A 72,089-nucleotide genomic window follows, 5' to 3' on the forward strand; every position below is an offset into this window, starting at 1 on the left:
ACAGACTATCAGTAACATTTCAACTATCTACTAACCCTAACCTTAAATCGTGTCCTAACCCTAAACTTAACCATAACCCTTATTCTAACCCTAACAAGGAGTTGCTTATCAACAGATCGTTTGTTGATAGTATGAGCATCTATAGATGGACTATCCAAATAAAGTGTGACCCACTCATGTTGTACAATTGAGTGGATTTGACACAAATTGTGATGGCATGGATATTTCATGAGTTTGTCAGCAAATTTTTTTTTTTCAAAACTGTTGTGGAGACACCAGTCACATAGTTGTATAACCAGAGTGTGAATTAAGCCATTGATTGAACTCTGGAAAACTAGGTCACATGGGTCACAATGCAAAAATGGTTCCGGGGGATCACTGAGGACCATCAGTGAGGAGGTTAAGGCCTTGATTCAATCCGTAGCGCTGAAGATCTGCGCTGTAGTAGCGCGATTGAAATTTAAAGGTAATTTCCCATTGAGACGACATATGCAGTGTTTACTGTAAATGCAGTCTTTGCGAACGAGGGAACATTGCCTTAAAATTTAAATCGCGCTGTAGCGTGGATCTTCAGTGCTACGGATTGAATCTAGCCCTAAATCAAGGCCTGTATCCGCAAAATATCTGAGATCAGGATATCGATATAATCGTATCAATTACGATCTGAAAGGCCAAACTGATCCTAGAGCAGTTTCATACTTAGACAATTTATGGATATGGTCACGGGTTAAAAGGTCTCATTCTAAACCATAATCTGTCACAAGGTGATGTACTAGGGAGGGACTTAACTGTGAACCCCTGAGCAGGGTTTCCCAAGAGATTACAGGCATGGGTGACCTAAATAGTATGTGTGAAGTCAAGCATGGAAATATATCATACTCTATGCAAAATGGTAATTATGCAAGTTGGTACAGAGAAAGAACTTCATTTCAACCACCAAGAGCAAAACGTTGAATATGAAAACCTTAGGGATATTTACTAAATTAAACTGCTAAGTTGTTAAACAAAACAAGTTACGTTTCCTGTATACAGATAGGATTTACGGTGTTTCAAGTGGATCCAGGACTAAAATGAACATAAGCTTACATAACTCTTGCAACATGTTAGTGCCTGCCTTTTGGCATCTACTGCAATTTGATCTCAAGGCTTTTCCATTAATTCTACTATCATCTTGATTTGGGTCTGAGTATCAATAGTGTAGGCCACGTGTCAAACTCATTCCACGGAGGGCTGAGTGTCTGCAGGTTTTCACTCCTCCCTTGTACATGATTGAGAAATTAAGGTCACTGATTAATAAGGAACTCCCCTCACATGGTTGTCTAGGTCTTAATTGAAAGGAAAAACTAAAACCAGCAGACACTAGGCCCCCCCATGGAATGGGTTTGACATCCCTGGTGTAGGCGATACCTCTAACCGTCTTGGAACTACTGTCACGTGACGAGTCTGGGGACATTTCCACCCTACCTGTGTTGTCTGTACAGGCTGCTGTGTGAGTCACATGGCTGTTGGAGATGTGTTCAGACACGCCGAAGGCAGCCTGCGTCAAAGCTTTGTGTAACAAATATCTTGCAAGCAGGGAGACATACACCTGCCAGTAAGAGAGGACAGTTCTGAACTCCATTGGAAACATTGGTGTATATACACTGCTCAAAAAAATAAAGGGAACACTTAAACAACACAATGTAACTCCAAGTCAATCATACTTCTGTGAAATCAAACTGTCCACTTAGGAAGCAACACTGATTGACAATACATTTCACATGCTGTTGTGCAAATGGAATAGACAACAGGTGGAAATTATAGGCAATTAGCAAGACACCCCCAATAAAGGACTGTTTTTGCAGGTGGTGACCACAGACCACTTCTCAGTTCCTATGCTTCCTGGCTGATGTTTTGGTCACTTTTGAATGCTGGCGGTGCTTTCACTCTAGTGGTAGCATGAGACGGAGTCTACAACCCACACAAGTGGCTCAGGTAGTGCAGCTCATCCAGGATGGCACATCAATGCGAGCTGTGGCAAGAAGGTTTGCTGTGTCTGTCAGCGTAGTGTCCAGAGCATGGAGGCGCTACCAGGAGACAGGCCAGTACATCAGGAGACGTGGAGGAGGCCGTAGGAGGGCAACAACCCAGCAGCAGGACTGCTACCTCCGCCTTTGTGCAAAATGACCTCCAGCAGGCCACAAATGTGCATGTGTCTGCTCAAAAGGTCAGAAACAGACTCCATGAGGGTGGTATGAGGGCCCGACGTCCACAGGTGGGGGTTGTGCTTACAGCCCAACACCGTGCAGGACGTTTGGCATTTGCCAGAGAACACCAAGATTGGCAAATTCGCCACTGGCGCCCTGTGCTCTTCACAGATGAAAGCAGGTTCACACTGAGCACGTGACAGATGTGACAGAGTCTGGAGACGCCGTGGAGAACGTTCTGCTGCCTGCAACATCCTCCAGCATGACCGGTTTGGCGGTGGGTCAGTCATGGTGTGGAGTGGCATTTCTTTGGGGGGCCGCACAGCCCTCCATGTGCTCGCCAGAGGTAGCCTGACTGCCATTAGGTACCGAGATGAGATCCTCAGACCCCTTGTGAGACCATATGCTGGTGCGGTTGGCCCTGGGTTCCTCCTAATGCAAGACAATGCTAGACCTCATGTGGCTGGAGTGTCAGCAGTTCCTGCAAGAGGAAGGCATTGATGCTATGGACTGGCCCGCCCATTCCCCAGACCTGAATCCTGGGACATCATGTCTCGCTCCATCCACCAACGCCACGTTGCACCACAGACTGTCCAGGAGTTGGCGGATGCTTTAGTCCAGGTCTGGGAGGAGATCCCTCAGGAGACCATCCGCCACCTCATGAGGGTGACTCCAAATCCAGACCTCCATGGGTTGATACATTTGATTTCCATTGATCATTTTTGCGTGATTTTGTTGTCAGCACATTCAACTATGTAAAGAAAAAAGTATTTAATAAGATTATTTCATTCATTCAGATCTAGGATGTGTTGTTTAAGTGTTCCCTTTATTTTTTTGAGCAGTGTATAATAACACAAAGCCCTCCAGCCACCCACTACCCTGAGCCCATGGTAAACCACACATGGAAATAACCCAGTGCCAACATTGAGAGCTATTTAATACATTTCCCAACTATAGTTAAGGCAAACCTCTCTATTGTGGTCCACCGTCCTATGCCCAGGGAAAATCCCTCTGATAATATGGTGGTATTGGTACTGAGCTATGTTCCCAAACTGCCCAGTGCAATTTCTCCATTGGTCTATCAGACCCCTACAATGGTGTTAGCTGCCAAAGCCCATCTCAGCCACTAAACACATACACGCTCCAGGGAGCAGGCCAATGGTCAGCAGGGTCAGGAAGAGGACGGGGAGAGTCAGCGCTACATAAACACTGAGGCCACCCAGGTCAGAGATGTGTGGCTATGTCCCACTTACCTCTCCTTCGTCCCAAAGTCTGCACTTGTTCACTTCCCTTTATTGATTTGAAAGGAAATGACTGGTATAATAAATATGGCGGAAACTCCCATTAGCCCTCCAATCCAATGATTTTAGATTTGTGGCAAGTAGTGAACGAGTGTACACTTATTGGGACGCACCCTCTGTGTGTGGACACTGGTCAGGAAGCCAGTCTCCTCCACTCAGAACCACCTGGGTTGTGTTAACTAGGGATGAAATGGATGAAAGCTGAATGAAACACTGGAGGTACCATCTGAATTTGTTCAATAAGAAACTAGTTCTTGACACAAGATGGCAAGATGCATTTTATTTTATGTTTATACCCAAATGACAAAATATAAAAAAAAGTATGCAATGACGACAATAAAATATCAAAACAAGCTGTTAAAATAATAATTAACAAAAACATTCACAACTGGACTTTTTTTCTCAACATAATCATAATCTTTTTACATTTCAATACAAACTGCTATTTTCTTTGCTACTCTTCTCCGTATCCAACCCTACATGGTACAGGTCCTCTTCAGCAGGAGGCATACAACTAACAGCCATAAAACAATCAATACAATGCACTTGTAGGCTACAACATCGCAGCAACTAGCATCATTTCAATAGAAGAAGAACTTGGTGTTGCTAGATAGCGGACCTGCCCTTAACAGTACAGTAGGGAGGGAGCAGCGCTTGATTGGCTGCCCTCTGTGTTTCACGATTCCATTGGCTGTTGTTCCTCCTCTTCAGCCCATCCATCTTTATTGCTGGGACAAGGGAACAAGGTCAGCCATGACACTAGTGTCATCCTACTGGGGTAGGAACTGGGTACCCTGCTCATAGTAGACCCTGGTTTAGGTCTGTCCATTCAAACAGGCCCTTCCTACCTTTATCCATGACTGATCACATCCTAAACAGCACTATGAGGTTAGCTAGCAGAGCCGGAAGGGAGACTGAACCAGCTGAGACTTCAATGGAAGGTTCCATCTAGCTGCATCAGCTATGAGGACTCACTGCATTGACTGTTGAGTGAGGAGGTGGTGGATGATGTCATATTAAAGGGGACAAGAACGGGCTAAGTAATGTGCTGGTACTGGCTCGTCCTTTGAGAATGTACAGTGGGGTTCAACAGTTTTGTCCATATATTAGCATTGGTGGTGGTAAAACAAAAAACAAATGACAGGCACATTCTTTACATCTAAAGAGTCTTCGTTAGCAGGAGTCACTGACATCACCTGAACATGGAAGGACATTGTAAAGGGAAAGGGGTCTAGACGCTGGGGGAGGGCTGAGGGGCAGTGGTGGGCGTGGCCTGTCGGGGAAGGGTGTACATGGCGCCCAGAAACTGGTCTGCGATGCGTCCCGCCTCTCGCAGGCCGCTGAGCAGAGCACCATGCACCGTGGCCGGGTAATTCCGGATAGTGTGCTCCCCAGCGAAGAACAGACGAGGGACAGGCTGCGAAGGGGGGGAGGGAGAGAAACGACAAAACCATCAAAATGACAAACTCATCATCCCAAACATCAATTTGAGTGTTCCCATCAATCAGTGTGTCAACATCAGAACAACCCTAAAACATCTGTCGGGAACCACTCGGTTTGCTCAAATAATTGTGGGTTGGCTACGGAGGATGAGATTTGCACACATGCTCTGGAGGTTTAGTGAATGGGATCGGCCCAAAAGAAATATGAAACGTGCAGAGCGACTTTCTAGCGTGTGGTAATATTCAACATTCTCATTGGCTTAAAGCAATGGGCCGTTTAATGATTCAACAGATGGGGGTTATAGTCTTTGTTCATAAGGAAATGGTTTAAATATCAAGGTACCGTTTCCTAAAGGGGACCAACTCTGTTTAAAAAATATATATCCATATCTACTTTCATACTGTTTGTTGACCACACATTCCCTACCGAAGCTCTCATATTATGGGCAGCAGCACGAGCAGAGAAGCGGGTGAAATGTTACAGTGGTATTTTGACATGTATAGGCGAGACGTGCTTTGATAATGCAACCTATGGATTACAGAATAAAGTTAGGAATTTTCATGCGAGACAGGAGTCAGGATTTTGGGTTTCAGTCGGATTGGGACCATAGGAAAATAGCCTAGGCTGTATATAAGGCTACTATGCGAGTCAATAAATACATCATACACTTGATTTAGGCTACATTGTTGCATGCTAAATGTTTCTGATCAGTGATAGATGAGCAAACGAATAAATAAGCTACCACTTCCACCTGTCCAGCCAGAGATCAATTAACCACATCTACAGACAGATTCAGTGAAACAAAATCACATTGATTGATTATCAGAGAAGTCACAGGCTTTTGGTCGGGATTACTGAAGAACAAAATCCACTTGTATAACATGCTAGCAAAATGTTCTGACCAGCTAATATATGAGCAAACTAGAAAAGATTATCATTAGCACTCACCAGCTAACATTTCCCCAGCCTAATTGTTACCAAATTTCCAAACGGAGATTTAGTGAAAACAAAAATCTGACATTGATTGATTTATCTAGAGGAGTCCCCCACGATTGTCTCAAAGCAGCGCGATGGCGCTGTCCCAATCAAAACGGTGCTGAAATGATAATCTAGGTGACCACACACGACTATTGCTTTAAATTAATATAACATTTGGATATGACTTTGGGAATTTCAGTACAAGGAAGAATTTGACACATGCCTTCAATTGCATTAGCCAACTTTATTCCCGTATTTCCATCATTCAGTTGTTCATAACTAAGATGAGTTTTCCTCTCTGCACCTTTTCTATGCCCAATGGCTGTTTCATCTCCTCACTCTGCTGCCTCCCACCTCCGCCACGTTGTTCTCAACACCAGTTAAAATTAATACAGTGCCTTCAGGAAGTATTCATACCCATTGACTTTCTCCACATTTCAATTTTTTTCCCCTCACACATTTACACACAATACCCCATAATGACAAGGTGAAAACATGTTTTTAGAAATATTAACTAATTTATTGAAAATGAATTCATATCAGTTTTCACACCTCTGAGTCAATACATGTTAAAATCACCTTTGGCAGCGATTACAGCTATGAGTCTTTCTGGGTAAGTCTCTAAGAGCTTTGCACACCTGGATTGTGCAATATTTTCAAAATTCTTCAAGCTCTGTCAAATTGGTTGTTGATCGTTGCTAGACAACCATTTTCAAGTCTTGCCATAGCTTTTCAAGCAGATTTAAGTCAAAACTGTAACTAGGCCACTCAGGAACATTCAATGTCTTCTTGGTAAGCAACTCCAGTGTAGATTTGGCCTTGTGTTTAAGGTTATTGTCCTGCTGAAAGGTGAATTCATCTCCCAGTGTCTGGTAGAAAACAGACAACCAAGTTTTCCTCTTGGATTTTGCCTGTGCTTAGCTCCATTCAGTTAATTTTTTATCCCAGTCCTTAAAAATTACAAGCATACCCATAACATGATGCAGTCACCACTATGGTTGAAAACATGGAGAGTGGTACTCAGTAATGTGTTGTATTGGATTTGCCCCAAACATAACACTTTGTATTCAGGACAAAAAGTGAATTGCTTTGCCACATTTTTTGCAGTATTACTTTAGTGCCTTGTGGCAAACAGGATGCATATTTTGGAATATTTGTGTTCTGTACAGGCTTCTTTTTTTTTCACTCTGTCAAATAGGTTAGTATTGTAGAGTAACTACAATTTTTTGAGCCATCCACAGTTTTCTCCTATCACAGCCATTCAACTCTGGTTTTAAAGTCACCATTGGCTTCAGGGTGAAATCCCCGAACAGTTTCCTTCCTCTCCGGCAACTGGATTAGGAAGGGTGCCTATATCTTTGTAGTGACTGGGTGTATTGATACACCATTCAAAGTGTAATTAATAACTTCACCATGCTCAAAGGGATATTAAATGTCTGCCCTTCTTTGCGAGGCATTGGAAAATCTCCCTGGTCTTTGTGGTTGAATCTGTGTTTGAAATTCACTGCTTGACTGAGGGACTTTACAGATAATTGTATGTGCGGGGTACAGAGATGAGGTAGTCATTCAAAAATCATGTTAAACATTATTATTGCACACAGAGCCCATGCAAGTTATTATGTGGCTTGTTAAGCAATTTTTTTGTCCTGAACTTTAGGCTTGCCATGACAAATGGGTTGAATAGTTATTGATTCAAGACATTTCAGCTTTTCATTAGTAATTGGTAAAAATTTCGAAAAACATAATTCCACTTTGACATTATGGGGTATTATGTGTAGGCCAGTGACAAAACATTGCAGTTTCATCCATTTTAAATTCAGGCTGTAACACAGCAAAATGTGGAAAAAGCGAAGGGGTGTGAATACTTTCTGAAGGCACTGTATTTGCGAAATGTTTGGGTTTGGGCTCATTTCATTTCTGTGATGTCGAATCAGGTCTGGGCTCAGGCTTCAGCCTACCAGGATTGGGTTGGACCGGGATCGAATTTTCAGTTCTGATGAGAACACTAAATTGCATTTGGGTCATGTGTGCAGTCCGGCAGTGTCAATGATGCGTGTGCTTTGACTTTATGGCAACTTTTGTGTGAAATAAATACGCTAGGCTAAAGGCTTCCATGCGATAACCTGTTTGGATAAGGTGCTATTTAATTATTTGCCAGTCTGCTGCTGATTTTTTTTTTTTTTGGGGGGGGTTTACCGGTGTTAATCCCTAGTATGTAGAGTATAGAGTATTGTTTCCCGGGCACAGGCTTAAGACTAGTCCTGGACCTGAAAGCACTTTTTATGAAGATTCTCCACAGCATGCTTATTGACCCAGGACTAGACTTAATGTGTATCCGGGAAACTGTCTCGTAATGTATCATAGTGGTCAGATGTGTTACCTGTGATGCTCCGGGGATGGCGGGGCCAGGGGTGATGGGCTGGGCCATGAGGTCATAGTCGTTACCGGAGGAACCGGCCGCCACGTACGAGTAGGAGCCCCGCGCCCAGGGGTCGGCACGCCAACGCGTTACCACCGTTTCCTTGGGCTGCCGTGACAACAAACAGCGATGAGTTTCCATGTCGATATCAAATTCCAGTAAACATGGTTGGTAAACACTAAACAGTTCCAAAGCTAACCAACATGAATAACTACATATGATTAGCTTGCATTATACCTTTTTCCATGATGTATTTGACTGGTGGTTTGAGAGGACTCAGAAACATAGAAATATACTAACTAGAACAAATATTCTGATTCAAGTCAACGTTCAGTGATGGGTGGACCGGCAGCAATTTTGCAATTTTGAGTGTAATTCTATTTCTATGTCCAAAGCAAGCCAATTCACACATGCCTGAGGTACAGCACTGCTTCCAAAAATGCCTTTGAGGATGGCGAGGCAGCGTCCGACGATGACGTCGTCGCTGATGTTCTCCATGATGCCGGCCGCCTCTCCGGCCATCAATGCCAGCAGTATGGGGGCTGGGAGGGGACAAAACACACATTGATTAACTTCAGAGGCATAGGTAAATGAAATTCTGTCCCAAGTCAAAATGGGTGACTACATCCAAATGTCACCACGTCTCGATCTCAATTGCTTACAAATCTAGCTTCTCCTTATGTCCAACCCCTTTATCTGCATGGTGGACGACTTGACAATGAAAAACGACATGGTGGAAGAAGCTCATCATTAGGCCGCCTTTCACCTGGTCAGTCCTTTCAGATCAGTGCAATGAAGGAGATGAAAGGATGGACATTCAAAACAAAGAAAATAGGAGTTTTTCCCAAGCCGCTGTGCTTCTGCATCTGCATTGCTTACTCTTTGGAGTTTTAGGCTGGGTATCTGTATAGCACTTTAACAACTGCTGATGTAAAAAGTGCTTTTTAAACTATATTTGATTGAGAAAGAGCCCAATTACCACCGTTTTGAGATAATTGCCTGGTTCACTGTGCTCACCTTTGTAGAGGTTCCAGAAGAGGAAGAGTTCTCCCCTGCTGGCTGTAGTGCTGCCCACATGGCCAAACAGGTTCACACTGGGGTCCCAGAACACACGGTCAAAGCACAGCACCACCTAGTGACGGGAGGGACACACAATATCAGCATGAGTGACTCAATACACACCAAAAACACATACCAGTCTAGTCAGGACAGTTTCCCAGGCAAAGTTTGGAGTTGGGCAATAGGTCCATAAATTGGGCAATAAGGCTGGTTTGATGGCCTGTATGGTGAGGTAACAGAACGGGTAAGAGCATGGAGACTGGGAGAGCAGGAGGAATTCTGAGCTCTAGGCCTTTCTGATGACGCTAGTGATCTGGCACTGATCACTATATAGAAAACACCCTGAAGAGTCAGATGAATCAGAAGAGAACTGTTTCATAAGAGACACCTGAGGGAAAGATGGAACTTGACCAAATGAGAGAAGCCTGAGTGACTGCATTTTATCATCGCACTAAACACAGAATTAGATAGAACTGAATTATATAAATCTCTGTGGTTCCAACTGACTGTTCTATATTCGTCAAAATTGTTTAAGACCCATTTCACACAAAAATATTTTCATATTACAAATGCTGTCATTAGATGGATGTTTTGCTGATGAAGGTTGTGGAGTTTAGGCTCCATTCAATTGGATTCAGAGGATGAGCTCCCTCTGGTGGCCGCGAGGCGCCACAAACACACACACAGGTCCCGTTGCATAATAATGCAGCATTTTCTGCTGCAGCCAAATTAGGAGATAGAAACTCTGCAGTAGATGATGCACATTGGGGCTCAGTGAGAAAAGAGAGAGAGAAAGTGAAAGAGTGGAGGAGGAGGATGGATTTTGATCTGATTACTAACAGATTGACAAAACCCTCACTCACCCACCCGTACACACTCTCCAACTCACCCACCCACCCTCCCTCCCACCCTCCCTCCCAGGGCTGATATAAAACAGGATCAAATGCTATTTTGGGGAGAGAGGTAACCTTGTTCTTTGCACTGTGTATGTACAAAACACCTGGGCTGATTCATGCTTGATGCATAGTGGTGCCTCGGAATGGTAATGAAGATGCTCATGTAAATTGACAGGGTGAGTGAATGAGTGAAATACATGTCTTGACAGCAGGAGAGATCTCTATCGTTTTACTTTGCTTCCTAGTTGTTTACTATCAAGTGAGCCAAGAGTTTTTTTTAGACATCCATTTGTACAGCAGCAGGCTTCCCACTGAAGGTCAAGTTCCTACCTCAAGGACACTGCAGCAAGACTCACAGAAGTATTACATTAATCTCAGTCCACATGGATAAACACCAAAAACAACAGACACACAAAGTGTTGCAAAGCCAAGTGGATGGGGTGTTCCGTACCTTGTTGAGGTTGCCAAAGCCCATCCTCTGGATAGCAGAGGTCTTCCACTCTGGCAGGGGGGGAACAAACTGTACGGCAGGGGGCTGTTGCTTCATGACACCCAGGGGTAGGGTGCACAGAACCGCGTCACACTTGTAGATGAACGTCTGAGTGGTGGAGCGTGTGTTCACCGCAATCACCTCACAGCCTGGAGAGCGAGAGACATACACACGCAATTATACAAAGACACACACACAGGTTCCCCCCCCCATCGATCAAGAGCATCCCAAACAGGTTCAATGGGTGACATGTTTGGTGAGTATGCAGGCCATGGAAGAACAGGGACATTTTCAGCTTCCAGGAATTGTGTACAGATCCTTGCGACATGGGGCCGTGCATTATCATGCTGAAACATGAGATGAATGGCACGACAATGGACCTCAGGATCTCGTCACGGTATCTCTGTGCATTCAAATTGCCATCGATAAAATGCAGTCGTGTTAGTTGTCCGTAGCTTATGCATGCCCATACCATAACTCCACCGCCACCATGGGGCACTCTGTTCACAACGTTGACATCAGCAAACTGATCACCCACACAACGCCATACACATAGTCTGCGGTTGTGAGGCCGGTTGAACGTACTGCCAAATTCTCTGAGACGAAGTTAGAGGCGGCTTATGGTACAGAAATTAACATTCAATTCTCTGTCAACAGCTCTGGTGGAAATTCCTGCAGTCAGCATTCCAATTGCACACTACCTCAAAACTTGAGACATCCGTGTGTGTGACAAAACTGCACATTTTAGAGTGGCCTTTTATTGTCCCCAGCACAAGATGCACCTGTGTAATGATCATGCTGTTTAATCAGCTTCTTGATATGCCACACCTGTCAGGTGGGGGGATTATCTTGGCAAAGGAAAAATGCTGACTAACAGGGATGTAAACAAATTTGTGCAAAAAAAATTTGAGAGAAATAAGCTTTTCGTGCGTATGGAAAATTTCTGCAATCTGTTATTTCAGCTCATGAAACATGGGACCAACACTTTACATGTTGTATTTATATTTTTGTTCAGTGTGTGTGTATATATGTAAAAAAATATATAAAAAGCAGAAATACCTTATTTATGTAAGTTCAGACCCTTTGCTATGACACTCGAAATTGAGCTCAGGTGTATCCTGTTTCCATTGACAATCCTTGATATGTTTCTACAACTTGATTGAAGTCCACACCGGTCTATATAAAAGGTCCCACAGTTGACAGTGCATGTCAGAGCAAAAACCAAGCCATGAGGTCGAAGGAATTATCCGTAGAGCTCCGAGACACAAATCTGACGAAGGGTACCAAAAAATGTCTGTAGCATTAAAGGTCCCCAAGAACACAGTGGCCTCCATCATTCTTAAATGGAATAAGTTTCGAACCACCAAGACTCTTCCTGGAGCTGGCCACCTGGCCAAACTGAGCAATCGGGGAAGAAGGGCCTTGGTCAGGGATGGCCAAGAACCCGATGGTCACTGACATAGCTCCAGAGTTTCTCTGTGGAGATGGGAGAACCTTCCAGAAGGACAACCATCTCTGCAGCACTCCACCAATCAGGCCTTTATGGTAGTGGCCAGACGGAAGCCACTGCTCAGTAGAAACGCACATGACAGCCCGCTTGGAGTTTGCCAAAACGCACCTAAAGGACTCTCAGACCATGAGAAACAAGATTCTCTGGTCTGATGAACCCAAGATTGAACCCTTTGGCCTGAATGCCAAGCGTCACGTCTGGAGGAAACCAGGCACCATCCCTACGGTGAAGCATGGTGGTGGCAGCATCATGCTGTGGGGATGTTTTTCAGCAGCAGGGACTGGGAGACTAGTCAGGATCGAGGAAAAGATGAAGGGAGCAAAGTACAGAGAGATCCTTGATGAAAACCTGCTCCAGAGCACTCAGGATCTCAGACTGGGGCAAAGGTTCACCTTCCAACAGGACAACGACCCTAAGCACACAGCCAAGACAACACAGGAGTGGCTTCAGGACAAGTCTCTGAATGTCCTTGAGTGGCCCAGCCAGAGCCCGGACTTGAACCCGATCGAACATCTCTGGAGAGACCTGAAAATAGCTGTGCAGTGACACTCCCCATCCAACCTGACAGAGCTTGAGAGGATCTGCAGAGAATAATTGGAGAAACTCCCCAAATACAGGTGTGCCAACCTTTTTATTTTATTTATTTATTTATCTGTTTCACCTTTATTTAACCAGGTAAGCCAGTTGAGAACAAGTTCTCATTTACAACTGCAACCTGGCCAAGATAAAGCAAAGCAATGCGATAAAAACAACACAGAGTTACATATGGGGTAAAACAAAACATAAAGTCAAAAATACAACATAATATATATATACAGTGTGTGCAAATGTAGCAAGTTATGGAGGTAAGGCAATAAATAGGCCATAGTGCAACATAATTACAATTAGTATTAACACTGGAATGATAGATGTGCAAGAGATGATGTGCAAATAGAGATACTGGGGTGCAAATTAGCAAAATAAATAACAATATGGGGATGAGGTAGTTGGGTGGGCTAATTTCAGATGGGCTGTGTACAGGTGCAGTGATCGGTAAGGTGCTCTGACAACTGATGCTTAAAGTTAGTGAGGGAGATAAGAGTCTCCAGCTTCAAAGATTTTTGCAGTTTGTTCCAGTCATTGGCAGCAGAGAACTGGAAGGAATGGCGGCCAAAGGAGGTGTTGGCTTTGGGGATGACCAGTGAGATATACCTGCTGGAGCGCATACTACGGGTGGGTGTTGCTACCTTGTAGCGTCATACCCAAGATGACTCAAAGCTGTAATCGCTGCCAAAGGTACTTCAACAAGTACTGAGTAAAGGGTCTGAATACTTACGTAAATGTGATCCGTTTTTATTTTATTTGTAATACATTTGCAACAACTTCTAAAAACCTGTTTTTGCTTTGTCATTATGGGGTATTATGTGTAGATTGATGAGGGAAAAAAACGATTTAATCAATTTTAGAATAAGGCTGTTATGTAACAAAATGTGGAAAAAGTGAAGGGGTCTGAACACTTTCCAAATGCACTGTATTTCCTCAAAAAAAATTTTGCCTCTTGGGCTCCCCACGGGCCTGGGCCCAGGGGCTTCAGCCCCGGTAAGCCCCTGCATTAATTTGGCCCTGCACACACAGGTTTCCCACCACACACACACACTAATAGGTAACACATGAACAAAGGAATACACCGACTGACACACACACACACACAGACAGACAACACATAAAGAAAAGACACAGATTGACAAACAAGCATAAATGCAGCTACCCACACACACTGTAAACTTACCAGAGGCGGTGTATCGGACCTGTCGTACCGCTGTGTTCAGTTTGATGTCCAGGCCCTCGGCCAGAGCCACGGGGACACAGGAGTACCCGTTCCTCACTGTCAGGTGGCTGCCTGTGAACTCAAAGTCGTCGTCCTGGACAGGAGAAAGAGGGAGAAAACACAACACAAAATGTGGGTTATATATGGTTTATAGGGACAAGGAGGGAGAGAAATCAATACATTTTAAACACTCAGAACGTGGATTATGTCTGGGTTATTATTTGTGGTTTCTGCCTCCGCATTCTTTTTCCCTCTGAGGGTTTTAGGCTAGGTATCTGTAAAGCACTTTCTTTGTGACAACTGCTGATGTAAAAAGGGGTTGATAAAAATCCATTTGATTGATTGGTTTACAAGGGCTTAGAGAGAGAGAGAGAAAACAACAAATCAACACATTAGAACAGGACTCATAATAGATGGTACTTGCAGTTTACGGGGAATATAGCCTGGTGGTTTGAAAGGCATGAATTCAACTAGATCTGGTGTCTAATAGCAGTGTATAGTAAGTGGTTGAAATCGGATCTGGTGTGGATGTGCATAATAGGAGAGAGAATAGCCAGGACAAGATGGATTGGTTTGGGAAGGGAAAGTCCCCATGTACTGCAGGAAGAAATCTTAAAGGCGCAATATATAGGGCTGGAACGGTAATTGTATAATTGTGTAACCAACGATTATGGATGAAGACCATCATGAAAATAAAATAGCGGTAATAACCGTTTTTATATACAAAATATAAATAATTTATTTTCATCAACTTCATTTAAGGCAACAAACTTTACTCAAAATAAAGGCACCAGGGGGGATGGCTGCAATTTTACGGGCTCCTAACGAACTGTGCTATTTTGTTTCTTTCTTCGCATTGTTTGTGACTTATTTTGTACATAATGTTGCTGCTACCGTCTCTTCCGACCGAAAAGAGCATTAGGACATCAGAACAGCGATTACTCACCTCGAACTGGACGAAGATTTTTTTCTTTAATGAGTCCGACGCTTAGGATCTACGGTTTCCTCGAGACCAGACCCAAATCCCTTTCATTCGTGTGAAGAAAATATGGAAATACAGGGGGCGGAGGTCGGCGGGCCTTGTGAGAATTCGTCGGCGAGTGGGTAAACCGCCTCTACCATCCGTTCTATTGGCCAACGTGCAATATCTGGAAAATAAACTGGATGATCTACGATCAAGACTATCCTACCAACAGGACACTAAAAACTGTAATATCTTATGTTTCACTGAGTTGTGGCTGAACGACGACACAGACAATATAGAGCTGGCTAGGTTTTCCGTGCATTGGCAGGACAGAGCAGCTACGTCTGGTAAGACGAGGGGAAGGGGTCTGTGTGTATTTTGTCAATAACAGCTGGTGCGCGATGTCTAATATTAAAGAAGTCTCAAGGTTTTACTCACCTGAGGTAGAGTATCTCATGATAAACTCTCTTGGTGGTCTACAGCTTATCTATATTATTCGTAGCTGTCTATTTACCACCACAAACCGATGCTGGCATTCAGACCGCACTCAACGATCTGTATAAGGCCAAAAGCAAACAAGAAAATGCTCATCCAGAAGCAGCATTCCTAGTGACCGGGGACTTTAATGCAGGCAAACTTTAATGCACGCTCTACGTAGCCGATGTGAGCAAGACCTTTAAACAGGTCAACATTCACAAGGCCACAGGGCCAGAAGAATTAACAGGACGTGTACTCAGAGCATGCGCGGACCAACTGGCAAGTGTCTTCACTAACATTTTCAAGCTCTCCCTGACCGAGTCTGTAATACCTTCATGTTTCAAGCAGACCACCATAGTCCCAGTGCCCAAGAAAGTGAAGGTAACCTGCCTAAATGACTACCGCCCCGTAGCATTCATGTCGGTAGCCATAAAGTGCTTTGAAAGGCTGGTCATGGCTCACATCAACACCATCATCCCGGAAACCCTAGACCCACTCCAATTCACATACCGCCCCAACAGATCCACAGATGACGCAATCTCAATCGCACTCCACACTGCCCTTTCCCACCTGGACAAAAGGAACACCCATGTGAGAATGCTGTTCATTGACTACAGCTCAGCGTTCAACACCATAGTGCCCACAAAACTCATCACTATGCTAAGGACCCTGGGACTAAACACCTCGTTCTGCAACTGGATCCTGGACTGTCTGACGGGCCGCCCCCAGGTGGTAAGGGTAGGTAACAACACATCTGCCAAGCTGATCCTCAACAAGGGGGCCCCTCAGGGGTGCGTGCTCAGTCCCCTCCTGTACTCCCTGTTCACCAATGACTACGTGGCCAAGCACGACTCCAACACCATCATTAAGTTTGCTGATGACACAACAGTGGTAGGCCTGATCACCGACAACAATGAGACAGCCTATAGGGAGATGGTCAGAGACCTGGCACTGTGGTGCCAGGACAACAACCTCTCCCTCAATGTGAGCAAGACAAAGGAGCTGATCATGGACTACAGGAAAAGGAGGGCCGAACACACCCCCATTAACATCGACGGGGCTGCAGTGGAGCGGGTCGAGTTTCAAGTTCCTTGGCGTCCACATCACCAACAAACTATCATGGTCCAAACCCACCAAGACAGTTGTGAAGAGGGCACGGCAACACCTTTTCCCCCTCAGGAGACTGAAAAGATTTGGCATGGGTCCCCGGATCCTCAAAAAGTTCTACATCATCGAGAGCATCCTGACCGGTTGCATCACCGCCTGGCATGGTAACTGCTCGGCATCCGACCGTAAGGCGCTACAGAGGGTGGTGCGTACAGCCCAGTACATCACTGGGGCCAAGCTTCTGGCCATCCAGGACCTATATACTAGGCGGTGTCAGAGGAAGGCCAGAAAAATTGTCAAAGACTCCAGTCACCCAAGTCATAGACTATTCTCTCTGATACCGCATGGCAAGCGATACCGGAACACCAAGTCTAGGTCCAAAAGGCTCCTTAACAGCTTCTACCCCCAAGCCATAAGACTGCTGAACAATTAATCAAATGGCCACCCGGACTATTTACATTGACACCCCCACCCCCCCCCTTCTTTTTACACTGCTGCTACTCGCTGTTTATTATCTATGCATAGTCACTTTACCCCTACCTACATGTACAAATTACCTTGACTAACCTGTACCCCCGCACATTGACTCGGTACCGGTACCCCCTACATATAGCCTCTGTATTGTTATTTTATTGTGTTACTTTAATGTTTTCCTTTAGTTTATTTAAGAAATATTTTCTTAACTCCATTTCTTGAACTGCATTGTTGGTTAAGGGCTTGTAAGTAAGCATTTCACGGTAAGGTCTAAGCCTGTGACAAATGCAATTTGATATGATTTGAAAAGCTGTAAAGTAAAAGTAAGCCTGGTTCAAATCTAACAACCGATATAAGGAGAAACGAGAGGAGACAAAAGCCAGTTTTAGAATTTTGTGTTTTGAATTTTTCAGCTTACTGAAGACAGCCAGGCATTCAAAAACACAAGTGCAGTTGAGTCCGTTTCAGCGGTAAACTAGACTCCACACAACGTGATGAAACTTTGCTGCCCCTTGATTCAGCAATGTGTTGTAGCAAACGAGTATCATGAATTACATGCACCCAATGGCTTTCCAAAAACAGGGCACACTGTGACTTGATAGAGAAATGTCACTCCAGCTAGCTATTCCCTCTGCTAGCTGTCAGCTTGGCTAAACAGTAAACATCACGTTTCTGCACATGCAGTCAGGAGGAGAGGAGAAAATGTTGAGCTTTTTTTTTTGCTATTCAAATGGTTATTATGGTAATTGTGGTCATTTGCCTGACAAAATAACCGTCATCCAAAATTCCATGAACGTCAGCAATATATACAAATCGATCTACCATTACCTGTTTGCTAAAATTCTATCATGTTTGCCTAATTTCAGTTTATGTGACGAAACCAGCACTGTATAGTGTGGAGAATCATTGTACAATCTAAACCGTTGTGAAATACAGTGCATTCGGAAAGTATTCAGAAAGGTTCCCCTTTTCACATTTTGTGACGTAACAGCCGTATTCTAAAATTGATTAAATATTTTTTTTCTCATCAATCTATACACAATACCCCATAATAACAAAGCGAAAACAGTTTTGACATTTTTGCTAATTTATTTAAAATAAAAACAGATACCTTATTTACATAAGTATTCAGACCTTTGCTACGAGACTCGAAATTGAGCTCAGGTGCATTCTTTCCATTGATCTACAACTTGATTGGAGTCCACCTGTGGTAAATTCAATTGATTGGACATGATTTGCAAAGGCACACATCTGTCTATATAAGGTCCCACAGTTGACAGTGCATGTCTGAGCAAAAACCAAGCCATGAGGTCGAAAGGAATTGTCCGTAGAGCTCCGAGACAGGATTATGTTGAGGCACAGATCTGGGGAAGGGTACCAAAAATTTTCTGCAGTATTGAAGGTCCCCAAGAACCCAGTGCCCTCCATCATTCTTAAATGGAAGAAGTTTGGAACCACCAAGACTCTTCCTAGAGCTGGCCGCCCAGCCAAACTGAGCAATCGGGGGAGAAGGGACTTAGAACCCGATGGACACTGACAGAGCTCCAGAGTTCCTCTGTGGAGATGGGAGAACCTTCCAGAAGGACAACCATCTCTGCAGCACTCCACCAATCAGGCCTTTTTGGTAGAGTGGCCAGACGGAAGCCACTCCTCAGTAAAAGGCACATGACAGCCCACTTGGAGTTTGCCAAAAGGCACCTAAAAGACTCTCAGACTATGAGAAACAAGATTTTCTGGTCTGATGAAACCAAGACTGAAGTCTTTGGCCTGAATGCCAAGCCTCACATCTGGAGAAAACCTGGCACCATCCCTACGGTGAAGCATGGTGGTGGCAGCATCATGCTGTGGGGATGTTTTTCAGTGGCAGGGACTGGGAGACTAGTCAGGATCGAGGGAAAGATGAACGGAGCAAATAACAGAGAGATCATTGATGAAAACCTGCTCCAGAGTGCTCAGGAACTCCGACTGGGGGCGACGGTTCACCTTCCAACAGGACAACGATCCTAAGCACACAGCCAAGATAATGCAGGAGTGGCTTCGGGACAAGTCTCTGAATGTCCTTGAGTGGCCCAGCCAGAGTCTGGACTTGAACCAGATCGAACATCTCTGGAGAGACCTGAAAATAGCTCTGCAGCAACGCTCCCCATCCAACCTGACAGAGCTTGAGAGGATCTGCAGAGAAGAATTGGAGAAACTCCCCAAATACAGGTGTGCCAAGCTTATAGCGTCATACCCAAGAAGACTCAAGGCTGTAATTGCTGCCAAACGTTATTCAACAAAGTACTGAGTAAAGGGTCTGAATACTTATGTAAATGTGATATTTCAGTTAAAAAATATATATAAAATAGCAAAATGTTCAACTGTTTTTGCTTTGTCATTATGGTGTATTCTGTGTAGATTAATGAAGGGATTAAAAAAAATAAAAAAAATAATCAATTTTAGAATAAGGCTGTAACGTAACAAAATGTGGAAAAAGTCAAGGGGTCCAAATACTTTCCGAATGCACTGTATCTTTTCAATAACCAAAAATATAATATTTTTAGCTGTTTGAAGCTGGTGTACAAAACCGAACGTAAGATGCAAAAGCGAAACTTAAGGACGAGAAGCATGGCAATATTGCACATAGAATGGATCTACTGCTTATCAGACTGGTTTTCATTGAGGATGACAGATCTATAACTCACATTCTATGTGAATTTGGTCAGGTCAACTACAAAGCTACATACTGGACCTAAGTGAGTAATGAGTGAGTATGAGCGTACCTGGTCCCAGTGCTTGAGCGAAAGAGTAGAGAGGGGCGTGGCGTTCGCAAATTCCAAGTTGGCAAAGTGCCAGTCAAGGATCTGCCTGTCCCGGGACGACAGGTACACGTCACTGTGGAGAGATCGTCAGAGGGTGGAAAAAAGAATGGATGGATGCGAGCATATCTAGCCTGGTCACAGATCGGTTTGTATTTTGCCTACTCCGTTGTCAAGCTAAACATTGGCATGACAATTCCATAAGAAAGAGCAGAGACAGACTGGCACCCAGGCTAGAACACACCCACATGCTTAAAGAATAGGACAACAGCAACCCTTTACAGTGGAGCGAAGGTGTTCAAGTGTTACCTGGGTGGGTTGGCCTCCAGTTCCTGTAGCTTCTCCTCTAGTTTGACCTGCGACTCCACCAGCTCATCATACTCCTACAGGAGAGGGGACAGAAAGGGGTGTAACACTGTGAGACATGGGGCATCCCGGGTGGCGCAGTGCTTGAGGCGTCACTACAGACCCGGGTTCGATCCCAGGCTGTGTCACAGCCGGCCGTGACCGGAGCGTCGTCCAGGTTAGAGGAGGGTTTGGCTGGCCGGGATGTCCTTGTCCCACTCCTTGTGGCGGACCGGGCGCTTGCAAGCTGACTTCGGTCGCCAGTTGTACAGTGTTTCCTCCGACACATTGGTGCGGCTGGTTTCTGGGTTAAGCGAGCAGTGTGTCAAGAAACAGTGTTTCGGAGGACGCATGGCTCTCGACCTTCACCTCTCCCGAGTCAGTACCGGAGTTGCAGCGATGGGACAAGACTGTAACTACCAATTGGATATCACAAAATTGGGCAGAAAAAGGGCTAAAAGTAAATAAAAAAGGTTTTAAATACACTGTGAGACATACAGAGAACCACCGGCGTGAGAGAAAGAGCATTTATTTTTCTTGGCAAGACGCAAAGGCCGCCAATGGAGCATACAGGAAACCATTTGAAGTCAACCGGTTTCAGGCATGGGGGCCAACCTGAGCAATAGAAGGGGAAACACTGGAGTACATCTATTTGTGCACACAAGAAGGTTTAAAGTAAAGTAAGAAGGACATCAGCCCAGTGACTTTAATGGGCTGAGTCACCCTGTCCAGCTTTCCCACAGTTTCATCGCCTACCCGTGCAGCCACCAGTTGATTGACACTGCCTAATAAATATGTCCAAGTAAAATTAAAACCCCACACCCCCCTTCCCAAGGCTTCCCCGACCCTGTTCTAGCCTGTACGTGTACAACACACGCTCTCAGTGTGTGTGCACACCGTTTCCAGCCAGACAGACCAGGCTGAGTCAAGCCTTAGAAGTGGCTTTTCAGGAGGCAGTCAACCGAAAGACGACTCGAGTTCAGACAGCAGCTGTGTTTAAACTTGCTTCCCGAAAATACACTTCTGAGGTGGAGCTTTATCTGCGCTGAAATGAGGCTGTACTGCCTTTAGTGATACATACAGGCAAAGTATTAGACCACTCAAACACATGCTACTGAAACCGTCTTGTTTACATAGAGCTAATAAAGAAATTGTCTCTATGGGGCAAATCCTTACTTCTTCTTATGTCGAATTTTCACTTAGTCGTGCATTGACATCAATGGGAAACTACGTGAAAATTAGACTTAAGTGAAAGTTAGGATGTGCCCCTATGGTCTCAAGTACACTTTTGTCTCCTTTGCTTAAAGGGACACTTCGGGATTTTGGCAATCTACTTCCCCAGAGTCAGATGAACTCGTGGATACCATTTTTATGTCTCTGTGTCCAGTATGAAGGAAGTTAGATGTAGTTTGTAAGCCAAAGCTAACTAGCGTTATCGCAATGCCTGGAAGTCTATGGGTATTTACTAGCATGCTAGTAGACCACTAGTTAGCAATTGCGCTAGCACTAGTTAGCAACTTCTTTCAAACTGCAAAAAGAGAGATAAAAATCGTATCCATGAGTTCATCTGACTCTGGGGAAATAGACAAAGGGTCTCATTGCCAAAATCCCGAAGTATCCCTTTAATGGCCCAAATCCAATCCATCCATTTACTACGCTAACATGGTTTCCTCTAAGCTCATAGTGTCGCAGCAAGTCGGCTATAGTCATTAAGTTCTATATTTCCCCCTAATAAATTAGTTTACCTAAATGAAGGAAAGACTTGAATGGAGGAAATACTTTCTATATAAACAACCACAATTATATTGGAAAGTTGAGTAACACATTTCTCTCATGAGTTGATTGAAATGACATCAACAGCGGTACACAGACAAGGCTTATACTGTAGCTGCAGGCCATTCTGGTAGTCAAGCTGCTATTGGGAGTCCCAGTCAACAGAAAATATCAGGGTACAAAATTAACTTTTTCACTTTCATCTTTTAACCAAAATATCACAGACGAGACAAAAATGTTCAGCTGCACCTTTAAGGGCGGGAGGTTACCGTGGTAATGCGACTGGAGTCATGTATGTGTCTGTGAGTCTGACTAGTAGAAGCTTCATCTTCTCTTCCCTAGCAGTTGAAATTCAAACATAGAAAAACAACCTAGCTTGTGAACAAAACAATGTAAATAGCCAAGAAACACAAGGACAAAGTCTCACTTCAGTAGACTATAGTTTCAAGTAAATTATTCAAACATTTATGCCTGTGCGCAGCGCTTCTAAAAATAAATGTTTCACCCAGCTCTTCACGTGCGCACAGCCCCAAGCCAAGCAGTGTTGCAGTGCAAGGTGGAATAGGCTATATAGGATTTGTAGTTCTTTGACTTTATGAAATTAATTTACCAGCTATGAAACAAAATGGCATAAATACTTTGAAAACAGCTACTGCAGCATTTAATTCACTATAAATGTGATCATACTTGACTACTTTTATTCACAAATGCAAGTGAAATGCTCGCATTGTGGAGCCCTGACCACCCGCCAATGCCAAAATCTACCCGCATTTGGCAAGTGGCGGGTGTTAATTTTAGGCCCTGGAAAACATACTCTGATAATCACCCGAAAATGGTTCAAAACTGGTGCGATTGAAAACACATAAGTTGAGAACACCTTTAATTGAATCAAATTGTGTCTGGAGGCTAGAAATAGGTGATGGTCCAGCTAATGACTTCAGCTGTTAAATGTATGGCTTATCCACGTTGTGTGTGAGTCTGGAGGAAGTACCACACCGCACAGGAATTAAGTTTGTTTTGGAAAAACAAATAAGCAAAAGGGAAAGTAATCAAAGTAATGTGCCATTAACTGCTTGCAGCTTGAAGCTATTTGTATGGAACAAGTAGGGCCCTATAAAATCTGTTGTATTTTTGACAGAGCATGAGTGGTTGACTTGTGGTCTCACCTTGCAGAGTGCAGTGAGGTCACGGTGCTTGCTCTTGACCAGGAACTCGGCAGTGATGTCTCTGGGGGGCTTGACCTCGCTGGCCTCCTTGTGCTGCTGATGAAGCTCCTTGACCCTCTCCTTGGTACCCACCATCTGAGAGAATGAGGGAGGGGGAAGAGAGAAAGGTAGATGGACATAGGAGGAGAAAACAGATTCAAGGAGGGAAAGAGTACAAGCATATACACAAAAGCGACTTTTGTTGTTCTTTTGACCTCAGATACAGTGGAACTCATGGTCACCTTGTTCAACAGCTCCTTGAGATCCTCTTGGGTCTTAACTATCTTCTTCCAGTGCTCTATCTGCTCATCTTTCACATGTTTCTCCTGCAACCTATTGGAAGTTATCAGTCAAAAGAACACCTAAGAATGTATATGTGCCGTTGAGAAAGAGGGATGATTTTTGTTATGAAAAACAAAATACAACCATCGTCACAGAATTTGTGCAAGTTGCCAAGCCCTGAATATGCCTGGCCAAAGGGCCAAACACTTACTGAATGACCACCTCCAGGGCCTGTCCCAGGGACACAGGCTTGTTGTTGAGGAAGTTAAAGTCCAGCTGGTGGCTGAGGTAAGAGGTGGCCTCCAGCAGACGGTTAAACTCCTGCTCCACCATCTCATCCTTCTCCTTGGGCACCTGATGATTAAATCAACAACGAACATTAGGATTATATCATTTAATATTAATAATGAACAATTTGATTATAGCATTTTATGTGATTCATGAACATGCAGTCATAAGGAAGAGCAATCCAATTTAGAAAGGAATCGCTTCCTCTACCATTAGAAATTGATCAAGAGAAGTATACCTCTTGAAAAAAAGTGAAAAAGAAAACTATTGCTGACTACAAGCCTTCTACAGCCAATTAACCCTTAGACAGACAGGCGCCTTTCAAGACACTCAAGGACAGACCCAGTTCTATTACGGTTCAATGTGTACTGACAGCGCATTCAACATTAATTATTAACAATAGGTGAACAATGTTATCATGTGGTAAAACAATCAGAAAACAATACATACGCTTGTGCATCGTTCACCCTTTAGAAGTCCACCAGATGATACACGGGAGGGGTCAAGAGGGGAGAGCATGAACAAATTAGATAAACAAACTTAAAGGAAAGATTCACCCATGTTTTATGTTATATTGCATTTGTGCATCTCTGAGCAATGTTGTTCTCTCGATTCCTGGGGTCATTTCATGTTTTCGTCTATATCTGAGCTATTCACCGTTCTAGCAGACAGAAATACAGCCGGTATGATGAGTTTTGTGTCATATGACTCTTTCCTTTAATGTTAAACAGGTTTAAACACACTTGAAAAAGGACACTTAATTAGCTTCCCCTGCAGAAAAGGAAATCAGTGCTCATTTTCGTTTTCCGTTGATAAACGTTTTGCAATGTTTTGCCCTAATGAATACGACCCTGGCCTGAAAATAACCCCAAACATCCTACCGCTGCTTGACAGAGAGGGAGAAAATAATAGTTTGAAGAAAACACTGCTGTTTATTTCCAGTCTAACGGTCTTACATTAGGAAGGTCTCAACCCAGAGAGGGCAGAGCTGCTGTTGATGACACGCTAGGTTAAGCGGCTAACTGAATCCACCCTGCAAAGTGGTTAACTGAATCCACCCTGCGTTTTGCTTGCGTTCCGCGGAAACAAGCAGCCCTGCGAACAAAGTGAAGGGCCCTGCTAACACAGCACACAGTGGTGTGCTGGATGAAATCTAAACATCTTCAGCACAAGAGGTAAATAACAAATGAAGAGAGTTAACATTGGGGGAACAGGAATAAAATATTTCTGTATACAGTAGTACGCTACAATGGTAGTAGGTTACGTTTCTGGTTAGCAGACACTTCAAAGTCGAACATGCTCGCACGAGACACCAAAACGCCAATGTAATACGACAATTCATTTTGTTATAATGTTCTACAAGCATTTCACTCTATTGCAGTGCATTGGCATATATGGAGAGTGTGGCCTAAACCTCATAACTCAAACTAAGTGACCCAAATAGCAAGCTAGTGATGCAACACTCACAGCTTGACCGTTGGCTTCATACAGAGGGCACTTCTGTTTGATCTTGGCGAGCTCCATGTTGACCTGCTTGCTGACCACCGCCATGGGATTTCCTCCTAGAACACACCAGATGGAACATCAGGATATAGGCCTACAGCCAGTTCTATGCCTACAACATCACAAAGCCTATATTAGATAACAATGTTACAACTAATGTCATTGTTTAACTGCCTGGCTGTTAACTTGATGATGGATAGATGATGTAATTTTTTGGGGGCACATACAGTGAGGGAAAAAAGTATTTGATCCCCTGCTGATTTTGTACGTTTGCCCACTGACAAAGATATGATCAGTCTAACATTTTAATGGTAGGTTTATTTGAACAGTGAGAGACAGAATAACAACAACAAAATCCAGAAAAACGCATGTCAAAAATGTTATAAATTGATTTGCATTTTAATGAGGGAAATAAGTATTTGATCCCCTCTCATTCAGAAAGATTCCTGGCTCCCAGGTGTCTTTTATACAGGTAACGAGCTGAGATTAGGAGCACACTCTTAAAGGGAGTGCTCCTAATCTCAGCTTGTTACCTGTATAAAAGACACCTGTCCACAGAAGCAATCAATCAATCCGATTCCAAACTCTCCACCAAGACCAAAGAGCTCTCCAAGGATGTCAGGGAAGATTGTAGACCTTCACAGGCTGGAATGAGCTACAAGACCATCGCCAAGCAGCTTGGTGAGAAGGTGACAACAGTTGGTGCGATTATTCGCAAATGGAAGAAACACAAAAGAACTGTCAATCTCCCTCGGCCTGGGGCTCCATGCAAGATCTCACCTCGTGGAGTTGCAATGATCATGAGAACGGTGAGGAATCAGCCCAGAACTACACGGGAGGATCTTGTCAATGATCTCAAGGCAGCTGGGATCATAGTCACCAAGAAAACAATTGGTAACACATTATGCCGTGAAGGACTGAAATCCTGCAGCGCCCGCAAGGTTCCCCTTCTCAAGAAACCACATATACAAGCCCGTCTGAAGTTTGCCAATGAACATCTGAATGATTCAGAGGAGAACTGGGTGAAAGTGTTGTGGTGAGATGAGACCAAAATCGAGCTCTTTGGCATCAACTCAACTCGCCGTGTTTGGAGGAGGAGGAATGCTGCCTATGACCCCAAGAACACCATCCCCACCGTCAAACATGGAGGTGGAAACATTATGCTTTGGGTTGTTTTTCTGCTAAGGGGACAGGACAACTTCACCGCATCAAAGGGACGATGGACGGGGCCTTGTACCGTCAAATCTTGGGTGAGAACCTCCTTCCCTCAGCCAGGGCATTGGAAATGGGTCGTGGATGGGTATTCCAGCATGACAATGACCCAAAACGTATGGCCAAGGCAACAAAGGAGTGGCTCAAGAAGGAGCACATTAAGGTCCTGGAGTGGCCTAGCCAGTCTCCAGACCTTAATCCCATAGAATATCTGTGGAGGGAGCTGAAGGTTCGAGTTGCCAAACGTCAGCCTCAAAATCTTAATGATGTGGAGAAGATCTGCAAAGAGGAGTGGGACAAAATCCCTCCTGAGATGTGTGCAAACCTGGTGGCCAACTACAAGAAACGTCTGACCTCTGTGATTGCCAACAAGGGTTTTGCCACCAAGTACTAAGTCATGTTTTGCGGAGGGGTCAAATACTTATTTCCCTCATTAAAATGCAAATCAATTTATAACATTTCTGACATGCGTTTTTCTGGATTGTTTTGTTGTTATTCTGTCTTACACGGTTCAAATAAACCTACCATTAAAATTATAGACTGATCATTTCTTTGTCAGTGGGCAAACGTACAAAATTAGCAGGGGATCAAATACTTTTTTCCCCTCACTGTATACTGAATGTGATACAAGCAGAATATGACCAAACTTGGTATCATTTGAAACACATTTGTGGAGTCTCACGGTTTCCATATTCAAGTGTCGTTTTTACAGTCTTTCATGAAACAAAAACAAAAAGTGATAAACCGTTTTGCCTGTCCAGTCCGATTTCTTCAGACTACATTGATCAGGGCCCGTATCCACAGTGTCTTTGTAGGAGTGCTGATCTAGGATCACTTTAGCCTTTTAGGTCATAATGAAGAAATGTATATGGACAGATCCTAGATCAGCACTCCTACTCTGAGAAACTTGGTTTCATACGGCCCAGACTGGAATTTACATGGTCAACACCACCCTCTGCTGGTGAGAAGCTGTCATAGCAGAAACACTGACCAATTCACAGTAGAGGTATAAAGTCAATTGGGATTTCTTTCACAGTGAATTGTTCCTTGATACTAGGTGAGAGGAGTTTGAGGCCCATTTGAAATTACTGCTCAAAGTGTCTTTCAATCATGTACATTAGAGGTTGACATGGGAACAGGACTCCCGTGGGTCTTGTGGGTCCAGCGGGATTCATACAAGAACTGGAGTGAAATTCTAGAGTCAAGTTCGGGAGAGGATCAACAGACCACAGGAACTGGCAGTACAGGAATAATTTTAAACGTAGTTATTTTTGTGTTATAAGCAGTTTTAGAAGGACATGATTGTACCCCCCTGCCCCTCCAACAGGAACAAGTTCTTCAGTTTTCAATCACTATAAAAGCTAGCTCTCTCTTGTCTCGTGAACAGCCAAGTGGAGCCGTTGATATGGACACTCACACGCAGAGAGCAAACGGAGGAGACTCACAAACAGAGAGCAAACGGAGCAGACTCACACAGAGAGAGCAAACGGAGCAGACTCACACACAGAGAGCAAACGGAGCAGACTCACACACAGAGAGCAAACGGAGCAGACTCACACACAGAGAGCAAACGGAGCAGACTCACACACAGAGAGCAAACGGAGCAGACTCACACAGAGAGAGCAAACGGAGCAGACTCACACAGAGAGAGCAAACGGAGCAGACTCACACACACAGAGCAAACGGAGCAGACTCACACACAGAGAGCAAACGGAGCAGACTCACACGCAGAGAGCAAACGGAGCAGACTCACACAGAGAGAGCAAACGGAGCAGACTCACACAGAGAGAGCAAACGGAGCAGACTCACACGCAGAGAGCAAACGGAGCAGACTCACACACAGAGAGCAAACGGAGCAGACTCACACAGAGAGAGCAAACGGAGCAGACACACACACAGAGAGCAAACGGAGCAGACTCACACAGAGAGAGCAAACGGAGCAGACTCACACAGAGAGAGCAAACGGAGCAGACTCACACACAGAGAGCAAACGGAGCAGACTCACACACACAGAGCAAACGGAGCAGACTCACACACAGAGAGCAAACGGAGCAGACTCACACGCAGAGAGCAAACGGAGCAGACTCACACACAGAGAGAGCAAACGGAGCAGACTCACACAGAGAGCAAACGGAGCAGACTCACACAGAGAGAGCAAACGGAGCAGACACACACACAGAGAGCAAACGGAGCAGACTCACACAGAGAGAGCAAACGGAGCAGACTTACACAGAGAGAGCAAACGGAGCAGACTCACACGCAGAGAGCAAACGGAGCAGACTCACACACAGAGAGCAAACGGAGCAGACTCACACGCAGAGAGCAAACGGAGCAGACTCACACACACAGAGCAAACGGAGCAGACTCACACAGAGAGCAAACGGAGCAGACTCACACACACAGAGCAAACGGAGCAGACTCACACAGAGAGCAAACGGAGCAGACTCACACAGAGAGCAAACGGAGCAGACTCACACACAGAGAGCAAACGGAGCAGACTCACACAGAGAGCAAACGGAGCAGACTCACACGCAGAGAGCAAACGGAGCAGACTCACACACAGAGAGCAAACGGAGCAGACTCACACAGAGAGCAAACGGAGCAGACTCACACAGAGAGCAAACGGAGCAGACTCACACGCAGAGAGCAAACGGAGCAGACACACACACAGAGAGCAAACGGAGCAGACTCACACAGAGAGCAAACGGAGCAGACTCACACACACAGAGCAAACGGAGCAGACTCACACAGAGAGCAAACGGAGCAGACTCACACACAGAGAGCAAACGGCGCAGACTCACACACACAGAGCAAACGGAGCAGACTCACACAGAGAGCAAACGGAGCAGACTCACACACACAGAGCAAACGGAGCAGACTCACACAGAGAGCAAACGGAGCAGACTCACACAGAGAGCAAACGGAGCAGACTCACACACAGAGAGCAAACGGAGCAGACTCACACAGAGAGAGCAAACGGAGCAGACTCACACACAGAGAGCAAACGGAGCAGACTCACACGCAGAGAGCAAACGGAGCAGACTCACACACAGAGAGCAAACGGAGCAGACTCACACGCAGAGAGCAAACAGAGCAGACTCACACACAGAGAGCAAACGGAGCAGACACACACACAGAGAGCAAACGGAGCAGACTCACACAGAGAGCAAACGGAGCAGACTCACACACAGAGAGCAAACAGAGCAGACTCACACACAGAGAGCAAACGGAGCAGACACACACAGAGCAGACTCACACACAGAGAGCAAACGGAGCAGATGCAGCATAGGGAAGGCGCGGGGGACATAGATGAGCAGCTAACGGAGGAAGTTATTTCTGATTTCGGCGTGTTAAAATGAGCATGGGATGGAAGTGATTTTTATTGGGACAGGAGAGGAAAGTTATCAGGGTTATAGAACTGTTGCGGGCTTCGGAGAAAAAATTGACGGCACAGGAATTTATTTTCACTTCCGTGTAATGTTAATTACCACCTGCACTGGCTGTACGTGTGTGTAATTGTGTGTGTCTATGAATGTTTGAATGCCTTACCCAGTCCTGTCACCACCATGGCCCCCAGATCAGCCACATAGTTGCCCTTCCGGAACGTGGCCACTCTCCCCCCAACACGGTCCTGAGAGGAGACAATAACCAAATGACCACAGTGAAGAGGAAAACCCTAACCATCAGCTGTTCCACAAGGCAGAACATGTTGCATTACTGGTCAGTATCACTGTATTAGCTGAAGGGTAGATGTAGGTTGTGTTAAATTGGCACAAAATGGAAGAAAACAGATGACCTTTCTGAGCTTTTTTTTGGGGCATGTATTGATGTGTGATGTGCTATTGACCCACCCTGGCCTCCAGTACGGTCACATCCATGCCGAAGCTCTGCAGCTGCCGCGCGGCCGCCAGCCCAGACACACCCCCTCCGATGATGATCACCTTGCCTGTCTTCTTTGCTGCAGGGACACAGGGGAAGCAGAGTGGTTAACAATCACATAACCAGTTATTTTGACAAATTGATCAAATTGGCCTTGTGTAACGCAAATCCGACCATCAACCCTGGTGAGACAAAACCACGACTCGTCAGTCAAGAGCACTTTTTGCCAGTCCTGTCTGGTCCAGCGACGGTGGGTTTGTGTCCATAGGCGACGTTGTTGCCGGTGATGTCTGGTGCGGACCTGCCTTACAACAGGCCTACAAGCCCTCAGTCCAGCCTCTCTCAGCCTATTGCGGACAGTCTGAGCACTGATCGAGGAATTGTGCATTCCTGGTGTAACTCGGGAAGTTGTTGTTGCCATCCTGTACCTGTCCCGCAGGTTTGATGTTCGGATGTACCGATCCTGTGCAGGTGTTGTTACACGTGGTCTGCCACTGCGAGGACGATCAGCTGTCCGTCCTGTCTCCCTGTAGCACCGTCTTAGGCGTCTCACAGTACGGACATTGCAATTTATTGCAATTTATTGGCTGATCTGGGGGCCATGGTGGTGACAGGACTGGGTAAGGCATTCAAACATTCATAGACGCACACAATTACAGATGTAAAGTTTGGTAACAGAATGAAGGTAAAAATCTCCCTCAGTTTTTTATGTGACCACATTCTCCAAAAGCTCGTAAATATCTACTCCAAATTAAGATTCAATTATGTCTGCAGAAAGAGTGGGGTGTCAGCTATGATAAGACACTTTGAGTTTGAACAAATCTATTTACTTTTCAACGTCCATGGACGTCCGGTGCACAGTGGGGGAGAGGGCTGATTACAGTCAATGGAAAGAGAGGGAGCTCATGGGTAGGCGTCAGTAAGAGCCGGGAGAGGTGACATTAACTGGAGAGAGAGAGTGACAGAGAGAGAGAGAGAGAGAGAGAGAGGGGGACGGGTTGTCCAGGCTGTTTTCACACTCTTGCTTTGACCACCACGCAACAGAAAGAAAAAGAATTTTTTTTTTAGCTGAACATAACAGTATGCCAGTGGAAGGCAGGACAGTAGCAGGTGACCCAAATGTGGTTTGTGACTACTATGGATTCCCATTGTAGCCAATTCAGATGCAGTCATTGTATTACTCATGATTTCTTCATTCTGTTACCAATTTGGTTTTAATCAATAATAAATCATAAACCAAATTGATATCAGTAAAAACACTAAATAATTGGTAGGTCTACCTTTACTTGTTACTTCTATGAACTTTCATTATCCTCCCTCACGAGGGAGAGAAATGTGAAAATATCTTAATGGGGCAGTGCAGTTAAATGCTATTTCCTGTTTGTTTTTTAATTATATTTCCACACCACGAGGTCAAAATAATAACATTATGATAATGCCCTTTTTGTGTAAGAATTGTTTTGGGGAAAAAGCCTGCAATTTCAGCCTGTTCAGGTGGGATGGAACTTTTGTCCCACATCATGACATCACAATGTGATCTGATTATAATAGACCAATGACTGATGATTCAAATTTGTTTCCTAACGGCCGCACGGTCAGATTGAGCATTTCAAGGCCCAAAGGAGGATCAGGGAAATAAATTACAACAAATACAGTACCAGTCAAAAGTTTGGACACACCTACTCATTCAAGGGTTTTTCTTTATTTTAACTATTTTCTTCAGTGAGGGAAAAAAAGTATTTGATCCCCTGCTGATTTTGTATGTTTGCCCACTGACAAAGAAATGATCAGTCTATAATTTTAATGGTAGGTTTATTTGAACAGTGAGAGACAGAATAACAAAAAAATCCAGAAAAACGCATGTCAAAAATGTTATAAATTGATTTGCATTTTAATTAGGGAAATAAGTATTTGACCCCGTCTCAATCAGAAAGATTTCTGGCTCCCAGGTTTCTTTTATACAGGTAACGAGCTGAGATTAGGAGCACACTCTTAAAGGGAGTGTTCCTAATCTCAGTTTGTTACCTGTATAAAAGACACCTGTCCACAGAAGCAATCAATCAGATTCCAAACTCTCCACCATGGCCAAGACCAAAGAGCTCTCCAAGGATGTCAGGGACAAGATTGTAGACCTACACAAGGCTGGAATGGGCTACAAGACCATCGCCAAGCAGCTTGGTGAGAAGGTGACAACAGTTGGTGCGATTATTCGCAAATGGAAGAAACACAAAATAATTGTCAATCTCCCTCGGCCTGGGGCTCCATGCAAGATCTCACCTTGTGGAGTTGCAATGATCATGAGAACGGTGAGGAATCAGCCCAGAACTACACGGGAGGATCTTGTCAATGATCTCAAGGCAGCTGGGACCATAATCACAAAGAAAACAATTGGTAACACACTACGCCATGAAGGACTGAAAACCTGCTAACACCAAGTAATCTTATGCAGCACTCCATCACTCTCCTTCTTGGTCAAATAGCTCTTACACAGCCTGGAGGTGTGTTTTGGGTCATTGTCCTGTTTAAAAACAAATTATAGTCCCACTAAGCGCAAACCAGATGGGATGGCGTATCGCTGCAGAATGCTGTGGTAGCCATGCTGGTTAAGTGTGCCTTGAATTCTAAATAAATCATTGACAGTGTCACCAGCAAAGCATCTCCACACCTCCTCCTCCATGCTTCACGTGGGAACCAAACATGCAGAGATCATCCGTTCACCTACTCTGCGTCTCACAAAGACACAGCGGTTGGAACCAAAACTCTCAAATTTGGACTCATCAGACCAAAGGACAGATTTCCACCAGTCTAATGTCCATTGCTCGTGTTTCTTGGCCCAAGCAAGTCTCTTATTATTATTGGTGTCCTTTAGGCCTGATTCATGCAGTCTCCTCTGAACAGTTGATGTTGAGATGTGTCTGTTACTTGAACTCTGTGAAGTATTTATTTGGACTGCAATCTGAGGTGCAGTTAATTGCCGATTTCTGAGGCTGGTAAATCTAATGAATTTATCCTCTGCAGCAGAGGTAACTCTGCACTTGAAGAAACTTTCAAAGTTCTTGAAATGTTCCGTATTGACTGACCTTCATGTCTTAAAGTAATGATGGACTGTCGTTTCTCTTTGCTTATTTGAGCTGTTCTTGCCATAATATGGACTTGGTCTTTTACCAAATAGGGCTTTCTTCTGTATACCCCCTCCTACCTTGTCACAACACAACTGATTGGCTCAAACGCATTAAGAAGGAAAGAAATTCCACAAATTATTTTTTAACAAGGCACACCTGTTAATTGTAATGCATTCCAGGTGACTACCTCATGAAGCTGGTTGAGAGAATGCCAATAGTGTGCAAAGCTGTCATCAAGGCAAAGGGTGGCTGCTTTGAAGAATCTCAAATATATTTTGATTTGTTTAACACCTTTTTGGTTACTACATGATTCCATGTGTTATTTCATAGTTTTGATGTCTTCACTATTATTCTACAATGTAGAAAATAGTAAAAAATAAAGAAAGAAAAACCCTTGAATGAGTAGGTGTGTCCAAAATTTTGACTGGTACTGTATATTTAGAAGTTATTTTCATTAAATAAACACACAGTGATTTATTAGACATAGTGAAGAGTTTAAAAAAATTACATTACAAAGACTGCATGGGGGCTTTTAAAGGTTTTCGGTCACAGAATGACAAGGCACTAGGTAATATTTCTTAAACTTACAGAAGGCAAATCATTTCTGCAAAAACTAAATGTTGATATTAGTTGGCAGGGGTCTTCACTTCAACAGTGTTTTGATGTATTTCTAATAGCTTTTAAGACTTTTTCTGCTAGTTGTTTTATAAGACCCCCTTTCCTCTGTTTGACCAGAAATCAAAGACTTTGCTTATTCCTACATTTTAGGATGAAAAATTGTTCAAATATGTATATACACCTTAATAAAAAAATAAATAAAAAAATAGACTCAGCTTTAATTTGACACCAAATTTTATATGCTCTTATTAACTGCTCTTGGGGCTTTTTACATGGAAATGCCCATATCTAAATGTGAGCATAAGCATTGTACATACAGTTACTATAGTATATCAGGCAGAAAGTAAAAGGCTAATGTACTCACTTGGTAAAGGCTTGACTCTCTTGTAGATGCCAAAGTTGATGAGGCCGTGTCTCTCCAGGTAACTGTGTATTCTGTGCACCAGCACTGTATCACTGTTGTATGGCGCTTCAAACTGTTGTGCTGTGGCTTCGAAGGTTAGCTGGATTTTCGGGTTATCAAGCCAAAGTTGGAGCTGAAACAAATTATTTGCCACAATTTCAGACCCAATTCCAAAATGTACAATATTCTCCAGAACTAAGCAAGTCTTGTTAAAGAAGTAGGTGTGTGTTCTCACCGTGCGGTTGCGGATGTACAGGAACACTTTCTGCATCTGCTGGGGCCCGCTGATGATATCCGGGAAGCAGGCGGCCTCCTGGGAGGTCATGCGGTCGTGTGGGAGGCGGCTCTGGAACGCAGCTCCCTCCACGCCTGGAAAACCACAAACACGCCACCCTCAACGCCCGCCCTGACACATACACACACACACCTTTCGCTGCCCAATGTGACATTCCCGCTCGCAGGCACGCACTTTCGCACAGTCCGACTCACACTCACCAGAGGGCTCCTCAGGCTCGCTGTCCGCCTCCTCCTCCACGGGCGGCGCCGGTGGCGGGATCACCTGCTTGCGCTCCTTCTCCGCCTTGGCGTTGCGCTCCTCCTCAGAGTAGTATTCGTCCTCGGACAGATTGGCCAGGCTCTCGTCCATCTCGCGGTACTCCACCTGCAACAAGAGGCACAATAAACGCTCCATTAAAACCATGTTCCAGCTCACCTGAGATGAAGCAAATGGTCAAGCTCCCTGTACTGCTCTGGGTGTTGTTCACCACTAATTAGACCGACATACCAAGATTACTGTATTAACTCAATATCGTTAGTCATTCGATGTGCTCTTGGTCTACGGCTGGAGGGGGCACATGCTTGTAGTGACTTATTCTATTTCTCTCTAAGATGGGTGGACAGGTATTATAGGTTGTTTACTTTTGATCGCTTGCGGCGGCTTGTCCTGCGACCCTCGGCCGTGTCCGGGTCCACCCCCCCGGGGCCTGGGGGGTGGGGCAGTGGGGGCCCACCAGGTTCCCCGCTCGGAGAGGCCCGCTCCTTCTTTTTGATCTCCACGGCACCCGGAGCCAAGGGAGGGGCCCCCGCCTGGGCAGGAGACTGGGCCTCAAGGGACCGCTCAGCTCCCCCTGGCGCCAAGGAGGTGGAAGAGGCGGAGGAAGAGGAACCTGCGTCTGACTTCTTACTCGACAGCATCATGGAGGAAGACAGAGGCCTCTCCTTGAAAAAGGAAAACGAAAATTGACATGAGCCAAATCCATTCGCTGCTCTAGAGTTGTCTGTGATATAATACTCCAGGATGGCCAGAGTTTGTTTTTGTTCACAACGTTGATCCATTGTGGTCAAAAATAATAAAAGGCTATAACGTTCCATACTGAATTGCTGTTCATGAAGAGACAAAACATTTTTTACAATGGCCAGGAAAAAATATTATCAACATAGCTAAGAAACACCAGTTGTATAGTATAGAGAAAATTGTAGTTTAGAGAAATATCGTAGCTGGTTTACCAGCTCAACAACCATTTATTTCCTAGAGACAAACTGAATGTTTATGTATTTCAGGTTTCATAACCTTCTTTGTCCAATTAATGCACTCTCTCTCATTTTCTATATGGATAATATTCCATATCATGATGTCAAAATATGGTAAAGAGTTCTAACAACTCCAGCTAACTAAATACATTTCTATAATTTATATTGTTGGAGCTTTAAATGCACCTGCCAGTAGCGAACCTAGCTAGACTTAAAATTGAGGATGCATAAGAAGTGCACCAACTAGATGCGTTGATGTGCACGATGACAAATGTAAGAGGGCTCCACAATAACCTTGTCTTGCTTTACCCATTTCTCCGTGGACCTGGTAATATCCATTCAAACACTAAGAAATAAAGACAGAATCAGAAATATGGTCATGAACAACAGCAATGTCCAACTAGCCAGGCAGCTAGACAATCAATCATGGGGTGTAATCATTAGTCGAAACAGTTGCAAAACAAAATGTTTTGCTACTAAAACGAGTTTCTATTGGACAAATTCAGGTAGGACCCGCCCCGTTTCGTTTGAGAAAAGTGTTGCAACAGAATCGGCGTAATGAATACGAACCTGGTTTATTGGCTGAGTAGGAAACTAAGAATTAGTAATGAATAACGAGCTAGCTACATAGCTATCAGTTAACTAGCGATTTCTAACTAGTTACTACATTTTTTGCAATTGTATTTCAAATATGTGGAGAGTAACCGTTAGTATCTAGGCCAACTATATACTTGGTTCGTATCAATCGCCTTTTCGATGGTTTCGTAAGAAAACATGTCGGACAGCAGTAAGCCAGTTGGTGGAGCTAACAAGCTAGTCATCTGCCTGGCTAAACCATAGCTAACTTAGCTAGCTAGCTATATTATAAAACCCTCTGACATCGTTACAACCTAGTTAGCTAACTTTGCTTCTCTGACTTAACAAGGTCGATGATCAGCGCCATGTGTGTGTTGTCTGACTAGTATATTATTCCTGTTGTACTACCTACACCGGGTTCACGGGCTCATCAGTTTAACTACCGTAGCTAGCAGGCTAACAACGAGTCTCACTCAGCAGGCACTAAGTGTCTGTGTGTACTAGCTAGCAACTACCAGTGAAAACATTGCACTCCAATCACGTTAGTAGCTACGCTATAACATAAAATCGCATTTCACTATGCAGCCAATATTGGGGCCGTGAGTTGAAGAGTAAAACATAACTATATGCATACAATTATAATTGTACCTCTAGATCGCCGCAATCAATGTGTCAACACAAAGACAATTCCCAACTCGTCCTCTTGTTGAATTATATGACCCGCCTCTCACCATCATGCTATTGGGACGTCTGTGAGCTCGTGAACGCAACGATTGGTTATGGATATTGTCAATAATCAAGGAGGGGATTCGATTAACGCCCCGGCTCTACCCTTGTGATGCGGGTTAGCGTTGATAGCATTCGTTGTCGAACCGGGCTGCTTCCCGGGCGTGAGCCAAAATCGACTCAACCTAAGTGACGTAGGTTAAGCACGTAGAGTAATGAGTAGTATTCTGTGGTTTCACATTCAAAAGTGATCGATTTAGATAAAAACGCTTGAACTAAATAGCCTTGGTTTCTCAAATGACTGCCTCGCCTGGTTCACCAACTACTTCTCAGATAGAGTTCAGTGTGTCAAATCGGAGGGCATGTTGTCTGGACCTATGGCAGTCTCTATGGGGGTGCCACAGGGTTCAATTCTTGGGCCGACACTTTTCTCCGTGTATATCAATGATGTCGCTCTTGCTGCTGGTGACTCTCAGATCCACCTCTACGCAGACGACACCATTTTGTATACATCTGGCCCTTCATTGGACACTGTGTTAACAAACCTCCAAACGAGCTTCAATGCCATACAACAATCCTTCAGTAGCCTTCAACTGCTCTTAAACACTAGTAAAACTAAATGCATGCTTTTCAATCGAACGCTGCTAGCACCCGCCCACCCGACTAGAATCACCACTCTCGACGGGTCGGACCTAGAGTATGTGGACAACTACAAATATCTAGGTGTCTGGTTAGACTGTAAACTCAACTTCCAGACTCACATAAAGAATCTCCAATCCAAAGTTAAATCTAGAATCGGCTTCCTATTTCGCAACAAAGCCTCCTTCACTCATGCTGCCAAACATGCCCTCGTAAAACTGACTATCCTACCGATCCTTGACTTCGGCGATGTCATTTACAAAATAGCCTCCAACACTACTCAGCAAATTGGATGTAGTCTATCACAGTGCCATCCGTTTTGTCTCCAAAGCCCCATACACTACCCACCACTGTGACCTGTACGCTCTTGTTGGCTGGTCCTCACTACATGTCTGTCGTCAAACCCACTGGCTCCAGGCCATCTATAAATCACTGCTAGGCAAATCCCCGCCTTATCTTAGCTCATTGGTCACCATAGCAGCACCCACCCGTAGTCTGCGCTCCAGCAGGTATATCTCACTGGTCATTCCCAAAGCCAACACCTCCTTTGGCCGCCATTCCTTCCAGTTCTCTGCTGCCAATGACTGGAACGAATTGCAAAAATCTCTGAAGCTGGAGACTCTTATCTCCCTCAATAACTTTAAGCATCAGTTGTCAGAGCACCTTACCGATCACTGCACCTGTACACAGCCCATCTGAAATTAGCCCACCCAACTACCTCATCCCTATATTGTTATTTATTTTGCTCTTTTGCACCCCAGTATCTCTATTTGCACATAATCTCTTGCACATCTAGCATTCCAGTGTTAATACTATTGTAATTATTCTGCACTATAGCCTATTTATTGCCTTACCTCCATAACTTGCTACATTTGCACACACTGTATATATATTTTCTGTTATATTTCTGACTTTATGTTTTTTTTACCCCATATGTAACTCTGTGTTGTTTTTATTGCACTACTTTGCTTTATCTTGGCCAGGTCGCAGTTGTAAATGAGAACCTGTTCTCAACTGGCTTACCTGGTTAAATAAAGGTTAAATAAAATAAAAAAAATAAAAACTGCCTTTCTAAATGAAAACTAGTTTGAAAATTCGAATATATTTTATGGAAAAGGATGTTGTATGTTTCTGAACAACTCATGATGCTGCCTTGTTGACAGTGATGCCGAGCGGTGCAGATTAAAGTTCGATTTGAGAACAGCGCTCCTCCCTCAATGCTTTTTCCTGTTCACGTCACGGGCCATACACCGGTACACCGCGGATCAGCTTAATCGAACTCTCTCAGTGATGCTGACGGTAACGTTGAACAAAGATCAGTTACATTTTCAGTAGGCTGCTCGTGCATTTATTATTATCATTAATTAAATTAATGATGTAAACTCCCTAGAGAAAGAAACCCACACTATGTGCACACATAGGTCACCAACAAAAACAATGGAGCAAATGCATCCCTTTAGTAGCACTTGACGCTGCTCAAGAAAAAGCATTCCATGAAATCATTAATAAAGTATTATTCAAGCTAGAGGCCAATTGTAAAGTCTGCTGTGAAAACAAAACATCAATAATAGTACTATGTCCTTATTTTTGTCATAACAAGACAGTGTAAGTCATGTGTTACTGTAGTTGAATTCTCACCAAAGAATTAGGCTACATATACAGTGCATTCTGAAAGAATTCAGACCCTTTGACTTTTTCCACATTTTGTTAAGGTACAACCTTACTCTAAAATTGATTAAATAAAACATTTCCCTCATCAATCTACACACAATACCCCATAATGACAAACTGAAAACAGGTTTTTAGAATTTTTGCTAATGTATTAAAAATAAAAAACAGAAATACCTTATTTACATTACATTTACATTTACATTTTAGTCATTTAGCAGACGCTCTTATCCAGAGCGACTTACAGGAGCAATATAAACATAACTATTCAGACCTATTGCTATGAGACTCAAAATTGAGCTCAGGTGCATCCTGTTTCCATTGATCATCCTTGAGATGTTTCTACAACTTGATTGGAGTCCACCTTTCATAAATTCAATTGATTGGACATGGTATGGAAAGGCACACCTGTCTATGTAAGGTCCCACAGTTGACAGTGCATGTCAGAGCAAAATCAAGCCATGAGGTCAAATGAATTGTCCGTAGAGCGCAGAGACAGGATTGTGTCGAGGCACAGATCTGGGGATGGGTACCAAAACATTTCTGCAACAATGAAGGTCCCCAGAAACACAGTGGCCTCCATCATTCTTAAATGGAAGAAGTTTGGAACCACCAAGACTCTTCCTAGAGCTGGCCGCCCGGCCAAACTGAGCAATCGGGAGAAGGGCCTTGGTCAGAGAGGTGCCCAAGAACCCGATGGTCACTCTGACAGAGCTCCAGAGTTCTGTGGAGATGGGAGAACCTTCCAGAAGGACAACCATCTCTGCAGTACTCCACCAATCAGGCATTTTTGGTAGAGTAGCCAGACGGAAGCCACTCCTCAATAAAAGGCTGCTCCAGAGTGCTCAGGACCTCAGACTGGGGAGAACGTACACCTTCCAACAGGACAACGACCCTAAGCACACAGCCAAGACAATGCAGGAGTGGCTTCGGGACAAGTCTGTGAATGTCCTTGAGTGGCCCAGCCAGAGCCCGGACTTGAACCTGATCAAACATCTCTGGAGAGACCTGAAAATAGCTTTGCAGCGACGCTCCCCATCCAACCTGACAGAGCTTGAGTGGATCTGCAGAGAAAAATGGGAGGAACTCCCCAAATACAGGTGTGCCAAGCTTGTAGCGTCATACCCAAGAATACTTGAGGCTGTAATCGCTGCCAAAGGTGCTTCAACAAAGTACTGAGTAAAGGGTCTGAATACTTATGTGAATGTGATATTTCAGTTTTATTTTTTATGAATTAGCAAAAATGTCTAAACCTGTTTTTGCTTTCTCATTATAGGGTATTGTGTGTATATTGATAAGAAGAAGAAAAAAAATCCATTATTGAATAAGGCTGTAATGTAACAAAATGTGGAAAAAGTCAAGGGTCCTCTGTAGGTCCTCTGTAGCTCAATTGGTAGAGCACGGCGCTTGTAACGCCAGGGTAGTGGGTTCGATCCCCGGGACCACCCATACACAAAAATGTATGCACCCATGACTGTAAGTCGCTTTGGATAAAAGCGTCTGCTAAATGGCATATTATCTTTATTATCTAAGGGGTCTGAATACTTCTCAGACGGCACTGTCAGTGTAATGTAATGGAACTTAGAGTCATGATCAAGGGCTAAGAAAGACCTCGCAAAGCGGCAGCTTGCTCAAAACAAGAATACCCCACAAGACATGCCACCAGGGGTTTCTTCACAGTCCCCAAGTCCAAAACGAATTCACGGCAACGCACAGTATTATACAGAGCCGTGATCGCATTGGAACTCCCATCTCCAATTACTCAAGCAAACAGCAAATTTACCTTTAAAAAAATGGGTAAAACAACATCTCATGGCACAATAGGGACTGTGAAATGACACATTCATACAAACAGACACACTATCTACACAAACATTATTCTTTAGTTGTATTGTTTGTATATCGTTGTATTTAAAATTTGTGTGACTGTCCTTGTCTATCAGTGTATCAGCGTTTCGTTGCTTGTCGTGTTTTTGTGTGGACTCCAGGAAGAATAGTTGCTGCTTCGGCAAAAGCGAATGGGGCTATGAAACTTATAATTTTTTCCAACTTTGAGTGATCTTCAGTGCAGAAATAAATGCTCTCAGAGGATAATTCACATAACCTATTTTGACGTGTGTACAGCCGTGGTCAAAAGTTTTGAGAATGACACAAGTATTTGTCTTCACAAAGTTAGCTGCTTCAGTGTTATGAAATATTTTTTGTCAGATGTTACTATGGTATACTGAAGTATAATTACAAGCATTCCATACGTGTCAAAGGCTTTTATTGACAATTACATTTAGTTTATGCAAAGAGTCAATATTTGCAGTGTTGACCCTTCTTTTTCAAGACTTCTGCAATCCGCCCTGTCATGCTGTCAATTAACTTCTGGGCCACATCCTGACTGATGGCAGCCCATTCTTGCGTAATCAATGCTTGGAGTTTGTCAGAATTTGTGGGTTTTTGTTTGTCCACCCGCCTCTTGAGGATTGACCACAAGTCTGGGGAGTTTCCTGGCCATGGACCCAAAATGTGTACCTTTGGCAGAATATCAGTCTGTAACTGATGTTTTTCCTGGAGAGAAGTGTTCTTCTTTGCTGCCCTTCTTGACACCAGGCCATCCTCCAAAAGTCTTCGCCTCACTGTGCGTGCAGATGCACTCACACCTGCCTGCTGCCATTCCTGAGCAAGCTCTGCGCTGGTGGTGCCCCGATCCCGCAGCTGAATCAACTTTAGGAGACGGTCCTGGCACTTGCTGGACTTTCTTGGGTGCCCTAACGCCTTCTTCACAACAATTGAACCTCTCTCCTTGAAGTTCTTGATGATCCAATAAATGGTTGATTTAGGTGCAATCTTACTAGCAGCAATATCCTTGCCTGTGAAGCCCTTTTTGTGCAAAGCAATGATGACGGCACGTGTTTCCTTGCAGGTAACCATGGTTAACAGAGGAAGAACAATGATTTCAAGCACCACCCTCATTTTAAAGCTTCCAGTCTGTTATTCTAACTTAATCAGCATGACAGAGTGATCTCCAGCCTTGTCCTTGTCAACACTCACCTGTGTTAACGAGAGAATCACTGACATGATGTCAGCTGGTCCTTTTGTGGCAGGGCTGAAATGCAGTGGACATTTTTTGGGGTGATTAAGTTCATTTTCATGGCAAAGAGGGACTTTGCAATTAATTGCAATTCATCTGATCACTCTTCATTACATTCTGGAGTATATGCAAATTGCCATCATCAAAACTGAGGCAGCAGACTTTGTGAAAATTAGTATTTGTGTCATTCTCAAAACTTTTGACCACAACTGTAGGGAGAGACTCCGAATCAAAAAACAGTAGCACAGACAGACTATCCTCCTTTCTTCCATTGACCATACGAGACAGTCGACAAACACCAACTACTCAGGAATTTTCTTCTTCTTCATCATCTCATCCTCAACTTCCCAAGACATCCCAGAAATCACGCCCTTAAAGGAGCACGCTCCTTTTGCTGTTCTGACACACAGAAAATCAAAACAATTCCACTTCTGGTCCCCCTCACAGACTCCATAGTACCCAATGCTTTCTTCACCACGAGTTCATCTGACTCTGGTGAAGTAGATAAAGGGCTTCATTGCCAAAATCCCAAAGTATCCCTGTACATATTGTCATGAATTTTACTTGTGATTTTAACTTCAATGTGTTATTTGTATGTATTGTACTAATATCCATGTAGGCTATTTCGGTATCTTTGACTGCCATGTGGATATCAGTAAAAACGTGAAACTTGAAACTTTTTTTTTTATTGCACAAAAAACCTGTAGGCTATACATACAGGAAGTTTTAGTGCTGAATGATTAGTGCTTTTTGAGGTCGGTTTGGTTTCGGTTTGATTATTATTATGCATTATGCATTATATGGGTTGAATGCTGCAACAACACAGAATAAAACAATTCGTAAAATAATGGTAGTGACTGCCCATTGCGGCTTATCACTTATTAACCATAATTGATTATCATTACTTTACTTTAATAAGATATTTCAGTTGTGTATATTACATTTGTTGTTCTCAAAGTTGCCGGTATGCCATATGTATGTACTTATATCAGTACATTCGTAACAACTGAAACATCACAAAACTTCTATTCGATCAAATATGCCTCACGTCGCAAATAAGCCATAACATTTTTTGTTGACCAAATTCGACACTCTCATTGACCTCCATACAAAAACTCCTCGCTTGGTGGGCGAGAAAACGCCACCTGCTGGAGGAGATAGGTTAAATTGACTAGGCAACAGGATAGATAATAGACTGAGCTGTAGCAGCATCGTATGCCGTGCTTGATTTGGGCCAGAGTGCCGTACCGGCACCTCCAGTTTATGGGGAACTGTGTACCAGCTCCTCTATAAAACAAAGTGGCCTATCACCGGCCCGGATTCACACACAATGTAAAAAAAAAAAAAAAAAGATTGATCAAAGCGTAATGAATGCGGGATCTGCATTGAATAGAAATTGAGAGCGGGCATTCATATCCTGATTCCGTTTTGTTCAAGTTTATTTGCCCCTAGTCTGTGAAATCCGGTGTATGCATGCCAGTAGAATGTTCAAATTTGAGAATGCGCAGGTTGAGAATGCATCAGACTGGATGCGCAGGATGCCCTGTTCCAAGTTGTCTAATTAGGGTTCTTATGGTCATAAAAATCCTGGAAAAGTCATGGAATTTTTATATTGTGTTTTCCTTTTTAAATATATTATCAATCGCTTAAAAATCCACATATCAGAATTAGGCCTACCCTTCATCGTGTCTCTCTGTGTATGCTGTGCATCGTCTGGGTGTGTGTCAGTTAGAGTGGGTTTCGGCCCGAGGAGAGAGAGAGAGAGAGACGTTTCAGCAGCAGGTAGCCAGCCTACAAAATAATTATAGACCATCTATATAGCCAATTCAAAACATAGCTTGTTGTATGGCTAGTTATCTCGCTAGATAACTGTAAGCATTAATGTCGTTGACTCGTTGTCACCTTTCCACCGGTAATGTTGTGGAATAAATCTGACACTTTATTGGAAAACTGGGATTCCCCTCTATTAAACAGTAGGCTAGCCATGTAATTCCGACAACGTAAAAAATATTCTAAGAATAGCCTAATTTATAAATAGACCTCTTTTGAAACATGAATATGTTAACCTTATAAGTTTATAGATAAACATGTCTTAGTTAGCTTCCTTGCTTTGAAGTAACCTACCTTATCCATTTTATCCCTGATTCATTGAATGGGAATAATTGTATAAAGACATAAAAGTAGACCTATTTGGTTGTAATGTCGTATCGGGTGAATGGTGGCCATTATTGCTGTCAACAAAGAGTCCGTTTTGAAAAGAAACGACCAAACAGTGTCTTTTGCAAAACAACATTTTCAAATTAAACCTCAATTTCACCTAAGAATTTAAAAATGATATATAAATGATGTATGAATCACATAAACCTATTCCCCCCTTTGATTCATAAATCATACTACAAATCACCCTAATATTGGAAAAAAATTGAAAAATAATCAACTCATAAAAAATAAAAAATGATATTTATCCATCAGTAGTCCATCCATCTTCCTCCAGATCAGGAACAGTAAACACCGGCATCTGAGTGTTGTCTCCAGGCATCACTCTCCAACCTATCTCAATATCATAACTTTCTCAAAGGTAAGTAACAAATTCACAGTGCTATCAAAGCTGCCATTAAAATGTAACCCATCACTGCCCCTACTGGCCTAACTGATCTTGCAACCAAGTCTTCCAAATGCATCCCTTATTTCCTTCAATGCATCTATAACCCCAGTGATATTATCTGAACTATCTGGACTCAAAGTATAACTAATATTTATCAATATGATCTTCCCAAATGTTACACCATACCATGAATAAAGTCCCCCCTTCTCCCTTAGACTTATCCTTCAATGATAGTGTCGTATATGATGAATGGTGGCAATTATTGCCATCAACAAAGAGTCCGTTATGCTGCATCGTGTTAGAGGCTTTTATTCATACCACGAGGTTACAGCATAAATTACAGACACGCGTTGTCCGGAGAACGGCTCCTCAGATTGCTATGGCCGTTCTAACGTCTCATCGTTTAACCCCTATTTATAAACACTGATGCCCCCTCTTCTGGCCAATCACCAGTCTCCCCTGTCCACAACCCACCTCCTGTCTGTGGTATGTGGTATTACACCTAAAACATTCCCTCTTGATACTACCATAAACAACATTCTATTTCTTCATGAAAAACATTTAACAAAGGCATAATCTTCAGATACTATAATAGGCTTGAAGCCTATGACATGTCCCTTTTCATCCTATTTTGAACTCTAGTTTCAGATTGATCTGTGTTCGGTGCTACTCCTCTTTTAATAGTAAAAGCCTCATATGGAAGCTTCAACGTTGACATTAACAACATCCTATCCATCCATAGGGTAAGAATATATACGTTTTATCATCACAAACCCACCAAATATCTCTAAAATTCCTAATAGTCACATTGTCAGTCAAAAGCTAATCGTTTAACCATCAAAGTCCTGCTCTTCTTACTACCTGGTATATTAAAAAGTAACCTTATATTTCTCATTACTACCCTTAAGGTCATGCTTATCCAAAGTCATCATATAATCATCACAATCTGATATTCCCATAAACATACCCTTTACCTCATATGTTTTATTAGAACAAAAACAACTTTTAGCCCTCAATGTTTCACCTGAATACTTCAGGGTTCCGTTGTTACCTGATTTTCCTTTCCCATTTAACAATTCCCATAGGGTAATTCATTTAACCAAGAACACTTAAACCTAGGCTTAAACCACTGTTCTGACAACGACATTATTTTATCTGTCAATGACTGTTGCTGATACCACAGTCATGACAAAGCATAAGACTGACCCATACCTGATAGAGGCCGCGCGACCGTCTAACATGTTTGGTGCTGGAATTCTCAACAGACATGGACCCTCAAGATTCCTCACTGATCTTACAGAATGAGTTAATCTATCTCTAATTTCCACAACAGAAGAACGAGCGGTACTGATCAGATACCTCTCCTTGTCTGTCATTAAAATCAAAGACCTCATCCTGTCCTCCATGATGAATCTATATTCTCTCTACTACTATCTGTTCTCCTATTTTAACCCTATTCGTACTATCCTTGACAGCACTCTCCATCCGTAACATAAACCCTGAGTCCTTCTTGCTACCCCCTTTAATTTCAGAAAAGTTGTTGTCGGTGTCATACTTCCTACATTTGCTATTGCCATCGTATCACTAATCCCTTCCAAAGTTACCATTAAAGTAGTTGACTTAATTGCTGTATCAACCCTAATTACTTCTAGTGCAAAAGTTCCCATTATCCTATGTGTATTATTCACTGTTGGAGTGACTACTGTAACATATTCTTCCTGAACTCCCTTGGTGACTGTGAAACTTCAACAGATTTGAAATCTTCCATCATAAGCGTTACTTTACGAATTACATAGCCTTTTAACCAATAATTCTTAACCGGAACAACTTCTAATGCTTGCCCTAAATAAGCATACATATATTCTCCCTGACCTTTCTCTGTAACATTACGCCAAATAAGTGAACAGTCACTCCTAACCTCTTCCACTTCATATCGTTGTACAACCTATCCCTCCTTTGACTAGGGGACACCGCTTCTACATCTGGTCCTGATAACAATACTTATTCTCCATAATTATCTCTCCATATGGGAGAAACGTCCCCATCCTAACCCTAATAAGTATTCTTTCCCCTAAAATTGGTGCTGTATTGGTTCCCTTATAATCAAATGCGATATATTTATGGCTTTAATAACTATCAATGTTGAAAGAGTTAAATTGCTTCTCCCTGTTGTTCTAATAAACTGAAGTGTTAATGTCCTTAGTTACTCCTAATTTTTCCCCAATGAAAAAAGTTGTCTTTGCTTGTACTTCCATCTATCACCACTAGTGTCACTTTTTCCCCAAATCTCAGTCCTTTCTCTCATCCCTGACTTTCAAAATTTTGATTATAAAAAAATACACCTATAATTACCTTGATCTCCCTGCTGGGAACTGTAACTATAGATACTCAATCACCCTCAATCTTCTCTTATCAATGCATCGGCTCCTAACAGATCTAAACTCCTACCATATCTTCCCACTAAACTTTAAAATGTCCTTCATCACTGTTCTCTCTCTCTCTTATTACTAACTTTGAAACTTAGCTTACTGTCTCAGAGTTCCTTCAACCTAGTTCTCCTAACTTATTTTAATCCAATCTTTTCTCTCATAACATTTAAAACTTTTTCCACTGATTTATTCACAAAATCCCTTTACCACCAAATTTTTAGAATATGTGATTGGGAAAGTTCCCCACCTGCTTCTGACTCATTACACACAGACTTGGCAAACGACTAAACACCTTTTAGCCTAGCCTGAAACCTCTTAGTGTAAGAATGTAACCCAGAATAAACAGTCACCCCTTTTAACTTTTCAGACAGATTGTCTAATAGACAGTCGTCTAGTGTACATCTTATTGTACAATTCAATTTAAACAATGCATCTCTTCCCAACACTGCAATAACAGTATCTTCTAATATTAGTACCTTAAGAGTAATTAACTGTTTTACTACCTCAAATCCCTATCCTAATTAGTTATCAATTAGTGAGATGTTTAACCTCTTTAGGCTGAACCCAGATAAGTTTTTCCACTATTCACCATCACTTCTAATGGTCGGTTGTTTTTACTTCAATTGTTAGCTATTTTCTCTTCTTCTCTAATCGATGCTCTCAGCTGATACCCCCCTTCCGGATCTTCTAGACACTAACAGGTGATCTTCACTTGCTCCTTTATCTTCCTCTGTTGTTTTCTCCCGACGCATTTTCATCACAGGTAAAGTACCCAATCTGTCCACAATTATAACAGTCTTCTGAAAGTTGCTGGAAGTGTAGCTGAAATCTTCCTCCTCCTATTTCTTCTCGTCCTCTTCCTCTTCAATTCTGTGTCTGTCCAGAAACTGGTTGTGGATATGGAACATCTGGTACCCCCCCTTGGCTGGTACAATTGCATTTGATATTGTTCAGTTGAAGCTGTAACAGTGATTGTTGATTTGGTTCACTCTGATTCTTCATAACCAAAACGTATCTTCTCCACCAGTTGTATGATTGAGTTTTCTCAGAGCTTCTTCGTCCTGTTCTTTCTTCTTCTCCAATTCTTGGGATCCTTTTCTCAGCAGTTTCTCCTCTTCTGTATCTTCAGCTGTGTTACTTCTAAACTATTTGCTTTATCCAGGCATGATAAACATCGGTCTATATCTCCTTCTATTTCTTCTTTGCTAGTCATTGTAGGATCAAATCCTCTTGAACATAAAGCACCTTTAATCTCCAAATCTTCATCTTCAACTTCCATCAGAGATCAAATCTCGTGTATCCTTCTTCCTTCAACTTCCATCTGATCACAGAGTCATATCCACCCATGCATGACCTCTTCATCATCACTCTCATCTTCATCCTCCTCGTCTTCTTTAACCTCACTCTTCTCTTCCAGACATCTCATTTCCTTCCTTCTGGAGTTCTGGATTCATCTTTATCGTCGTTTCTGCTTGTCCTCTATCTATTATTCGTCTTCATCTCTGATGCCATAATCACCCTGCTGGATGATCACTGAAAGCTGAGGATAAACATCCCTAAGCTGTACTTTTTGCTGAATCCGTATGTGAGAAAGGTGTACTAACTTCTGCCATTAGTTTTTCTAACACTACTTTAGTTAAAGGATTACTATTTTTCCCTATATCAATCGGTGTAATCACCTTCATCTAGCCTTGCTGTCCTTTCTCCCCATTGTAACAACCCTTTTATATTCCTTTATTATGAATTATCTTATTTTAGACTGTATAGCCTACGGCTTCCCCCCCTCTAATTATTAATATAAAACTAACAACTCCAAAAAAAAAAAAAAAAAGTTTTTTTTTTTTTTATAAATCCATTAAAAATCCTGAATAATTAAAACCAATTTTTATTCCTATATTACCAATTTATCAATTAGTGTTGGCTATCCTACCACAACCCATCAAATGCAAGTAAATGCAAGTTAGTCAACTTCAGACTAAAATACCCATAAACAAAGCCTCTAACCCTATCATTACTCCAATTCCCATAACCCCTTGCTCTATCAGCACCTAATTATCTTAAATTTACAGAACAATGTCAGTCCTTGATTCCCAAAACATCTGTAATTAAACCCAAGTGATGCACATAGCCTCCAAAATGCAATTTTTAATGAATCAGTTTGCCAAGCCTATGTGAAATTGTCATACCATCACATATTTTGTGAACTAGCCTGATATCTGATCCGATCGTCTGCCTCTGCCACGTCACACCTTGTCACGTGACGCACGTCAGTCACACGTTAGCCCCTCCTCTCTCCTGTCGTATCATATTGCTCCACTCATATGACAGAAAAACAGAGACACAGAATCACATTTTAGTAGTTAATGCAATCCCTGAGTTATTTCAACCATATTCAATATTACTTCGTTCACCCATTATTCACTCTAAGACTAACCTCAGAACTAAATAGATCGCTCAAAAACATTTTTATTTAATTTTAATCGTCTTTTAATTATTTAATTCAATTCATTATACTTCGCCAACATATATTTAATGTATAAATTCAATAGGTCACAAAACAAGTTTCATCTTTAACCAGCCGCCGTTGAAACTAAAATACTCGTGTTAAAATCTCTCCTCTTTGTCTGTGTCCATTTCCCCCTTGCAGGGTAACACCAAATGGGACCTATGACCTTTACCCATAATGCAGTGTTTTGTAGGCTTAGCACAACCGCATGTTGTAGTTTTAGCCCCGTAAAATCAAGCGCATGCGCACATCCATTCAAAAATACTTCACCGTGGAAGGGACATTTTCTACTCTCTCCCCAAACAGACAGAATAACAGTCCAGCTGTAACTCCCGTTTCCCCCTTATAGTCAAACAACATTTAACAGCGCTCACAAAACATATAACCTGACTTACACACAGAGACAAGTTTAAGAGACTTTAATCCATCGCAATGGAGTCTCTAAGGATACATTAGCATGTAGCACACCACACAATTAGCATTTAGCATTAGCCGCCCTGTACCATGTAGCATGAAACACACTCCCATTTAGCATTAACATTAGCCTTAGCCTTTAGCTAACTGCGGCCTACCCAGCCCTAAGTAACCTGCACTGCCCTATCAATTTTAAACATATTTATCCTACCGTTTTTGCTACCGGGACTAATGACCATTACACCGAGAAATTAGACCCAATCAGACATCCCGTCGGACGAAAGTCAAATCATAATCACAATCAGATAAACCTCATTAATCCGAGCTCTCTTTTAAAAAAAAAAACCCACCGTCCACCCATTCTATCGTGTAAACGGATTTGCCGGCCCAACATCTAAAATGGCCCCCCCTGGAGGTCTTAAAGCGGTACAGTGCCCTAAAGAATGCGCATATCTGCCTTAATCGTCACTTCAATACTTAAATCCTACCGTTTAATGCTCTAAAAACTTCCAATTATCTGCCGGTTCCAATGGAATAAATTATAGCAGACTCTAGTCGACCGCAATAACGCCACCCGAGGCAAGGTCGTATGGTACATCTCTCCAGTGTACACAAGTCGTATCCAATCTAACAAACTCCGAAGCGGTAAGAAAAAACTCACCCTTTTTGGCCATGCTTCAAAGCGAGTTAGCCTGGCGGTTGACTGAAACAAGGAAGAGACGCAAACCCAGCCCCACGTTGGGCGCCATTATGTCGTATCGGGTGAATGGTGGCCATTATTGCTGTCAACAAAGAGTCCGTTTATGCTGCATCGTATTAGAGGCTTTTATTAAAATCACGAGGTTACAGCATAAATGACAGGTGACATGACACCCGGAGAGCGACGCCTCAGAATGGCTGCTCGTTCTGCCCCTCCGTCGTTGTTCCCCCCTTATATATAACCTTCCAAGATGTGGGTGGCTCCCTCTACTGTCCAATCCCCGTGTCTACAACACACTTCCGGTCTGTTGGATGTGGCGTTACACCTAAAACATTCCCTCTTGATACTAACATAAACACATTCCATTTCTTCATGAAAAACATTTAACAAAGGCATAATCTTCAGATACGATAGTAATGTTGCAACCATCCTCCAGGAGAGCTACTGGGAATGCAGACTTTTGTTCGAGCCCTGCTCTAACATACCACACTGTAGCCTAAACATCAGCTGCTCAACAGGACCTAGACTCGGGTGTGTTTCAGGGCTGGATCAAAAGCCTGCACACCCAGTAGCTCTCCAGATGGAGGGTTGACCACATGTGTTTTATACAGGAGCCTAACAGTGCAGTTATTCTACTTTGTGGGGGATTAAGTGCCTTGATCAAGGGCACAACGGCAGGAGATAAATAAAATCAAATTTCATTGGTCACATACATGTGTTTAGCAGATGTTATTGCGGGTGTAGTGAAATGCTTGTGCTTCTAACTCCGACAGTGCAGTAACATCTAACAAGTAATATCTAAGAATTTCACATGGGATCAGAGACCAGCAGCTTTCTAGTGTCAATATCACATTTATACAGACTTTTTTTATGTAGGCTACAAAGAGACGCTACCAATTATTGGTCATGAAAATTTGGTAAAAAGTCATGTAAAAGTCATGAAATTCCATCTGTCAAAATGTGTCTGTATCCTAAACCCTTTATTTAGTGCATAATCAGAGGTATCTATAGCATGTCATTTGGGAATTTCTGTATTTGTTACAGGAGGGGGTCGCAGTTCCGGAGCGATCCACTAGGTGTCCTCCTCCGACAACCTTAGGCACCTCCTCATGCATGGTCTGGACTAATCATGATCCTATTGGTGTCACCTGTGTCTACCTGTTCACCGCCAGCTGACGATCGCCGTGCAGAGCCGGGTGGACACCCGACCATCTCCGGCAGCCGGCAGAGCGGAAGCCGCGGCAGTGGTGTCTCCAGTCTCGCCTGCGACATTGCGGGAACCCCGCCTACCACCTCCGGAGAAGTATGATGGACGTCCAGATGGCTGCAGGGAATTCCTCACCCAGTGTTCCTACATCATCACTCTGTTGACGGGTCGGCCCCTTTCCTGGGCTACCGTGGAGTGGGAGAGCCAAACTCCAGCGTGCTCCGACTCCTACCAATTCACCCGGGAGCTATGCAAGGTGTTCGACACCTCTCGGGTGGTGTCGGGGAACGAGGCCGGGAGGCGGATGGGAGGAGGCCGCCCTGGTCGTCCTTTACGCGCAGGGGCTATTGGAGGGGATGAAGGACGAACTCTCCTTCATGGAGCTGCCTGAGCAACTGGACGGCCTCGTCGACCTCTCGGTGTGGGTAGACAACCGGCGTCGTGAGAGGGATGATGCAAGGCGCGCCTCCGCGTGCCCCTATCAGCCCAGAGGCTTTCCGCTGATTCAGGGAGGAGACGCCTCAGGAGGATGCTATGCAGCTGGGTGCGGCGCGCTTGTCCAGGATGGAGAGGCAGAGGCGTCTGCGCCAGGGACGTTGCCTGTACTGCGGCCAGGCAGGTCACCACTGCGACTCATGCCCGGAGAAGACTGGAAACGGGAGGGCTCGCTAATATCGGAAGGGGTGCCAACCCCAGAGACTCCCATACGTTTCTCCCCGTCAGGGTTCAGTGGGCCCGCGCTGCACGTCGGGCGCATGCACTGGTGGATTCTGGGGCTGTGGGAAACCTGATGGACGCGGGGCTGGCCCAAGGGTGGAGCGTTCCGTTACTCTCCCTCTCCGAGCCGGTCCCGGTCATGGGCCTGGACGGCCTGCCGTTGGGGTTGGGCTTCATCAGCCAGCGCACTGTCCCTGTGCGTGTCCGGGTGGCAGGGGGGCTATGGGAGGATATCCAGTTTTTCATTGTGGACTCTCCGGAGTGACCCCTCATCCTCGGGCATCCCTGGCTGGTCGCCCACAAACCCTGGATAGACTGGTCCACGGGGTGGGTCATCCTGGAAGGAGGCTCCGCCACCGTCCTGTTCCGGTCTCCACCGACCACTCATCAGCCCAAACCACCGTCCCAGACCACCTACCAGTCCTCACCTCTTCCCCAGGTCCCGCACTCCGAACCGCCTACGCCCTAGCGGCGGTTGCCACTGGGAGGACGGCGGCTGCAGACTCCGTCACCGGCCCAGACCTGGCAGGCATTCCCCGGGAGTATTGGGATCTGGGGGAGGTGTTTAGTAAGAGGCGTGCCAAGGTTCTACCTCCTCACAGGCCATACGACTGCGCTATCGATCTCCTGCTGGGCGCCATGCCCACACAAGGGCGATTGTTTTCTTTGTCCCGGCCGGAGACGCTGGCCATGAGGGAGTATCACATCCACCCCTCTACCTCACCCGTGGGCGCGGGATTCTTCTTCGTGGTGAAAAAGGTGGGCAGCGGACGTGCATTGATTACCGGGCGCTCAATGACATCACGGTTAAGAATGCTACTCACTCACCCTGATGACGACGGCCTTCGAGTCGTTGCAGGGAGCCCGGGTCTTCACCAAGCTGGACTTATGAAATGCCTACAACCTGGTGAGGATTCGGGAGAGGGACGAGTGGAAGACGGCTTTTAACACACCCAGTGGGCATTACGAGTACCAAGTCATGCCGTTCGGTCTAGCTAACGCGCCTGCGGTATTCCAGGCGTTGGTCAATGACGTGCTCCGGGACCTCCTTGACTACAGTGAACACCAGCAGCATGTTCGGCAGGTCCTCCAACACCTTCTCCGTCACCAGCTCTATGTCAAGGTGGAGAAGTGTGTGTTCCACACGGAGACAGTCTCCTTCCTGGGGTTCATCGTCACCCAGGGGGACCTACGGATGGTCCCAGCCAAGGTCAACGCGGTACTGGATTGGCCACAGCCCTCCTCCCTCAAGCAACTACAACGGTTTTTGGGGTTCGCTCATTTTTATAGGTGATTTATTCGCAATTTTAGTTCCGTAGCCGCTCCCTTGACAGCCCTCACCCAGATTAGCGTGCGCTCCTTTGCCTGGACCCCGGAAGCGGGGAACGCATTCAATGCGCTTTACATCGGCCCCGGTCCTAGGGCATCATGAGCCGTCCCTGCCGTTCATTGTGGAGGTGGATGCTTCCGACGTTGCTGTGGGAGCAATCCTGTCCCAGCGGTTCCTCATGGATGGTAAGACTCACCCCTGCGCGTTTTTCTCCCGTCGGCTATCCCCGGCGGAGCGGAATTACGACGTGAGGAACCGTGAGCTGCTAGTGGTCAAGCTCGCCCTGGGGGAGTGGAGGCATTGGCTAGAGGGGACTGCCCATCCATTTGTCATATGGACTGACCACAAGAACTTAGCCTACATTCAGGGGGCAAAGAGGCTCAACTCGCGCCAGGCCAGGTGGGCATTGTTCTTCACCAGATTCCGGTTCACGATCTCATACCGTCTGGGGTCGAAGAACACCAAGCCTGACGTGCTCTCCCGGCAGTTCGACCCCGTGGACCTGGTGGAGAGGGATGACCCCATTGTCCCCAACACCCTGATTACTGCCCCAGTTTCATGGGCAATCGATAGGCTGGTCAGAGCAGTGCTACGGCGGGAGCCCGATCCAGGTGGAGGTTCATCGGGGAGGATGTACATACCCAAGGCGACGCGCTCGCGACTGCTTCAGTGGGCGCACCCATCCAACCTCACCAGCCATCCGGGGGGCGCCAGGACGTTGGAGTTCCTGCGTAGGAGGTTCTGGTGGCCATCAGCTGAGGGGGATACACACGCCTTCGTGGCTGCTTTCCCGGTGTGCGCGCACAAAGAGCTCACGTCAGCCCGCGGCAGAGCTGCTCTGATCCCTGCCTATCCCCAAGCGCCCCTGGTCCCACATCTCGCTGGATTTCATTTCCGCCCTACCTCCCCCCTCTGATGGATACACAGTCATCCTGGTCGTTGTGGACTGGTTTTCGAAGGCTGCCCACTTCATTCCCCTTCTCAAACTCCCGTCGGCCCAGGAGATGGCTAAGTTGGTGGTGCAGCATGTTTTCCGGGTCCACAGCCTTCCCCAAGATGTGGTGTCGGATCGGGGCCCTCAGTTTGCCTCCAGGTTCTGGAAGGCGTTCGCCACCTGCCTCGGCACCTCCGTCAGCTTGTCTTCCGGCTTCCATCCCCAGTCGAACGGGCAGACGGAGCGTGTCAACCAGGATCTGGAGGGGGTGCTGAGGTACTACGCCTCCAGCAACCCAGCTACATGGAGTCAGCGACTGGCGTGGGCAGAGTACGCCCACAACACCCTTCTCTGCTCGTCCACCGGCCTGTCCCCCTTCCAGTGCCAATACGGGTACCAACCCCCCCTATTCCCAGAGCAAGAGGAGGAGGTGGCGGTCCCGTCGGTCCAGGCCCACATCAGTCACTGTCACCGCACCTGGAGGCAGTTACGGGCGGCACTTAAGCGGGCCTTGGTCAGGTCTCAACATCAGGTCTATGCAGGCGTCGCCCGGACCCATTTTTTTGCCCGGGACAGAGACACGCAGGATCTTTCCCTCCGCGTCGAGTCCAGGAAGCTGTCCCCCTGGTTCGTCGGACCATTCAGAGTGGTCCGGCGAATCAACCCAGTGTCCTACCGCCTGCAACTTCCCCCCACCATGCGGTTGCATCCCACGTTCCATGTGTCCCTCCTTAAGGCCGACGCCACCTGCCCCCTGGCTCCCCCTCCTCGTCCTGTTCCCCCGCTGCGCCTCATCGGAGGGAAGCCGGCTTTTACTGTGGACCGGATCCTAGACTCCCGGCGGGTGGGGAGGGGTCTCCAATTTCTGGTGGACTGGGAGGATTATGGGCCGGAGGAGCGGTCCTGGGTGCCCAGGAGGGACATTCTGGACCCAGGGCTGATAACAACATTCCGTCGCCTCCACCCGGAAGCGCCGAGGTGAACGGATGGGGCCGTTCGTCGGGGGGTGGGGGCACTGTTACAGGAGGGGGTCGCAGTTCCGGAGCGATCCACTAGGTGTCCTCCTCCGACAACCTTAGGCACCTCCTCACTCACAGTCTGGACTAATCATGATCCTATTGGTGTCACCTGTGTCTATGCCCTCACTTCCATGTGTTCCCTTGCTCAGTGTTCTCTGCTAGTTTCTCTATGCTCAGCAGTACTAATCAGTGTCTGATCGGAGAAGTATGTACAGGTACTCGAGAAATGTTCTCCATGTTTCTTCATTATTTCAGTCGTAGTTACTATTTCGTATTTTGGCTGTCAGACTGTTTTTGGAGACTTATTTGCTCCACCTTTCTTTTATCGTGTTAAGTCCGTTATTTTTGTATCCTGGCTTTGGGACCACCAGTAAAGATCCTTGTTTCACCATCTCTGCCTACTGCCTACTGTCTATCCTGCACCGCACCTCACACCAACCCTTACAGTATTCTAGTATTTCTAGTATTCTAATGGACCGACTAGAAAAAAACACAGCTCCTGCACCTTTTTCTTCCCAAGTCAAGCACTAAGAGTATGAGGAGCAGTAACAGCAGCGTATGTGGTGGAGTGTGAAAGTGAGTGTGTGTGTAGCGTCTGTATGCATGCGTGCACATGTTAAGTGTGTGTGTGGGAATGTAGTGTGTGTGTGTGTTGGGGTGTCAGTGTAGATATGTGTGAGTGTGTGGGTAGAGTCCAATGTGTGTGCATATAGTCAGTGCAAGAGAGTTAGTTAAAAAAAGGGTTAATGCAGGTAGTCCGGGTAGCCAATTTATTAGCTATTTGGCAGCCTTGTTTAGCCGTTGTATGGCTTGGGGGTAGAAGCTGTTCAGGGTCCCGTTGGTTCCAGACTTGGTACACTGGCACCGCTTGCCGTGCGGTACCAGAGAGAACAGTCTGTGCCTTAGGTGGCTGGAGTCTTTGAGAATTTTAAGGGCCTTCCTCTGACACCACCTGGTATAGAGGTCCTGGACGGCAGGGAAGTCGGCCCCAGTGATCTTTTCAGCCTCCTGAGGGGGAAGAGGCGCTGTCATGCCCTCTTTACAACTGTGTGGGTGTGTGTGGACCATGTTATTCCTTTGTGATGTGGACACCGAGGAACCTGAAGCTCTGGACTCGCTCCACTACAGCCCCATCGATGTGGATGGGGGCGTGCTCGCCCCTCCATTTCCTGTAGTCCACGATCAGCTTCTTTTTTTATTTTTTATTTTTTATTTTTTTATTTCACCTTTATTTAACCAGGTAAGCCAGTTGAGAACAAGTTCTCATTTACAACTGCGACCTGGCCAAGATAAAGCATAGTAGTGCGATAAAAACAACAACACAGAGTTACATATGGGGTAAAAAAACATAAAGTCAAAAAAAATACAACAGAAAATATATATACAGTGTGTGCAAATGTAGCAAGTTATGGAGGTAAGGCAATAAATAGGCTATAGTGCAAAATAATTACAATTAGTATTAACACTGGAATGCTAGATGTGCAAGAGATTATGTGCAAATAGAGATACTGGGGTGCAAAAGAGCAAAATAAATAACAATATAGGGATGAGGTAGTTGGGTGGGCTAATTTCAGATGGGCTGTGTACAGGTGCAGTGATAGGTAAGGTGCTCTGACAACTGATGCTTAAAGTTAGTGAGGGAGATAAGAGTCTCCAGCTTCAGAGATTTTTGCAATTCGTTCCAGTCATTGGCAGCAGAGAACTGGAAGGAATGGCGGCCAAAGGAGGTGTTGGCTTTGGGAATGACCAGTGAGATATACCTGCTGGAGCGCAGACTACGGGTGGGTGCTGCTATGGTGACCAATGAGCTAAGATAAGGCGGGGATTTGCCTAGCAGTGATTTATAGATGGCCTGGAGCCAGTGGGTTTGACGACGAACATGTAGTGAGGACCAGCCAACAAGAGCGTACAGGTCACAGTGGTGGGTAGTGTATGGGGCTTTGGAGACAAAACGGATGGCACTGTGATAGACTACATCCAATTTGCTGAGTAGAGTGTTGGAGGCTATTTTGTAAATGACATCGCCGAAGTCAAGGATCGGTAGGATAGTCAGTTTTACGAGGGCATGTTTGGCAGCATGAGTGAAGGAGGCTTTGTTGCGAAATAGGAAGCCGATTCTAGATTTAACTTTGGATTGGAGATTCTTAATGTGAGTCTGGAAGGAGAGTTTACAGTCTAACCAGACACCTAGGTATTTGTAGTTGTCCACATACTCTAGGTCAGACCCGTCGAGAGTGGTGATTCTAGTTGGGTGGGCGGGTGCCAGCAGCGTTCGATTGAAGAGCATGCATTTAGTTTTACTAGTGTTTAAGAGCAGTTGGAGGCTACTGAAGGAGTGTTGTATGGCATTGAAGCTCGTTTTGAGGTTTGTTAACACAGTGTCCAATGAAGGGCCAGATGTATACAAAATGGTGTCGTCTGTGTAGAGGTGGATCTGAGAGTCACCAGCAGCAAGAGCGACATCATTGATATACACGGAGAAAAGAGTCGGCCCAAGAATTGAACCCTGTGGCACCCCCATAGAGACTGCCATAGGTCCAGACAACAGGCCCTCCGATTTGACACACTGAACTCTATCTGAGAAGTAGTTGGTGAACCAGGCGAGGCAGTCATTTGAGAAACCAAGGCTATTTAGTCTGCCAATAAGAATGCGGTGGTTGACAGAGTCGAAAGCCTTGGCCAGGTCGATGAAGACGGCTGCACAGTACTGTCTATTATCGATCGCGGTTATAATATCGTTTAGGACCTTGAGCGTGGCTGAAGTGCACCAATGACCAGCTCGGAAACCGGATTGCATAGCGGAGAAGGTACGGTGGGATTCGAAATGGTCGGTGATCTGTTTGTTAACTTGGCTTTCAAATACTTTCGAAAGGCAGGGCAGGATGGATATAGGTCTGTAACAGTTTGGATCTAGAGTGTCACCCCCTTTGAAGAGGGGGATGACCGCGGCAGCTTTCAATCTCTGGGGATCTCAGACGTTACGAAAGAGAGGTTGAACAGACTAGTAATAGGGGTTGCGACAATTTCGGCGACTAGTTTTAGAAAGAAAGGGTCCAGATTGTCTAGCCCAGCTGATTTGTAGGGGTCCAGATTTTGCAGCTCTTTCAGAACATCAGCTGTCTGATTTTGTGTGAAGGAGAAGCGGGGGGGGCATGGGCAAGTTGCAGCGGAGGGTGCAGAGTTGGTGGCCGGGGTAGTGGTAGCCAGGTGGAAAGCATGGCCAGCCGTAGCAAAATGATTGTTGAAATTCTCGATTATTGTAGATTGATCGGTGGTGATAGTGTTTCCTAGCCTCAGTGCAGTGGGCAGCTGGGAGGAAGTGCTCTTATTCTCCATGGACTTTACAGTGTCCCAAAACTTTTTGGAGTTAGTGCTACAGGATGCAAATTTCTGTTTGAAAAAGTTAGCCTTTGCTTTCCTGACTGCTTGTGTATATTGGTTCCTAACTTCCCTGAAAAGTTGCATATCGCGGGGGCTATTTGATGCTAATGCAGTACGCCACAGGATGTTTTTGTGCTGGTCAAGGGCAGTCAAATCTGAGGAGAACCAGGGGCTATATCTGTTCTTAGTTCTGTATTTTTTGAATGGGGCATGCTTATTTAAGATTGAGAGGAAATTACTTTTAAAGAACAACCAGGCATCCTCTACTGACGGAATGAGATCTATATCCATCCAGGATACCTGGGCCAGGTCAATTAGGAAGGCCTGCTTCGCTAAAGTGTTTTAGGGAGCGTTTGACAGTGATGAGGGGTGGTCGTTTGACCGCGGACCCGTTACGGACGCAGAACAATAAGGCAGTGATCGCTGAGATCCTGGTTGAAGACAGCGGAGGTGTATTTAGAGGGTAAGTTAGTCAGGATGATATCTATGAGGGTACCCATGGTTACGGATTTAGGGTTGTACCTGGTAGGTTCGTTGATAATTTGCGTGAGATTGAGGGCATCTAGTTTGGATTGTAGGATGGCCGGGGTATTAAGCATATCCCAATTTAGGTCACCAAGCAGTACGAACTCTGAGAATAAATGGGGGGCAATCAATTCACATATGGTGTCCAGGGCACAGCTGGGGGCTGAGGGGGTCTGTAGCAAGCAGCAACAGTGAGAGACTTATTTCTGGAAAGGTGGATTTTTAGAAGTAGAAGCTCAAACTGTTTGGGCACAGACCTGGATAGTATGATAGAGCTCTGCAGGCTATCTCTACAGTAGATTGCAACTCCACCCCCTTTGGCAGTTCTATCTAGATGGAAAATGTTATAGTTGGGGATGGAAATTTCAGAATTTTTGGTGGCCTTCCTAAGCCAGGATTCAGACACTGCTAGAACATCAGGGTTGGCGGAGTGTGCTAACGCAGTGAATAACTCAAACTTAGGAAGTAGACTTCTGATATTTACATGCAGGAAACCAAGGCTTTTGCGATTACAGAAGTCAGCAAATGATAGCGCCTGGGGAGTAGGAGTGATACTGAGGGCTGCAGGGCCTGGGTTAGCCTCTACGTCACCGGAGGAACAGAGGAGGACTAGAATAAGGATACGGCTAAAGGCTTTAAGAACTGGTCTTCTAGTGCGTTGGGTACATAGAATAAAGGGGGCAGATTTCCGGCGTTGTAGAAAAGATTCAGGGCATTATGTACAGACAACGATATGGAAGGATATGAGTAAAGTGGAGGTAAACCTAAGCGTTGGGTAACAATGAAAGAGATAGCATCACTGGAGGCACCAATTGAGTCGGTCTCCGCGTGTATGGGGGGTGGGACAAAGGAGCTATCTAAGGCAGGTTTAGCTGGGCTGGGGGATCTACAGTGAAATAGTACAATTAGAAATAACCGAAACAACAATAAGCTAACCATATTGAGATGGGAGAGAGGCATAAAGCAATCACGGTGTAATTTGAGAGAGCTAAGACAACAGCTGGTAATGACGACACAGTTTGGGCTGAGGCTAAACATAAACAGGATGCGGTACCGTAAAAAGGAACAGTCCAGCAGGCATCAGCTGTATAGCTGAGTTATCATAAGGTCCGGTGAACAGCAATAGGATAGTTCGGGGGCTGCTAAAGCACTAGCGAGCAAGAGGCCACGGCTAGCGTGTGCTAGCGGGCCGGGGCTAGCAGATGGAATCTTCGTGGTCGACATGGTAACGGGAAGCCTGTTGTAATCACATCAGACGATTTCGTCGGCAGACCAGTCGTGTAGGATCGGCGGGGCTCCGTGTCAACATTAGGTGGTCCCGTCTGGTTGACGTAGAGGTAGATAGCCGGGAGATGGGCCTAGCTCTGGATGATTAGCCAGACCACAACGTCCATTTTGTTGCAGCTAGCTGGTAGCGATGAATCCGGAGTTAAAGGTCCAGTGATTCAGTGATTCCGGCAGAAAAACGGATATGTTCTGGGTCGATAACGCGCTGTGCAGACAGTGCAGACTGGCCGAATAATAGTCCAGACTAGAGCTGGCTGGTGGGTGGTGCAGGCCACGGACAATGGTGAAAAACCGCTAACGGTAGCTGATAGCAAGTAGCTAGTTAGCTGGCTACTCCCGTCCGGTAGACCTAGAGGTAGATATGAGCCTGGCTCTAGGCTAGCTCGAGGCTAACTGGTGCTTGCATCAGGGGCAGTGGTGATTAGCCAGACAGCAACATCCATTCGGTTGCGGCTAGCTAGTTGCGATCCGGTGATTAATGTCCAGTGATTAAATTATTCCCGCAGAAAATCCAATGTTCTGGGTGAAATACCGCTAACTCTGGCTAATAGCAAGTAGCTAGTTAGCTGGCTAGCTAGTTTCAACTGGAGATTCTAGATAAAAGGTAAGTCAATAATAGAATCCGTTCCACATTGAGTGAGGCGGGTTGCAGGAAAGTATATTTTGTAGAAGGATGAAAAGTCTGATAGGGAAATAAAACAGGGTATTTACAGGCTATTTACAGACACACGACAAAACAGGACTGCACTACTACGCCATCTTGGATTTGTCTTGCTGACATTTAGGGATAGGTTATTGTCCTGGCACCACACTGCCAGGTCTCTGACCTCCTCCCTATAGGCTGCCTCATCGTCGTCTGGGATCAGTCCTACCACCGTCGTGTCATCAGCAAACTTGATGATGGTGTTGGAGTTGTGCGTGGCCACGCAGTCGTGGGTGAACAAGGAGTACAGGAGGGGACTAAGCACACACTCCTAAGTGGCCCCTGTGTTGCCTACCCTCACCGCCTGGGGGCAGCCCGTTATGATGTCCAGGATCCAGTTGCAGAGGGAGGAGTTCAGTCCCAGGGTCCTGAGCTTGGTGATGGGCTTTGAGGGGACTAGGGTGGTGAATGCTTCGCTATAGTCAATGAACAGCATTCTTACATAGGTATTCCTTTTGTCCAGGTGGGTGAGGGCAGTGTGGAGTGCAATAAAGATGCATGCGTCATCAGTGGATCTGTTGGACGTTATGCAAATTGGAATGGGTCCAATTGTCCCTTTGGTAAAGACAAACAGCATTCATAAATGTAATCATTGAGTCATCAATACACCATTTCTCTACACCACAAGTATAAAATTATAATAATCAGTTGACATAAATATAGCAATGCTCATGATTTGAGGCATAAATAATAATATATTTGGGATTATGTACTTATTTTGCCAAAGGTTCGCTTATCTTAATTTGATTATTCATATACTTTTTGGGGAGTGACCAAGAAATGTGTAATGTAAACCCACTTATCTCTGATTTTCGAGTCATTTATATTTGGAAAAGGGATATCATACAGTGCCTTGCAAAAGTATTCATCCCCCTTGGCGTTTTTCCTATTTTATTGCATTGCAACCTGTAATTTAAATGGATTTTATTTGGATTTCATGTAATGAAAATAGTCCAAATTGGTGAAGTGAAATGAAAAAAATTACTTATTCCGAAAAATTCAAAAAAATAAATAACGGAAAAGTGGGGCGTGCATATGTATTCACCCCATTGCTATGAAGCCCCTAAATAAGATCTGGTGCAACCAATTACTTTCAGAAGTTACATAATTAGTTAAATAAAGTCCACCTGTGTGCAATCTGTGTCACATGATCTCAGTATATATACACCTCTCAGTATATATAAACCTGTTCTGAAAGGCCCCAGACTCTGCAAAGCCAATAAGCAAGGGGCACCACCAAGCAAGTGGCACCATGAAGACCAAGGAGCTCTCCAAACAGGTCAGGGACAAAGTTGTGGAGAAGTACAGATCAGGGTTGGGTTATAAAAAAATATCCGAAACTTTGAACATCGCATGGAGCACCATTAAATCCATTATTTAAAAAAATGAAAGAATATGGCACCACAACAAACCTGCCAAGAGAGGGCCGCCCACCAAAACTCATGGACCAGGCAAGGAGGGCATTAATCAGAGAGGCAACAAAGTGACCAAAGATAACCCTGAAGGAGCTGCAAAGCTCCACAGCGGAGATTGGAGTATCTGTCCATAGGACCACTTTAAGCCGTACACTCCACAGAGCTGGGCTTTACGGAAGAGTGGCCAGAAAAAAGCCATTGCTTAAAGAAAAAAATTAGCAAACACGTTTGGTGTTCGCAAAAAGGCATGTGGGAGACTCCCCAAACATATGGAAGAAGGTACTTTGGTCAGATGAAACAAAAATTGAACTTTTTGGCCATCAAGGAAAACGCTATGTCTGGCGCAAACCCAACACCTCTCATCACCCCGAGAACACCATCCCCACAGTGAAGCATGGTGGTGGCAGCATCATGCTGTGGGGATGTTTTTCATCGGCAGGGACTGGGAAACTGGTCAGAATTGAAGGAATGATGGATGGCGCTAAATACAGGGAAATTCTTGAGGGAAACCTGTTTCAGTCTTCCATAGATTTGAGACTGGGTCGGAGGTTCACCTTCCAGCAGGACAATGACTCTAAGCATACTGATAAAGCAACACTCAAGTGGTTTAATGGGAAACATTTAAATGTCTTGAAATGGCCTAGTCAAAGCCCAGACCTCAATCCAATTGAGAATCTGTGGTATGACTTATAGATTGCTGTACACCAGCGGAATGTGACGATCCCGGCTGTCTGAGTCGGGTCCTGTCTGGTGACTAGTGTTCCTGTTCGTAATCTCCAGTTTCCCGAGGGTTCGGGAACGCTCCGGGGAGCGCTCTTGTTTTCCGCACCTGCATCCCATCAGCAATCTGCACACCTGGTCCTGATCATCACCCTTCTTAGGCTCTGGCCCAACATCCAGTTCCTGCCGGATCGTTAGCCATGAACAGTATGTTTGTCAGCGTATCAGTCTCTGAGCCATTAGTGTTAGTTTTGTTGTTTTGCACCTTTTTGACTTGCTGTGTACTGACCTCCGTTTTGTTCTGTCTGCAGTCTCTCACCCGGAACCTTCACCCAACCTCTGCCTGATGGTCGGCGGCTGCCGAGCCAGTACCGGACCAACCACTGCACCCTCAACAACCCATCCACGCCACCCGCTCTGTTCCCTGGATTATTCAGCCTCACTCGGAATCTATTAATAAACACTCACCTTTGTCTCAACGTACCTTGTCCTGGTCTGCTTCTGGGTTCTGGCTTAGTTAACCGTGACAGAACGATCCGGCCAGTAATGAACCCAGCGGACCTGGACTCTGTTCGCCATGCTATTACCCAGCAGGAGAAGATGTTGGGCCATCATAGCACGGTACTACAGGAGATCGCGTTGTCAGTTCGGAACCTTTCTACCGGTCTGACGGAGGTCCAGAACCAACGCAAGTGTCCGGTGGAGGATCCACTACCGGTTTCACCCATCTCGCCTGCCGCTTCTGAAGCTGTGTCCATCCGTGAGCCCAAGGTTCCGGCGCCGGATAAGTATGAGGGGGAGCTGGGAAGATGCCGTTCCTTCCTTATGCAGTGTGGACTAGTGTTCGATCTACAGCCCTACTCTTATGCCACAGACAAGGCTAGGATAGCCTTTGTGATTGAGTTGCTGCGTGGTCGAGCGCTGGAGTGGGCTTCAGCCGTTTGGGAACAACAGGATCCCTGCATGGCTTCATACCAGGGGTTCACGGCCGAGATGAGGAAGCTCTTCGACCATTCCGTCCGAGGGAGGGACGCAGCTAGGCGCCTGTTTTCGCTTCGCCAAGGAACTCGCAGCGTGGCCGACTTCGTGATCGAGTTCAAGACGTTGGCTGTGGAGAGTGGGTGGAACGAGGAGTCTCTGCAAGCGGCCTTTTACCAGGGTCTGTCGGAGCAGCTCAAGGATGAGTTGATCTCCTATCCGAGCCTAGTGACCTGGACAGCTTGGTAGCTTTGTCTATTCGGGTGGATAATCGAGTCCGAGAGCGAAGGAGGGAGAAGCAATGGGGTCCGTCCAATCGATCAGCTTCTCAGTTCCCAGTCGGGTCGGGTGGTGGACCAGAACACGTCGATCATTCTCCACCACAATGGATTAGTGGAGAGGTCCGCTCTCCCGATTCTGAACCCATGCAAGTGGGGCGGCACGGGTTAACCAAGGAGGAGCGTCAACATAGACGTAAGACCAACTGCTGCCTCTACTGTGGTAGCTCGGGACATTACATCTCCACTTGTTCCCGGCGGTCGTCAAACTGCCCGGCTCGCTAAAGTTGGGAGGACTTTTAGCGAGCCAGTTTCAACCTCTCAGTACCTCTGTCAGACCCCGTTTCCCGGCTACCCTTGTGAACAGGAATCAGAGCTTAGCGCTTAACGCTTTTATCGATTCAGGTGCCGGTGGAAGCTTTCTTGATGCCGAGTTGGTGGAACAGCTGGGGCTTTCCAAGGAGCAATTGCCGGAAGCCATTGAAGCGACCACTCTGAACGGCAGTAGTCTGGCACGTATCACGATGAGGACTGAACCGGTTAAGATGCGGTTGTCGGGGAATCATTCTGAGATGATTTCATTCTTCATTCTGCCGTCTTCCCATGTTCCTCTGGTCCTTGGATACCCCTGGCTGAAGGAACACAATCCCACGTTCGATTGGGTGACGGGCAAGGTAACGAGTTGGAGCCTTGATTGTCATGCTAACTGTCTCAAGACTGCCTGCCCCCATTCGGTTCCCAGTCAGGTGATTGAGGCTAAACCCCTAGATTTGTCCCTGGTTCCCGAGACATATCACGATTTGGGGGAAGTTTTCAGTAAGCAGAAGGCTCTGTCACTCCCTCCCCACCGACCATATGATTGTGCCATCAACCTGGTTCCTGGAGCTGTCTACCCCAAGGGTAGGTTATACAGTATCTCCCGACCTGAACGTGAGGCGTTGGAGACCTACATCAAGGAGTCCCTAGCTGCTGGTCTCGTTCGTCCCTCGTCATCACCCCTGGGGGCTGGATTCTTCTTTGTGGGTAAGAAGGATGGCTCTCTTCGACCGTGTATTGATTATCGGGGGTTGAATGACATCACGGTCAAGAACAAGTATCCCCTGCCCTTGATGAGTGCTGCCTTCGACTCCTTACAGGGTGCTACGGTGTTCACCAAGCTAGACCTACGCAATGCGTATCACCTGGTCCGGATCAGAGAGGGGGACGAGTGGTTGACGGGTTTCAATACACCGATGGGTCACTTCGAGTATCAGGTGATGCCGTTTGGACTGACCAATGCTCCAGCGGTATTCCAGAGTATGGTGAACGACGTCCTGAGAGATATGATCGGTCTCTTTGTGTTTGTTTACCTGGATGACATTCTGATCTTCTCGAAGGAACCTTCCGACCACGTCCAGCATGTCCGGCAGGTTCTGCAGCGATTGTTGGAGAATCGCCTGTTCGTGAAGGCCGAGAAGTGCGAGTTTCACGCCCACACGACATCCTTTCTCGGGTACATCATCTCCAGGGGGAGAGATTAGGATGGACCAGGAGAAGGTTAGAGCGGTTCTGGAATGGGCCCAGCCCGGTACGAGATTGCAGCTCCAGAGATTTTTGGGGTTTGCGAATTTCTACCGCAGATTCATCCGGGATTACAGCCGTGTGGCCGCTCCATTAACTGCCTTGACTTCCAGTATCAGGACCTTCAAGTGGAATCCGGAGGCGGATCGTGGCGTTTCTGGATTTGAAGAGGCGATTCACCAACGCACCGATTCTCTCTCAACCGGACACGGCCCGTCAGTTCGTCGTTGAAGTGGACGCGTCTGATGTGGGAGTTGGCGCCATCCTGTCGCAGCGATGCTCCACGGACAGTAAACTCCATCCCTGCGCCTACTACTCTCGTCGCCTTTCGCCTGCGGAGAGGAATTACGATGTGGGTAACCGGGAGCTTCTCGCGGTGAAACTTGCCTTGGAGGAGTGGCGCCACTGGTTGGAGGGGGCGGAGCAACCGTTTATTGTCTGGACTGACCACAAGAATCTTGCTTACGTGCAATCGGCTAAACGTCTCAACTCCCGTCAGGCCAGGTGGGCGTTGTTTTTCGGACGATTCAAGTTTTTCCTGACGTTCCGACCTGGATCTAAGAACGGCAAGGCGGACGCCTTGTCCCGGATGTTCTCCAAGACGGAGGAGAGTGGGTCCAAGACCGAGACAATTCTCCCCCGGAACTGCGTCGTGGGAGCAGTTATGTGGAAGATTGAGGAGGAGGTGCTGGCGGCCCTTCGGACTCAGCCCGGTCCCGGTAACGGTCCACCCGGTCGGTTGTTTGTGCCTGAGTCGGTTCGTCCTGCTGTCCTCAAATGGTCCCACGCCAGCAAGATGGCTTGTCACCCTGGCGTGGCTCGGACAATGGCGTTTCTTCGCAGACGTTTTGGTGGCCTGCCATGGCCGAGGATACTCTGGGTTTTGTTGCTGCCTGTCCAGTGTGTGCGCAGAATAAGAGTACCAATCGGCCCAGCTCTGGACTACTTCACCCCCTTCCTATTCCCCGGCGACCATGGTCGCATCTGGCCCTGGACTTCGTCACGGGGTTGCCCGCTTCCGAGGGGAACACGGTCGTTCTGACTATCGTGGACAGATTCAGCAAGTTCGCCCACTTTGTGCCAATTGCCAAGCTTCCCTCTGCCTCGGAGACGTCCGAGATCCTGGTTAGGGAGGTTTTCAGGGTCCACGGTTTGCCCAGTGATATCGTTTCCCGACCGTGGCCCTCAGTTTACCTCTGCTGTCTGGAAGTCCTTCTGTTTGGCCATTGGAGCTACTGTCAGTCTCACATCTGGTTTTCACCCCCAATCCAATGGTCAGGCGGAGAGAGCCAACCAGAAGATGGAATCAACGCTACGCTGTCTGGTCTCTTCCAACCCCACCTCCTGGGTCTCTCAGTTGCCTTGGGTTGAGTATGCCCACAATACTCTTCCTACATCTGCCACTGGGATGTCTCCCTTCCAGTGCCTGTATGGCTACCAACCTCCCCTGTTTCCTTCTCAGGAGAAGGAGCTCTCAGTGCCTTCTGTTCAGGCCCATATTCGTCGTTGCCACCGGACCTGGCATCGGGCCAGAAAGGCACTCCTTAGAGTTTCGGACCGGTATCAGCTCCAGGCGAATCGTCGCCGGATCCCCGCTCCCACCTATACCATCGGAGATAGGGTTTGGTTGGCCACACGGGATCTTCCGTTACGGACTGAGTCTAGGAAGTTGTTACCGAAGTTCATTGGTCCGTTTGTGGTGGAGAAGGTGATCAATCCAGTGGCAGTTCGACTCAAACTACCGAGGACGCTCAGAGTCCATCCCACCTTTCATGTCTCCTGCCTCAAGCCTGTCTTCCTCAGTCCTCTGTTGCCTCCTCCGCCTCCTCCTCCTCCTCCTCGGATGATCGGAGGTGGTCCTGCCTACACGGTGCGTCGCATCATGGATTCCAGACGGCGGGGCCGGGGTTTCCAGTATCTCGTGGACTGGGAGGGGTATGGCCCTGAAGAGAGGAGTTGGATTCCGCGGCGACAGGTCCTAGATGCGGACCTCATCAGTGACTTCTACCGCCTCCATCCTGGCGCTCCGGGAGTCCGCCCGGTGGCGTTCGCCGGAGGGGGGTACTGTGACGATCCCGGCTGTCTGAGTCGGGTCCTGTCTGGTGACTAGTGTTCCTGTTCGTAATCTCCAGTTTCCCGAGGGTTCGGGAACGCTCCGGGAGCGCTCTTGTTTTCCGCACCTGCATCCCAGCAGCAATCTGCACACCTGGTCCTGATCATCACCCTTCTTAGGCTCTGGCCCAACATCCAGTTCCTGCCGGATCGTTAGCCATGAACAGTATGTTTGTCAGCGTATCAGTCTCTGAGCCATTAGTGTTAGTTTTGTTGTTTTGCACCTTTTTGACTTGCTGTGTACTGACCTCCGTTTTGTTCTGTCTGCAGTCTCTCACCCGGAACCTTCACCCAACCTCTGCCTGATGGTCGGCGGCTGCCGAGCCAGTACCGGACCAACCACTGCACCCTCAACAACCCATCCACGCCACCCGCTCTGTTCCCTGGATTATTCAGCCTCACTCGGAATCTATTAATAAACACTCACCTTTGTCTCAACGTACCTTGTCCTGGTCTGCTTCTGGGTTCTGGCTTAGTTAACCGTGACACGGAACCCAACCAACTTGAAGGAGCTGGAGCAGTTTTGCCTTGAAGAATGGGCAAAAATCCCAGTGGCTAGATGTGCCAAGCTTATAGAGACATACCCCAAGAGACTTGCAGCTGTAATTGCTGCAAAAGGTGGCTCTACAAAGTATTGACTTTGGGGGGGGGTGAATAGTTATGCACGCTCAAGTTCAGCTTTTTTGTCTTATTTCCTGTTTGTTTCACAATAAAAAATATTTTGCGTCTTCAAAGTGGTAGGCATGTTGTGTAAATCAAATGATACAACGCCCCCCAAAATCCATTTTAATTCCTGGTTGTAAGGCAACAAAATAGGAAAAATGCCAAGGGGGGTGAATACCTTCGCAAGCCACTGTATGGGTAATTTGTGTTTTGCACAATTATGTGACAGCAGGATTTTATCCTTGAGAAATGAGAATTACACCATCAGTTAAAGCAATTGTCTGAGGATGGTACCGGACCATCTGACATAAAAAGAAAAAGGCACAGTTTGATGAGATAGTGAATCACTGCAGAATGCTGTGGTAGCCATGCTGGTTAAGTGTGCCTTGAATTCTAAATAAATCACTGACAATGTCACCAGCAAAGCAACCCTACACCATCACACCTCCTCCTCCATGCTTCACGGTGGGAACCACACATGCGGAGATCATCCGTTCACCTACTCTGCTTCTCACAAAGAAACGGCAGTTGAAACGAAATATCTAAAATTTGGACTCATCAGACCAAAGCACAGATTTCCACCGGTCTAATGTCCATTGCTCGTGTTTCTTGGCCCAAGCAGGTCTCTTCTTCTTATTGGTGTCCTTTAGTAGTGGTTTCTTTGCAGCAATTCGACCATGAAGGCCTGATTCACGCAGTCTCCTCTGAACAGTTGATGTTGAGATGTGTCTGTTACTTGAACTCTGTGAAGCATTTATTTGGGCTGCAATCTGAGGTGCAGTTAACTCTAATGAACTTATCCTCTGCAGCAGAGGTAACTCTGAGTCTTCCTTTCCTGTGGCGGTCCTCATGAGAGTCAGTGTCGTCATAGCGCTTGATGGTTTTTGCAACTGCACTTGAAGAAACTTTCAAAGTTCTTGAAATGTTCCGTATTGACTGACCTTCATGTCTTAAAGTAATGAGGGACTGTCATTTCACTTTGCTTATTTGAGCTATTCTTGCCATAATATGGACTTGGTCTTTTACCAAATGGGGCTATTTTCTGTATACCACCCCTACCTTGTCACAACACAACTGATGGGCTCAAACGCATTAAGAAGGAAAGAAATTCCACATATTAACTTCTAACAAGGCACACCTGTTAATTGAAATGCATTCCAGGTGACTACCTCATGAAGCTGGTTGAGAGAATGCCAAGAGTGTGCAAGGCTGTCATCAAGGCAAATGGTGGCTACTTAGAAGAATCTCAAATATAACATATTTTGATTTGTTACTACATCATTCCATATGTGTTATTTCATAGTTTTGATGTCTTCACTATTATTCTACAATGTAGAAAATAGTAAAAAATAAAGAAAAACCCTTGAATGAGTAGGTGTGTCCAAACTTTGGACTGGTACGGTATATATACAGTGGGGAGAACAAGTATTTGATACACTGCCGATTTTGCAGGTTTTCCTACTTACAAAGCATGTAGAGGTCTGTAATTTTTTATCATAGGTACACTTCAACTGTGAGAGACAGAATCTAAAACAAAAATCCAGAAAATCACATTGAATGATTTTAAAGTAATTAATTTGCATTTTATTGCATGACATAAGTATTTGATCACCTACCAACCAGTAAGAATTCCGGCTCTCACAGACCTGTTAGTTTTTCTTTAAGAAGCCCTCCTGTTCTCCACTCATTACCTGTATTAACTGCACCTGTTTGAACTCGTTACCTGTATAAAAGACACCTGTCCACACACTCAATCAAACAGACTCCAACCTCTCCACAATGGCCAATACCAGAGAGCTGTGTAAGGACATCAGGAATAAAATTGTAGACCTGCACAACGCTGGGATGG

General features: G+C 45.3%; 1 protein-coding gene across 7 annotated transcripts; it reads right to left on the reverse strand.

Annotated features, from left to right (window-relative positions):
• Positions 1-4,123: 4,123 nt before the first annotated feature.
• On the reverse strand, positions 4,124-37,615 carry LOC121545121 (lysine-specific histone demethylase 1A). Of its 7 annotated transcripts, none has more exons than XM_041855528.2 (21): positions 37,294-37,611; positions 36,379-36,415; positions 35,458-35,757; positions 35,029-35,203; positions 34,775-34,908; positions 34,501-34,672; positions 30,369-30,475; positions 30,067-30,148; positions 25,270-25,364; positions 24,253-24,270; positions 23,726-23,868; positions 23,475-23,565; positions 23,194-23,328; positions 20,219-20,292; positions 19,874-19,985; positions 14,051-14,183; positions 10,734-10,921; positions 9,345-9,459; positions 8,742-8,869; positions 8,289-8,435; positions 4,124-4,904 (listed from the first exon to the last, which is right to left on the reverse strand). In XM_041855528.2, the coding sequence occupies exons 2-21, from the start codon at positions 36,406-36,408 to the stop codon at positions 4,719-4,721; spliced, it is 2,565 nt and encodes an 854-aa protein (XP_041711462.1). In that variant the 5' UTR covers positions 36,409-36,415; positions 37,294-37,611; the 3' UTR covers positions 4,124-4,718. The 7 variants fall into 7 exon arrangements, with proteins under 7 accessions (XP_041711462.1, XP_041711461.1, XP_041711459.1 ...); XM_041855527.2 differs by having other exon boundaries at positions 35,035-35,200; positions 36,364-36,415; XM_041855525.2 differs by having other exon boundaries at positions 35,029-35,200; positions 36,364-36,415.
• Positions 37,616-72,089: the final 34,474 nt, after the last annotated feature.

Source organism: Coregonus clupeaformis, chromosome 29 (genome assembly GCF_020615455.1).
Source record: "Coregonus clupeaformis isolate EN_2021a chromosome 29, ASM2061545v1, whole genome shotgun sequence".
Taxonomy (NCBI): domain Eukaryota; kingdom Metazoa; phylum Chordata; class Actinopteri; order Salmoniformes; family Salmonidae; genus Coregonus; species Coregonus clupeaformis.

Bases quoted from the DNA above. Each gene is read 5' to 3' on its own strand.
- LOC121545121 (XM_041855524.2), bottom strand. From the start codon at position 36,408: ATGGATATTACCAGGTCCACGGAGAAATGGGTAAAGCAAGACAAG. The intron at 34,673-34,774 runs GTGAGAACACAC...AATTTGTTTCAG, and splicing joins TGTACATCCGCAACCGCACG to CTCCAACTTTGGCTTGATAA. The intron at 20,293-23,193 runs GTGAGACCACAA...CCTCTCCTGTAG, and splicing joins ACCTCACTGCACTCTGCAAG to GAGTATGATGAGCTGGTGGA.